General features: G+C 39.9%; 2 protein-coding genes and 3 long non-coding RNA genes across 8 annotated transcripts; 3 read left to right on the top strand and 2 right to left on the bottom strand.

Annotated features, from left to right (window-relative positions):
* Positions 1 to 10,037: 10,037 nt before the first annotated feature.
* On the top strand, positions 10,038 to 18,302 carry LOC147841337 (uncharacterized). The gene is made up of 3 exons (XR_015504004.1): positions 10,038 to 11,295; positions 11,376 to 13,051; positions 17,512 to 18,302. It is a non-coding gene; the product is annotated as an uncharacterized LOC147841337 (long non-coding RNA).
* LOC147834425 (uncharacterized) lies at positions 13,288 to 16,863 on the top strand. Its single transcript, XM_087276031.2, has 6 exons — positions 13,288 to 13,363; positions 14,368 to 14,486; positions 14,693 to 14,769; positions 15,008 to 15,163; positions 15,253 to 15,345; positions 16,173 to 16,863. Exons 4-6 carry the CDS (start codon positions 15,155 to 15,157, stop codon positions 16,470 to 16,472), a joined length of 402 nt encoding a protein of 133 aa, XP_087132157.1. The 5' UTR covers positions 13,288 to 13,363; positions 14,368 to 14,486; positions 14,693 to 14,769; positions 15,008 to 15,154; the 3' UTR covers positions 16,473 to 16,863.
* A 3,938-nt stretch (positions 18,303 to 22,240) lies between the features above and the next one.
* LOC141376775 (uncharacterized) lies at positions 22,241 to 30,375 on the bottom strand. 4 transcript variants are annotated; one of them, XM_087276024.1, is made up of 4 exons: positions 29,886 to 30,375; positions 28,238 to 28,380; positions 27,487 to 27,880; positions 23,747 to 24,633 (listed from the first exon to the last, which is right to left on the bottom strand). In XM_087276024.1, exons 2-3 carry the CDS (start codon positions 28,367 to 28,369, stop codon positions 27,494 to 27,496), a joined length of 519 nt encoding a protein of 172 aa, XP_087132150.1. In that variant the 5' UTR covers positions 28,370 to 28,380; positions 29,886 to 30,375; the 3' UTR covers positions 23,747 to 24,633; positions 27,487 to 27,493. The 4 variants fall into 4 exon arrangements, with proteins under 4 accessions (XP_087132148.1, XP_087132147.1, XP_087132150.1 ...); XM_087276022.1 differs by having other exon boundaries at positions 22,241 to 24,633; positions 27,487 to 28,380; positions 29,886 to 30,007; XM_087276023.1 differs by lacking the exon at positions 29,886 to 30,375 and having other exon boundaries at positions 28,238 to 29,136.
* A 15,138-nt stretch (positions 30,376 to 45,513) lies between these two features.
* LOC147841338 (uncharacterized) lies at positions 45,514 to 46,990 on the bottom strand. Its single transcript, XR_015503992.2, has 2 exons — positions 46,922 to 46,990; positions 45,514 to 46,215 (listed from the first exon to the last, which is right to left on the bottom strand). It is a non-coding gene; the product is annotated as an uncharacterized LOC147841338 (long non-coding RNA).
* A 579-nt stretch (positions 46,991 to 47,569) lies between these two features.
* Positions 47,570 to 50,547, top strand: LOC147841339 (uncharacterized). Its single transcript, XR_015503995.1, has 3 exons — positions 47,570 to 49,038; positions 49,121 to 49,366; positions 49,438 to 50,547. It is a non-coding gene; the product is annotated as an uncharacterized LOC147841339 (long non-coding RNA).
* Positions 50,548 to 63,041: the final 12,494 nt, after the last annotated feature.

Raw genomic sequence — 63,041 nt, forward strand, 5'->3', positions numbered from 1 at the left:
GCTGCTAGAGTTTTGAGGAGAGCAGGGTTCTGGTTGGAGGAGTTGTTGTTGTTGTTGATTGTTTGTTCTTCAATGCCAGAAGATTGAATGATGCTGAAGCGTAGTTTAAATGCTGGAGCGTTTGTAGCGCGAAGCATTCTTCCAAAACGAAGATTAATAAGGAGAAAGTGATCTATTTATATTAAGCTAGGATCATTCTGATTGGATTATTAATGATTATGGATGAGTGGCCAGTGGTGCACAATCATATCACGTGCTCCTCTCGAAATTAGTTTATGAAACTTTACTTTGAACTGAGAGAGTGTGTCTGAGCCTTGGATGTAATCAGGAAGGCTATTCCAGAGTGTAGGAGCCATAAAGGAGAAGGCTCGACCTCCTTTACTCAACTTTGCTATTCTAGGTACTACCAGAAGCCCTGAGTTTTGAGATCTTAAAGAGCGAGTTGGATTGTAGTGAGATAGAAGGTTGGTTAGATAAACAGGAGCTAGATAATTTAGAGCTTTATAGGTGAGAAGTAATATTTTAAATTCAATACGAAACTTAACAGGCAGCCAGTGTAAGGAAGATACAATTGGGGTGACATGATCATATTTTCTAGACCTGGTAAGAACTCTGGCTGCTGCATTTTGTACTAATTGAAATTTGAGGATGCTGGGCAGCAAGTAAATAGAGCATTACAGTAAACCAGCCTAGAAGTCATAAAAGCATGGACTAGCTTTTCTGCATCAGAGATTGATGGCATACTTCGTAATTTAGCTATTTTTCTCAGATGAAAGAAGGCAGTTTTTGTGACATGGGATATATGGTTTTCAAAAGTTAGATTGCTGTCTAATATGACACCCAAATCTTTTATAGTAGAGTTAACGCTAACTTTGTATCCCTCTAATTGTAGATTGAGTTGCGGGATCTGCTGTGTACAGGATTTAGGCCTAATAAGTAATAATTCTGTTTTGTCTGAGTTTAAGAGAAGAAAATTGTTGGTCATCCAGTCTTTAACATCTCTAATACACTCAGTTAGCTTAGACAGTTCAGACATCTCTTTAGGTTTAGTTGAAATATATAATTGAGTATCATCTGCATAGCAATGAAAGTTGATCTAATGTCTTATAATAATGTCTCCCAGTGGTAGCATGTAAACAGCAAAGGGCTTAAAACTGATCCTTGAGGCACCCCATACTTTACTGGGCTGACTTGTGAAGGCTGTCCATTAATATTCACTAACTGGTAATGGTCAGTTAAGTGTGACTTAAACCATTGTAGAGCTTGTCCCTGGACACCTGTAGACTTTAAGCGATTTATGAGGATATTGTGGTCAATGGTGTCAAATGCCGCACTAAGATCGAGTAGAACTAATAGCGAGATGCACCCTTGGTCAACAGCTAAGAGTAAATCATTGGTTATTTTCACTAATGCGGTTTCTGTACTGTGATGAGCTCTGAAAACCTGACTGAAACACTTAAAAATATTGTTTGTCTGCAGAAAGGAGCATAATTGAGTTGAAAAAACTTTTTCGAGTATTTTAGACATAAATGGAGGATTTGATACACTTTTGGATTTGGATTTTGGAACACTTTGTTCCAAGGATGACCGATTATTTGCTAATTTAGCAATGGTGTTAAATAAAAATCTAGGATTGTAGATCTTGCAGATTTTAGAGCCCTCCTATAGCTGGACAAACTTTGTATGCAATTCTAAAGACCTCTAAATTAGTTTTTTTTTGTTCCATTTACGTTCCAGGGCACGGGTTGCTGTTTTAAGAGCGCGAGTATGACTATTATACCATGGTGTAGTTTTATTCTCTCTAGCCTTTTTTAATTTGATTGGTGCCACAGTATTTAGTGTGCTAGTGAAGATGGCATCCATACTGTTGGTTACCACATCAAGTTCATTTGAGTTTGCAGGCGCATTACGAAATAGAGAAAGATCATGCAAGTTATTTATAAATTCATTATTGGTTGATGGGACGATAGTTCTACTCGGGCAAAATATTAAAGCTGGTTTGCTGATTTCAGGTAAACACAGCTTATATAGTAAGAGGTAGTGGTCTGTAATATCATCACTTTGTGGTATAATGTCTACATCAATGACCACAATTCCATTAGACAGAATTAGATCTAATGTATGCTTTAAGCGATGGGTTGGACCCACAAGGTTTTGCTTTATCCCAAGTGAGTGTAGTAAATCCATAAACGCGAGCCCTAATGTATCGTTAGCGTCATCTATGTGGATGGTAAAGTCACCGACAATTAGTATTTTATCAGTTTTGACTAGTAAGTCAAAAATAAAATCAGAAAACTCTTTTAGAAAATTGATATAGGGTCCTGGGGGTCTATATATGGTGATTAAAGCGAGAGATAACATAGGTTTTTGCATAGTAGCTGGTAGCAGAACATTAAGCGCTAATACTTCAAAGGAGCTAAACATAAGTCCGTTTCTCTGATTAACATTAAGGAAATCACTAAAGATTAATGCAACTCCACCACCACGACCAGTTTGACAAGCCTCATGTTTATAAAGGAATCCTGGAGGAGTTGCTTCATTTAAACTAATATAGTGATTTTGTTTCAGCCAGGTTTCAGTGAGACAGTGCATTAAGATTATTATCTGTTATTATTTCATTGATGATAAGTGCTTTAGGTGCTAGTGACCTGATGTTTAGGAGACCGAGCTTTACGAAATTTGTATTTTCGCTTTTTGTCGTTTTTTCTGGTTTGATTCTAAATAGATTTATTCTGGAGCACATAGTACGTTTATTTTTTTATCTAATAATACGAGGAACAGACACAGTCTCTATAGGATTCGCCAGATATGCATTACTGATGTTTAAGTGGGACGAACAAGAATCTATGTGGCTATAATGTGAATTTTTTTATTTTTTACCTACTAGTCAGATGGATCCACGTGTATGATGGGAAGTGGGTTGGCGCCCCCCCCTCCTACTCAGCCCGCATGCCCCCCTCCTGCGAGCGGTCGAGACGTCTCGGCGGAGAGAGCCCTGCGTGTAGGACGGCGATGCGGAGCTGTGGGGCTGGTGGGTGGGCTCTCTTCCGCCGATGCCTTTACCTCTCTCCTCCGGCACTCTCGGGCCTTACCACCACGCGAATCACCCGAGGCGGGGCAACGCAGTGGCGCAGTGGGTATTTGTATTTTCACTTTTTACCGGTTTTTCTGGTTTGATTCTAAATAGAACAAGAAGGTGGCTTGTTCGATCCTGGTTCGATCCTCGGCTCAGTTGCCGTTTCTATGTAGAGTTTGCATGTTCTCCCTGTGTTCGAGTGGGATTTCTCCGGGTACTCCGGTTTCCCCCACTGTCCAAAGACATGCGGTACAGGTGAATTGAGTAGGCTAAATTGTCCGTAGTGTATGAGTGTATGTGTGGATGTTTCCCAGAGATGGGTTGCGGCTGGAAGGGCATCCGCTGCATAAAAACTTGCTGGATAAGTTGGATGGTTTTATTCCGCTGTGGTGACCCCAGATTAATAAAGGGACTAAGCCGACAAAATGAATGAATGAATAGTCAGATGGAGCGAAGTAATCTGGAGATGTTGTCCGACAGGAGTTCGAATCACTCCCTGAATCTGGGACTCCACTGCTTCCAGCTCCAACTCCAAAGCCTCCATCGATGCTTCTCCTGCACTCAAGGACAGACACACAAGCAACATTGTACAGGGTGAAGAGCAAGGCCAGTAAGTCAAAAAATGAGTGAATGAAAGAGGTCGGTAGCTTTAGCTGACCAGCGGCGCTAGCAGACTAAAGCTACAAACAACAGGCGGATGCTTGAGGAAGAACATTTTAAAGCAGTTTTGTTTGTATAAATGTATTAAGGGTTTGTTCACCCTAAGTAGGAGAGACAAATACTCAGCGAATGAGGAAGTATTTTATGATTAAGATGTAAATTGCGAGTCCAAACTCCAAACACGCAGTAAGGCCACCTAACAGACAGTGACCAAATACTATTCTGTACCAAACAGAAACAAATGATAGTATATAAAACAGTAAAAACTAATTATCCAATAAAACCAGGTGTTTTTAAAATGTAAAATACAATAGTAATGTATAGTAAAAGCAAATATTTAGGAATAAGCATTATATTGTGTATACATTTACAACTCTTCATTAATGAATTACACTACATAATGTAGTATCATTAGTAACTATCATAAACTAATATTAATTACCATAGTATACTTCAGACTTTACTACTGTAAACTATATAGATGTCCTCTCCCTCTGACATCTTTCCATCCAGCAAATTTCTCGTGTTAGCCTAATTGGTTACTAGAGTGAGGTGGCATTAACGCACCAAAAAGTTTGTTGTCGACCACTGAAAAACAGGAAAAAGAAGAAACGTTCGAGGTTACAGAAGTAACCCTTCGTTCCCCGAGGAGGGGAACGGAAGTGCCATGAATGGGAGGATTCGGATCAGAAGCCGCTTATCTGGAGAGTATTGAACGGGCCAATGAATGAAATTAATTGGCAGCGTAAGCTTGCGCAGGTGTGCGACATCTGCAATTATCTCAGCATATAAGCACACCTGAAGCCAGCAGACGCCATCCTTTTAAGCTGAAGAGACTTTCAAACAGCTAAGGGACAGTCATTATGGCGACGGAATATGGCACTTCCGTTCCCCTCCTCGGGGAACGAAGGGTTACTTCTGTAACCTCGAACGTTCCCCTTCGGTTGGGGAACTTCAGTGCCATGAATGGGAGAATATGGAAAGCGCCATAATGACTGCACCTTACCAACACCCCCGATGAGGAGATAGTCAAGCAAGCGTGACGCACCCACATCATGGGGGGCGCGGTCCTCCAACGTGTCCCTGGCCCTAATTTATCCTACTTCAACAGAAGTTTTACGGATTTAGATATATTTTTTGGGAAGTCGTGAGCATCTAGATAATTCTAGGAAATACGACAGTATGTTGGGAAGCGTGCAATCCCGATAGGGAGGACGCTGCGGAGGCCATCCGTTACCCAAGGGGGGGATAGATGGCAGAATTTACCTATGGACTAGCCCTAAAAAGGGGGAGTACGCATAGCAAAAGAGTGGTTAGCGGAGAGGGAAGACACGGGTCCGCCCAGGGGGGGGACTTAACCGTGGCGGAATAAGCATATGGGATCGCCTAGTGGGGATCACGCATAGCAGGCACCTATACCCAAAACGCGGGCTGACCAGCGGGCAGACCTACAACGTAGTGGGCCAGCAAGTGACTCCTCCGCTGAGTCAGTGCTGGGGGCCACGGAGGAATCTGCAGGGCTCACCTGACGGGGAACTTTACTGACAGATAAAAAAGGCGCACGTACCTCCGTGTTTAGGGAGAATGGCGCCGCAAGCGTGTTTCAACACCCTACCGAGTTGTCTCCTCAATCACCAAAGGGTTACCTAATACCCTTGAGGAAACCGGCTCCACTCGCAGATTGTAAAACCTTGCAAATGTGTTGGGTGTCGCCCAGCCCGCAGCTCTACAGATGTCTGTTAGAGAGGCGCCGCGTGCACGCGCCCAAGAGGATGCAACGCTCCGAGTGGAGTGTGCACGTACTCCCGGGGGACACGGCTGACCTCGACTCGAATAAGCGAGTGAAATGGCATCCACAATCCAGTGGGATAATCTTTGTTTCGATACGGCACTTCCCTGCTGCCGACCGCCATAACAGACAAAGAGCTGCTCAGATGATCTAAAATTCTGAGTACGGTCCACATAAATGCGCAGAGCGCGAACTGGACAAAGTAAAGAAAGGGCTGGGTCTGCCTCCTCCGGGGGCAGCGCTTGCAGGTTCACTACCTGATCTCTAAAGGGGGTGGTAGGAACCTTGGGCACATAACCGGGGCGGGGTCTCAGGATAACGTGAGAGTAATCCGGCCCGAATTCCAGGCACGAGTCACTGACCGAAAATGCCTCCAGGTCCCCGACCCTCTTGATGGAGGCCAACGCAACCAGCAGAGCTGTCTTCAGGGACAGAAATCTTAGAGATACTGATTCGAGTGGCTCAAAGGGATCGGATCGCAGACTCGTGAGAACGAGGGCGAGATCCCAAGAGGGCATGAGAGGGGGGCGAGATGGATTAATTCGCCTAGCACCCCTAAGGAACTGGATGACCAGGTTATGCTTTCCCACGGTGCCGCCAGCTACCGCGCTATGATAAGCGGAGATGGCGGCCACGTAAACCTTGAGAGTGGAGTGCGACAGCCTGCTGTCTAACTTCTCTTGAAGGAAAGAGAGCACAACACTAATCTGGCAATTTCGGGGGTCTTCTCTGCGAGAGACGCACCATTCAGTGAATAGACTCCACTTCAGGGCGTAGGCGCGCCTCGTGGAGGGGGCTCTAGCCTGAGTGATGGTATTAACCACCGCAGTCGGTAGGTTACCCAAGTCTTCCTCGCGTCTAGGGACCACACGTGGAGGTTCCAAAGATCGGGGCGAGGGTGCCAGATGGTGCCCTGTCCCTGAGAGAGTAGGTCCTCTCTCAAAGGGATCCGCCAGGGGAGGGCCGTCGCGAGGAGTGAGAGCTCTGATATCCAGGTCCGGTTGGGCCAAAGGGGCGCAACTAGCAGAACCTGTTCCTCGTCCTCCCTGACCTTGCACAGAAACTGCGCGAGCAGGCTCACTGGGGGAAACGCATACTTGCGCATGCCCCGAGGCCAGCTGTGGGCCAGTGCATCCGTGCCGAGAGAGCCCTCGGTCAGGGAAAAAAACAACTGGCAGTGAGCGTTCTCGGGGGAAGCAAACAGATCGATCTGGGCCTCCCCGAATCGCGCCCATATCAGCTGAACAGACTCGGGGTGGAGTCTCCATTCTCCAGGGCGTAACAGCTGTCGTGAGAGCGCATCGGCTGCACGATTGAGCGTGCCTGGGACGTGAATGGCGCGCAGCGATTTCAGCCGCGGGTGACTCCAGAGGAGCAGACGGCGGGCGAGCTGAGACATGCGGCGAGAGCGCATACCCCCCATGCGGTTGATATACGCCGCCGCCGCCGTACTGTCCGTCCTGACCAGCACGTGTTGCCGCTCCAGCACCGGTAAAAAGCGGTGGAGAGCGAGGAACACTGCCAACAGCTCTAGGCGATTGATATGCCAATGCAGCTGGGCACCCTTCCAGAGGCCCGCAGCCGCATGCCCGCGACACACGGCCCCCCAACCCGTGTTGGAAGCGTCTGTTGAAACAACAACATGGCTGGACGCCTGTCCTAGAGGCACACCGGCCTGTAGGAACGAGGGGTCGTTCCAAGGGCTGAGGGCGCGGCGACACAGCGCAGTAACCGAGACCCGGTGTGTGCCCGCGTGCCATGCGCGTCTGGGGACCCGATCGTGAAGCCAGTGCTGAAGTGGTCTCATATGGAGCAACCCGAGCGGCGTGACGGCGGCTGCGGATGCCATATGCCCCAGGAGCCTCTGAAAGAACTTCAGTGGGACCACTAGTTTGCTGTCGAGCTCCCTCAGACAGTTCAGCAACAGGCGAGCGCGTTCCTCGGAGAGGTGCGCTACCATGGTGATCGAGTCCAGCTCCATCCCGAGAAAAGATATCCTCTGCACGGGGGCGAGTTTGCTCTTTTCTCGGTTGACCTGAAGCCCCAGTAGGCGGAGATGCCGAAGCACCTCGTCCCTGTGCATAATCAATTGCTCCCGCGAGTGCTAAAATCAGCCAGTCGTCGAGATAACCGAGTATGCGAATGCCCGCGAGCCGAAGGGGCGCTAGGGCACCCTCCGCGAGTTTGGTGAAGACCCGCGGAGACAGAGAGAGCCCAAAGGGGAGGACCTTGTACTGCCACGCTCGACCCTCGAACGCAAACCGCAGAAATTGGCGGTGGCGTGGAAGAATGGAGACATGGAAATACGCGTCCTTCAGGTCTATGGCTGCAAACCAATCCCGAGGACGAACGCATTGGAGAATGCGCCTCTGCGTGAGCATTCTGAACGGCAGCTTGTGCAGACAGCGGTTCAAAACGCGCAGATCTAGGATTGGCCGTGACCCACCGCTCTTTTTGGGTACGATGAAGTATGGGCTGTAAAACCCACTCTCCATCTCGGCTGGAGGAACCGGCTCGATTGCACCCTTCGCCAGGAGGGCAGCAATCTCCTCTCGCAAGACAGGGGCGGACAGGGGGTTGACCCTGGAGAAATACACGCCCGTAAACTTGGGGGGCCGTTTCGCGAACTGAATCGCGTAACCGAGTCTGATTGTGCGTATGAGCCACCGCGAGGGGCTGGCCCGCGCTAACCAGGCAGGCAGAGCCCTCGCTAATGGAGTCATCGCTACAATCGCTGACGTACCAGCGGTGGGGCAGCGCGGAGTGGGTGTGCTGATCCGGGAAGCACGAGGGTCCCGCGGAAGAGCTGGAGGAGAGCGATTCGCTCTGGCTCCGCACCCTGACTCCGGAGAGGGGGCTGGAGGGCTGAGGGAAGGGAGACCGTCCCCCCAGCGCTCGTGAGCCACTGGCGAAGCACGTAGAGTCTGCGAGCCGGAAGGCAGCGCGTCCCGGACTGGCAGAACTCGTGCAGTCACATCCGGGGAAGGGAAAAAGTGCTCTTTTACTGATGTTTTGGTGGCACTGAAAAGTACCGTTGTTATCGGGGCCCCGCCCTCCAGCGGGGAAAGAGCAAGTTTCCTCTTCTCCGGATGGCCTGTCTCAGGGACGCTTCGCGGTCCGTTTACCGGACTTAACGGCGCCCTGGGCAGGAGGGGCTGCCTGCTTTCGAGGTGAACGCCGCGCCCGCTTGGCCGGAGGCGCAGGCGGGGGCGGGGCAGCACTCGTTGGCGGGCGCCCTCGGCGAGGAACAGCGGAGGTGTATGGCTCGGCGGGCGGAGCGGGCTTACGGCCACGCCGATAGATGACATTGCCCATCGCATCCGACTGCTCTTTCACCGCCTTGAATTCCTGGGTGAATTCACCGACGGTGTCGCCGAACAGGCCAGCCTGGGATATGGGCGAGTCAAGAAAGCGAACTTTGTCAACGTCGCGCATATCGGCCAGGTTTAGCCAGAGGTGGCGTTCCTGAACCACAAGTGTGGACATCGTCCTCCCCAGCGCACACGCGGCGGACTTAGTAGTCCGAAGAGCATAGTCGGTCGCGGTGCGCAGCTCATGTAATAAGCTTGGGTTGGACCCGCCCTCGTGCAGCTCGGCCAGCGCCTGCGCTTGGTAGCGCTGGTAGGTGGCCATCGCGTGCAAAGCAGAAGCAGCCTGGCCCGCAGCCTTATAAGCTCTGGCTCCGAGGGAGGCAGACAACCTACAGGCTTTGGACGGGAGGCGGGGCAAACCCCGCCACGTAGAGGCGCCGCGCGGACAAAGATTGACCGCGATAGCGCGCTCCACTGACGGGATCGCCTCATACCCCCTGGCAGCTCCGCCGTCAAGGGCGTTCACCTCTCTCTCTTTAACATTTTAACAATACAAAAAGAAATATATATATATATATATATATATATATATATATATATATATATATATATATATATATATATATATATACACATGCCAGGGGGTAAGCATAAATCAAATACAGATATACATATGTAAAAATCAAATAAATACATTGTTCACAAAGTTTTAAAGTGCGTAGGGCTTTCTTATTTAGAAATGACTTTGATACTACTAATATGTAAGCATAATTCCGTCATCAGCACCTTAAAGTTTAGTTTCTTATTGGTAAATTTACATGAATGTAAAATTTTGTTAACAAAATAATTAAATTAAATAAATAAATAAAATATTTCCTCTTGAATAGGGTACATAGAAATGCAAAAATGTAAATTTTCCCACAACAATGATAGAGGTTTAAAACACTGTAATTTGTTATTAATAAATTTTTGCACCTCACTCCATAAGTTGACTGAGTATGCGCAATGTCAAAATAAGTGTGATGCAGTCTCCTCATATTCATTACAAAAAATACAATTTAGATCAATTCCACTTTTAAATTTTTGTAAATAATGTTTTGCTGGATAGAATCTGTGAAGAAGTTTATACAATATTTCTTTAATTGTATTTCTAACATGGTATTTCTGTGGTAACAGCCACACTTTTTTTCAGCAAATCAGTTGATCCTTTAATAAAGACATCCAATAAGATTAAATATAAGGTACAGCAATAAGTTCTCTTTGGAAAAGGGTACGGATAGCTTTATTATTACTCTTGGTATATATATATTAAAACAGGTTTTGCCCATATATGATTTAGTGACATCAAAAGACGATGCATCAAAAGCATGGACTTGATTAGTACCTCTAAATAACATATGGACCCCTGAAAGAATTGAATTAATAACAGTTGAAAATTGTTGTTGGGTATTTGAGATTTTGTAATAAGAGCGGAATTTATCGTAAGAAAATAGTACACCTTCTTTATTATAAAATTGTCTAACTAGATTAATTTTGTTTTCAAACCAATTATTTTAAAAAAAGAAATTTGCACTTGTATAAAATGTGTCTATTATTCCAAATGAAATAGCGATGTGGGGAGAAATTATGCTTATATATTAATGACCATGATAGGAGCACTTGTCTGTGGAAGGCAGATAATTTAACTGGATTTTATCTAGATTATAATTGCACATCCAAATAAAATTGAGACCACCAATATTTGAAAAGACATAATGAGGGATAAAATTCCAAATAGAATTAGGTTTTTTTTAAATGGTGTTTAATCCAATTAACTTTAAAGGTGTGGTTCATTGTGGTGAAGTCTAGGATATTAAGGCCACCATTCACATACAAATTCATAATTACAGTCTTTTTAATATAATGAGTTTGATTTTTCCATAGAAAATCAAATAGCATTTTCTCTATATCTTTATTAGTGTGGTTATCAAGATATAACGATAAAGAGGCATATGTCAGTCTGGCTATACCTTCAGCCTTTGTAAGAAGAGCTCTCCTCTTAAGGGAGAGGTCTCTCAGAAGCCAAAAATTAAACTTTAGATTTTTTATCAATTAATGGGTTAAAATTAAGAGGACATCTTTTCAATTGGTCTTTAACAATAATAATTCCTAAGTATGTAACCCGATCTTTTATAGGAATATTACATATATTGTTAACATCACATTCTTTGACAGCCATCAATTCACATTTAATAATATTTAAGTACAAACCAGATGCACTAGAAAAATTGCTAATTATTTTAATCGCAGTTGGAATTCGGTCACTATTTTTTCAAACAGAGGGTTGTGTCATCAGCTAACTGACTTAAAATAACTTCTCTATTCGCAATTGAGATACCATTAAGGGTACTTTTTTTTAATCTATAGAGATAATAATTGAGTAACAAGTAGAAAAAGTTAAGGGGAGATGGGACAACCCTGTCTAATACCTCTTTTTAATTCAAATCTAGAAGTAGTTCCATATTTAAGTTTAATTGAACTATTGGCATTTTTATATGAGGTTTTAACTGCTGTGCAAAAAAAAAAAATCACCAAAACCAAAAACCCTTAAAGAAGAGAATCAAAAACTATGCTCCACAGTATCGAATGCATTACGGTAATCCAAAAATAGAATAAAGCTGTTGTCATCCACCAAATAAGAATAATCTAAAATATCTAGCACCAATCGTATATTTCGGTATCTTATATTTAAAATATGTCTATTAGTCATAAAACCTGACTGAATTTAATCCATAATTGAGTCTTAAACTTTTTTAATTCTTTTAGCAAGAATAGAAGCAATTACTTTATATTCATTATTCAAAAGATTAATTGGTCGCCAATTGTCAATATTTTTCAAATCTTTTCTTGATTTAGGAATAAGGGTAATTAATCCTTGAGTCATAGTAGCTGGAAGAATAGAATTAAATAAACTTTCAGAACATACCAGAAGAAGAAAAGGGGCTAAATGCTCAGCAAATAGTTAATAAAACTCTGATGTCAAACCGTCAGTACCTGGAGATTTATTGTTTTTCAAATTATGAATCGAGTTGATCACTTCTTCTAATTTAATATGTTCATCACACATAATTTTATCCATACTGTCAATTTTTTCAATCTCATCCACTGAATTTAGAAGATCATTAGAGGCTTTATCATCAAATTGTGATGTATACTGGTTACTATAATACGCAGAGCAGTACTTTGAAATCTCTTTAGGATCATCTGATAGTTTCCCATAAATTTCTAATTGATGAATAGTATTCAATGTGGCTTGATTTTTTTCTAGTCTAAAGAAATAAGAGGTATTATGCTCGCCTTCCTCCAGCCATCTTTTCCTAGACCTTATAAATGCTTCTTCTGCCTTTCTTTTATATATATTGTCTAATTGACTTTGTAATTCTGCCATATTTATTTTATCTATATCTGAAAAGTTACTAAATCCTTTGGAAATGGGTGAGGTAATGTCAAATATAATTTTATCTTCCTGTTGTTTATAAGCCTTTGCAAGGTGACTACCAGTGTCTTAAGTATTTAGACACATCCAATTTAAACATTTCCCAATTAATGGAATATTTTTTTTTCTATATAAGCCTTTTTAAAGTAATAAAGAATGAGACGTACAATCTCATTTTTTACTGATTATATTTTTAATAGGGAGTTGTTAAGTTTCTAAGACTTTGCCGGACTATAATAAGTGGATATCTGTATATTTAGTAGAATTGCCTTGTGATCAGTAAGAGGGGTTGGAATTATGTCAACAGAAATTCAACATTCTTAGATGTAAGCCAAAAATCTATTTTTGATTGTCAGGAAAAATCAGAATTACACCAAGTATAAGTTTTTTTGTCTGGATATTTTGCCTCCATACATCTATAAGGCAATATTTCGCTGTAAAAATTTTTAACATTACATTGTTGCATGGGGTTCTCTTGGGTGGCAATCGATCTAACATATTATCTGGGGCAATATTAAAATCTCCCCTCATCAAAATCATACCAGATGGATACTTATTTAGCCAAAAAACTATTTTGTTTTCAATCTTCTCAAAAATAAGATCCGCCATTAGCGCGTGCCCGTCTGCATCATTAACGCATATGCGCGAGCGAGCTGCGGGCCGCTCGCAGATGCCGAGTCGGAGCCGGAGGCACCGAAGGACAGCCAAGCTCAGGCCAATTACTGTAAAGCCAGCCGCGGGTACACTGTAAAAAGTGCACAAGGCATGTCATTACTCTAAAGAAGTTTTTTAACTTGATCTAACTCAAAACATTTAATTTTCTGTCTAGTCATCAGTGTAATGTAAAACAATTATGTTGATTTAAATTAAAAGTAAGTCTTGTTGGTGTAAAGTAAATAAATTCTTTAAATTAAATTAAACATATTACTTCCAATTGTCACGTGACTTTAAACGTCATCCCTGGTCCTGCCTGTCCACATTCAGGTTTCCGCCATTTTTTTTTACACCGCATGGATGGGCTCGGCGTGGTGAAGCGGGAATCAATAAAATTGGTAAGTAGTTTTAAACATATGTTTGGGTGTATAATCAACAGTGTACATGTATGATTTCATAAAAATGTTATGTTGTTTTACATACTGTAAGTATTACTAGTTTGACCAATCCAGCTCTGCTAAAAGGTTTGCAAATTTCCCTCATCACTATGTTAAACCGAGTGAAAATTAAACAATAGTCATACAAGTAAACTGCTTGAGGTAAAACGGATTGATATTTAAGCGTATTTTCAAAGACTGTTTGCGGTATGCTAATGCTTTCGGTTAATGCTGTGCGCTAACGTACGGCGCCATTAGCATGCATGTTCTCAGCTTAACCTTACATGGCGCAGCCATGTATAAAGTGCATGCACGCTTCAGACGTTTTGTATGGGACTCAACGTTGTCATTGAGTGTCAAAGCTTAGCCATTACACAAGATATTCGTTCCGTTTGCGTGTATGGTGTGTGTATAACGTGTTCTTTAACGTGGTCACGCCAGCCGTGCTTTGAAAGATCACGGTAAGGGCAGCCGTGGTTTTCGGGGGGCTGCGCATCTATTCGCGCACTTAAGGTATGGGTGCTGGTAGCGGTCAAAATGCTTGTAGAGGAGCAGTGAACGCCGTTTGCTTTCCTGATGTTTTCAATATATTGCTTCTGTTTCTGAATCTAAATATTACTGCATTAAATGCATTTAACCCTATAAGAACTATGAAGGGACATCAGAATTTTGTTTTGTTTTACATTTTACATCTAGAACATGAACAACACTTTATCATGTCAAACATTGTACATTTATTCATTAAATTTCCTTGCTCTGTTACACATAATTTGGGAAATATTTAAAAAAGAAAAGAAAATATCAAAAGGGGGAGAAAAATTCTGACTTCAACTGTACATGTTCTAGGTTAGAATTGTTTATATATTCTAAGAAAAGTGCACAAGATGTAGTGAACATGTAAAGGTCTGACATTTATCTATTATTTGTTTTGAATGTCATCTTATTAATTTTCTTTTTTTTCCCAGAATCCTTAAGCATGTCAGGAAGATCTGCCAAGCTTTTGGTGATAGTGAGTCAAGATGATTCAAGAAAGTTGCTTTTGCCAGATGGGATTCCCGAATCAGTGGATGCGCTCATTGAAAAGGTGAGAAAAGATTTTGAATTAAATGACAGAGTCAGACTACAGTATCAGGACAAAGATTTTGGGGATGTATTTGTAAATTTGACAAACACTGGAGAACTTCTGAGTCTTGACACTCTAAAGATTATCTCCTTGCCAGACAAATACTCATTCATTGCTCAAACTATTGATGGGACCCAGTCTAATGATGATGCTCTGACCTCCGTTAGCTCTGGCAGCACTGATGATACAATCATACTCTCAAGAACTGCAAGAAAGATGGCCAGCACTGTTTCAACAAGAGGAGGTAAAAAAAATAAAAATAACTTTTTTATTATTGATAAATGTTAAAATGTACATGACTAATTCTGAATTTACCATAGTTTTTACCATGGGGTTGTAGCATCTAATGTTTTTGAAAATGTCTTAGATGACCTAATTAAACTTTTTTTATTGTTTAATGGTTTATGTGTATATGTATTTTTACTGTTAGTTCTCAAAGTAACTTTTTTCATAAGTCTATTTTCTATTTCTCTTTCTTACAGATTGATGCCGAATTTTTGCACAACACAACCTTACCTTTACAGTTAAGATTTATGGCCTCTTTGGACAGACAGATCTCTCAGATTCTCCAGGTTATTAGGAGCAAAGGTGGAGTCCTCCGTGAAAAAGCGAAGGACACTATTTAAGTTATGGATCAGGTATTGGTTGCATACAAACAAAATTGCTTGTAGCAATTAATTAATAGTGTTTTGGTTTAATGAAAACAATACATCTTAAACATTTTTAGAGCCTGGACATAGACATCAGAAGACAGTGCCTGCTGAAGTGCCTGATCATGTACCTTAGTGAAGATGCAAGCTGTCTGATCGAAGAATACCAGGTAATGTTGACAATGCAAACTCCTAAAATTTTCTCCAACCATATTTGACTTGGTTATATTTCACTTTCAAATCAAAATTTTACCACTTTGCTCAAGCCTTAAGGGTGAGTAAAACATGGGGAATTCTGATTTGGTGAAGAAATTACTTTAAAGTGGTTCAAGTTATTGTGTTATCATTTACACATCAGCCTGTGTGACTTCTTTCACAGAACACAAAATAATATATTTTGAAGAATGTTGTTAAGAGCCCCTATTCACTTGCGTGGTTTGTGTGAACAGGGGCTGTTATCAACATTGTTCAAAATTCTGCAGAGGACAGTATTTCATTCAGATTTGAAATGTCAAAAGGGTGGTAAATAATAGCTAAATTTTGAATGTGAACTACTGCCTTAAAAGCATTTTTTCCCTTTTTAACTGCATTTTGAACAAATTTGAGTAGATTAATGAATGCCTCTGATTGGAAATTGTGGTACTGCACTCAACAAAGTTGTCTACAATGGTCATCACATTAGAAGTGTTAGTTTGTACAAATGTTAAAAGCATTTTTGAAGCTAAAGAGGGTGTAAAAGTACATCCTCACCCAAAAATTTAAATGTTGTCTTGTAAAAAAAAATACACATTTATTTACACAAATGAGGATATTTTAATTAAAGCAAGCTACAGACATTTGGCCTCTACATTAACCACCATAATGACTAACTACAAAATGGCTTACTCAATTTTGGAAGAATTTTCAGATGAAGGGTTTTTTTTTTTTATACAAAATGTTTTTTTTTTTTTTTCCCCAAACTCCCTTATTAACTCTTTTTTTTCTTGTATGTTTTTAGGCTGACCAGAGGGAGGAAGCAATGGATGAATTTGAAAAGAACACCATGACACTTTTTGTGACCCGTGAAAGTGATGCTCTTACTCGTGCACTGGACATTTCGATTGTCATTGACTGTGTGGAAGTACTAAATGAGTTGCCTTCTGTTGCATGTCCCTGCGCCATGATGTTTGGACTCATTTATGCACTGAACTTAAAATATCCCGATGGACTCAAATATATCTTTGAGACCTTTCAAAAAATAATCATGGACTTGGAGAGTAGACAGATGAGCCGAAGGGTGCCGAACCTGCAGGAGTAAGCAGATGTGCTGAAGAGTGCAGAACCTCTCTTTAAAGCTACTGGAGATAACTTGTATCCTTTGACTCAACTACAGTGTTCTGATTGCGATATATTTTAGATGTTGGACTTCTTCATTTCTTCATCTTCATTATAAAGCATTAAATAGTTTACCAAAACATGAAAGTTCATACATTGTTTACTCATCTTTAAGCTATTCTAAGTATTTAACTTTAATTAAATTAGGTTCAGAGAAATTTTATGACAATTATGAGAGAAGTTTAATTTTTCGGTAAACTATTTCATTAAGATGAAGACTTCTCTTTCAACAGTTGGCTAATTTGTTACAGAGTTATTAAAAAGTATTTAATTTTACACTGCACATTTTAAGCCATTTTTTGGGCCAAACTTGTTTTAACCTCAGAAGAATTCTTAAGGTTTTGTGTAGTCAGTTTTGATTGACTGTTCATGAAAAGGTGTCCAATGATTACTGATTCCTATGGTGAACTTACATTGTATCCAGGGTCTTTGTATATGGATCCTAAAAACTGTTGTACAGTATAATTTTATAAAAATGCTATGCACATTGTAGAAATGTTTTATGACATAAATTGTCATGTTTGTTATGTTTACATTGTTAGACAGTGTGTATTTGTACTTTACACATTGTAAAAAATGTGGTATTGACAAAATAAATTGTCAATAGTTTGATGCTTGGAGTCATTCATCTTAAACGATAAAATTACACATTTTAAAAGCAAATCAATTTCTTTATATTACATTAATATTTTAAATTGTATTTGATTGGATATTTGATTTGATGTAAAGTAAAATAATTAAGTTAATACAAAGTAAAACAATTAAGAGTAAATAAAGTAAATTTGAGATTTCAAAAAAACTTAAAAACTTTATTTGGTTCAAAGAGATTTTTTGCTTTGGCTAAGTAATAGAGAATTAATTCTTTTTAAAGTAAAAAAATTAAGTTGATTTAAAGTAAAGTAATTAGGTGTAACAAGTTGACGCAATTTTTTTACTTTGATCCAATGAAACACTTTTTACAGTGTATAATTCGCCCTTAAAGTGGTCGCGCGGTCACAAGACGGACCGGGAGAAATCAAATGCTGCATTGAAACTTTTGAAAATCCTAAATCAGTATTGGAGTTACTTTAGCACGCTGGAAGAAGGACGAGACCTAAATTATTACGGTTAGACAGGTAATGTTCTGTTTTGAAACTATTTTAGTCAGGCTAAGCTTATGTTAGATTGTGTTAGCTAAGCGTGTTCTGTTATGAATGACTTCTATGCACAGACGTGTTGTTCAGCCACTAAAATCTCCCAATGAAAGATGGATCTGATTATTTTCAGTTTTATAAGGTTCTTTGACAGCATCTATAATGTTGATTCATATTTAGTTTAACAACAAAACACCAGTAAATAGCGATATTCCGCCTAACCTGCTTTATTGAGCTGAAGTTGCTTTTATATTCACATTGGGTCATTTTTGAACAATGACAGCCTTCCTTTACTGTTTACCATGCTACTCTGAATATTCACTCTGAAATAGCATGTAAGTGTGGCAAAGTAATACATGTAATTCCTGCACGGCGCTGGCACTAACTAACTGGCGAATGACCTGAACTAGTGGGTTGTCTGTCGGCTGTTGTGACGCGGGGTCTGCGCACTCGCAATTTCAGGGGGTGTGACTTTGAATCACAGTCCCTCCCCACCGTCCAAAGATAATATGCTAAGCGGTTAGCATTTTGGCAGATCACCTACTGCACCTTTAATGGAATCTCCTAAACCCCTGACATTTAAAAAGATAATAGAAATGGAAATAATGAACAAGTTAAGGAAAAAAATAGATAAAAGTGCAAAAGAGCACAAAAAGGAGCAGTTTAAACACGAGAAAGAAACGTAGCTTAGCTGAACATAGGCTACTGACAGCAAAACACTGTTTTACTGTTTACCATGCTACTCTGAATATTCACTCTGAAATAGCATGTAAGTGTGGCAAAGTAATACATGTAATTCCTGCACGGCGCTGGCACTAACTAACTGGCGAATGACCTGAACTAGTGGGTTGTCTGTCGGCTGTTGTGACGCGGGGTCTGCGCACTCGCAATTTCAGGGGGTGTGACTTTGAATCACAGTCCCTCCCCACCGTCCAAAGATAATATGCTAAGCGGTTAGCATTTTGGCAGATCACCTACTGCACCTTTAATGGAATCTCCTAAACCCCTGGCATTTAAAAAGATAATAGAAATGGAAATAATGAACAAGTTAAGGAAAAAAATAGATAAAAGTGCAAAAGAGCACAAAAAGGAGCAGTTTAAACACGAGAAAGAAACGTAGCTTAGCTGAACATAGGCTACTGACAGCAAAACACTGTTTTACTGTTTACCATGCTACTCTGAATATTCACTCTGAAATAGCATGTAAGTGTGGCAAAGTAATACATGTAATTCCTGCACGGCGCTGGCACTAACTAACTGGCGAATGACCTGAACTAGTGTGTTGTCTGTTTGCTGTTGTGACGCGGGGTCTGCGCACTCGCAATTTCAGGGGGTGTGACTTTGAATCACAGTCCCTCCCCACCGTCCAAAGATAATATGCTAAGCGGTTAGCATTTTGGCAGATCACCTACTGCACCTTTAATGGAATCTCCTAAACCCCTGGCATTTAAAAAGATAATAGAAATGGAAATAATGAACAAGTTAAGGAAAAAAATAGATAAAAGTGCAAAAGAGCACAAAAAGGAGCAGTTTAAACACGAGAAAGAAACGTAGCTTAGCTGAACATAGGCTACTGACAGCAAAACACTGTTTTACTGTTTACCATGCTACTCTGAATATTCACTCTGAAATAGCATGTAAGTGTGGCAAAGTAATACATGTAATTCCTGCACGGCGCTGGCACTAACTAACTGGCGAATGACCTGAACTAGTGGGTTGTCTGTCGGCTGTTGTGACGCGGGGTCTGCGCACTCGCAATTTCAGGGGGTGTGACTTTGAATCACAGTCCCTCCCCACCGTCCAAAGATAATATGCTAAGCGGTTAGCATTTTGGCAGATCACCTACTGCACCTTTAATGGAATCTCCTAAACTCCTGGCATTTAAAAAGATAATAGAAATGGAAATAATGAACAGGTTAAGGAAAAAAATAGATAAAAGTGCAAAAGAGCACAAAAAGGAGCAGTTTAAACACGAGAAAGAAACGTAGCTTAGCTGAACATAGGCTACTGACAGCAAAACACTGTTTTACTGTTTACCATGCTACTCTGAATATTCACTCTGAAATAGCATGTAAGTGTGGCAAAGTAATACATGTAATTCCTGCACGGCGCTGGCACTAACTAACTGGTGAATGACCTGAACTAGTGGGTTGTCTGTCGGCTGTTGTGACGCGGGGTCTGCGCACTCGCAATTTCAGGGGGTGTGACTTTGAATCACAGTCCCTCCCCACCGTCCAAAGATAATATGCTAAGCGGTTAGCATTTTGGCAGATCACCTACTGCACCTTTAATGGAATCTCCTAAACCCCTGGCATTTAAAAAGATAATAGAAATGGAAATAATGAACAAGTTAAGGAAAAAAATAGATAAAAGTGCAAAAGAGCACAAAAAGGAGCAGTTTAAACAGGAGAAAGAAACGTAGCTTAGCTGAACATAGGCTACTGACAGCAAAACACTGTTACGGCATTATGTCTGCAACTGTATGCCCAAAGAAAGCATTTAATACAGATACAAGGAGGGAGACGAATCTCAACCCCATTGATGTAAGCGCGAGCGCCCACATAATAAGCGGATTTTCCACCAGCACGCGCGGCTTCTACCATGGGCCATAACATTTTCCGCATTTCCCTGTCCAATGGAGTAAGGTCTTCCAGAAAGCGCATCCCATTATCCTTGAGAAAGGACGAAGACTTTGTTACCTTCCACACAGCATCCCTGATAACTCGTGAAGTGAACTGTATAATAACAGCACGAGGAGCAGATTTGTTGATATTTGGACTTAGCTTTTTCCCCAATCTGTGAACAGAGTCTATAGCAAAAGTTAACTTGCCTTGCCCTTCGGGATGTGTTTGCTCACATATGTGTATGATCTCATCACTGATGTTTTCCTTCTCTTTTTCTGGAAGCCCTCTCAGTCGAAGATTCCAGCGTCTCGTGTATCTCTCCAGGTCAGCTAAACGTGATTCACATGTGTCAATCCGCCGCTCTTCAAGTTGTAACCGCAAGGCTACGTTGTCGACTTTTCCTTTCACGGCTTCAGCGGAGACAAAGTCTACTGTCTTTTTTAGACCCTCAATTTTTATAGCATTACAACTCACCAACTTCTCCAGAGAATCAGAGCACTCCTTGATCAGTGATGAAATAGACGATAGCATTGCGGTCACATCTTCCTTAGTTTCCATCTTCCCTTTCTTTGAAAGAGGCTTCGTCGGGGTTTCAGGGAGAGAAGTTCAAAAAACATCCACAATATTTTCAGAATCAGGATGTGAATTACCAGAAGCTGCATAGTTCTGCATTTCCACAGATACATCCATTAAATTTTTACGTTTCTCTGCACCTTTTGGCATATTACAAACACAATAAAGTACTTAAAAGTGTTTTCAAAACGTTTGTAAGGTTACCAGTTTAACACAGACACTTTACATTAATTATTTACTTTTTTTTTAACATGTTGCCATCTTGGAGCCTCTCCAATCCCGTTCACCTCTCGAGTCCTCGTTCTGAGTCATCCATCACATAAGAGACAGAAGCTAATCATATGGATTTAGAGCCGGAAAGAGAATTGATCCGTTCACCTCTCGAGTCCTCGGGTTTGAGTCATTCGTTCCTCATGGCCCAATCATATGCGTTTAAAGACGGAAAAAATAATTGATCCGATGAACTCTCGAGTCCTCGGGTTTGAGTCATTCTGTCATGTGATGAACGAATGACTCAAGAACCAGAAGACTCGAAAGGTGAACTAACGGGCTTCCGTCATTTCCCGCACCTGGCGAGGGCACTGGAAAGTCTGATCAGGTTGGATATTGTTTTGGCTAAAGTGTTTTGCTGTGATTGCCAAGGCTAGAGTGAGTGTAGAGACTGGAAAAGGTAAGGAAGCATTGCCTGTTTAATGTTGTGGTTAAGGCGATCGATCTGGAAATGCTGTATGTCCTTTTCTCAGCTGTGAGAACCAGTAGCAGGTACACAGCTGTGTTTGTTTGCTGTGTCGGCTGTTTGACTGAAAACTATGTGATATCTGCCTTTGATTGATTTAACCTCGATCCCTTTTGGCGAGCGGTAGGTAGTTGCAAATTGTTTAATAGCAGATTTTAAACTTCCTACCATAATGATTTATTTATCTATTCATAGACTGGGTAACAATCTGCAAAGGGAGCTCCGTCGGGCACTCCGCCTTTAAATGCGACTATAGTGCTGTCCTGTTTTTTGTTTTCCTTTTTCTTAATTTAAATTTTCTGTTTTCATAACTTTAATTTTCTACTTTCCCGATTTGTTTTCTGTATTTCTGGTTTATAGAAGGATTTAATTAATTAATTTGTATTAATTTGATTGTATACATTTATTAAAAAGTAGGATCCTCATAGTTTTGGCTGGATTTATTTGTTTATTTTCGTTATTTTGACTTATTCATCCAGTTGTTTTGATTTGAGATTTTCCCATACATTTTGTGTTTTTTTTGAATATTTACTGATGCTCTAGTTTCTTCATTATTGATGTTTGGTTTATTTTCTCTTTAGTAATTAATTTGGCTTAAGGTTGAACTGTTTCTTTTCATTGTTTAAGGTGGGATTTAATTGACTTTCTTTGTTTTCATTTATAAATTCTATTACCTTTTTTGTTTATTTTATAATTACTTGTGTAAATTGAGTTCTGCTTTAATTGCAGGGCATTGGTCCGACTTGTCTGCTTGTGACAAAGCCAGAGCTCCCAGGGCGGAAGGCTAATTTTATAGGAGATTTTTTTCACAGTGTGTAGTGATCACAGTGTGATGGTTTATGTTTGTGCATGTGTGCTTTTTACACAGTGGAGTGCAGTGGTTTTCACTTGCCTGAAGTGCTGTCTGGCCACCCTCCTTGGCTGGTGAGCTTTGGCCCTGGAGCACAATTTGTCACTTTACAAACCACAATGTCAATGTTGCAATATTGGTTTTAATCATGGTTTTATTTAGGACTTGTTAATAACGTAATTTACTTTTGTACTGTGCCAATGTCTCTGACTGTAATTGGTGGAGCGAACTTGCGCGTGCCTTTTTATATAGGTGGTGCGTGTATTTAAATTCTTTGGGTGAAATTCCCAAGGTGGCGTGGTCGGGTAAATTGCCATAATTACTATTATATTGGGGGTCTTTTTCCATCTGCCTACCTACCACCCGTCACATGAGCAAAATGAACATAGCTTTCTCAATATAATGCTTGTGCACCGATTTCCTCTGTTTGTGGACAAAACTGCTTGTGAGCTCTCAAATATGCACTGCTCATGCACAAATTTTCTTGCGCGCTCTCAGTACACTGCTTGCTCGGTGAGTGTAAAAATTACATATTTAATGGTTTGTTTATTCTCCACAAATAAACATGAAGTAAATTATAATAATAATATAGATTAACTTGCACGCATATCCACATTAATAATCTGTAACAAATTATAATGTAGATTAAAGTGCTCGCATATTTACACCATTATTACTGTAGTAAATTAGCTCAAGGTAATTCTTCCCGCGCCTTTCCCGCTGTTATAATGTTGCGAGCTATGACTTAGATTTCAGTGCTCGCGTACCTTCTGGACCATTAAATAACGGACTAGCTTAACGGGAGGAAGATTCATTTGAACGGGGCTCATTTAGATCGACTCTTTATATCTGAACAAACAAATCGTTCAGCGATGCTATCAAAATAAACACCCATAAAGTTTGAGCAGGGTAACAAGTTTAAAGGGGTTGTCCACAACGATGTCATATTTTAAACTTTAGTTCATGTGTAATGTAGCTAAGTGAACATAAACAACATATCTGAATGAAATATACCCAAAGTTCAATGCAAAGGGAGACATTGGCTTTTACAGAGTTAGCTTAGCAAAGTCTACAACAAACGAATTTTGAAGACTACAAACAAAGTCTTCCGCCCCTGTGAAAGGTTCCAGGTTACGTGCATTTACTGCGCACACGCCTTGCGCAGCAAAGAAGCGTGGCCATAGACGCATTAGTAAAGAAAGGAAAATGCCCAAACGCTGCTATTTTCATGGATCTTGTTCTGCTTCGCTATTTAATCTTCCAAAGAACGTGACACAAAGAGAGAAGTTGTTCATTTTTAATCATGTTCCAAAATATTACAAAAAAGATATAACTCTCTGTGCACAGCATTTTACAAAGGACAGTTTTCAAAATTGGTCACAGTTCAGGGCTGGATTTAGCCAAAAACTTCTCCTCAAAGAAGGAGCAGTACCTACGATAAAGACGATGCTGGGGATTGTGAGCTACAACCTGTAAGTATTTCTATTTGTTACAATATCTTACATGCATAGTTTTTTAGCATTCATTGTAGGCTATGTTGTAGTAAGGACGTAAACCAGGATATAAACCACAAGAAATGCGGTTTGTCTTTAGCAATTATTATTAGCAAGTTAGCTCACTCCTGCCAACATTTGTTCCCGATTTTCCCAAGAACAGTGTGTGTGTGGGGGGGTTGGTTTGGTGGGGTGGTCTCTGAGTAACAAAGTTATGAACCGGGAAGATTATGGATAACTGTTGGTGTGTGCCCTACTGAAAAATCCAGCTTAAACCAGCCTAGGCTGGTTGGCTGGTTTTAGCTGGTTGACCAGGCTGGTTTTAGAGGGGTTTTGGCCATTTCCAGGCTGGTTTCCAGCCATTTCCAGCCTGGTCTTAGCTGGTCAGGCTGGAAAATGACCAGCCAAATCCAGCTAAAACCAGCTTTACCAGCCTGGTTTAAGCTGGACATAGCTGGTTTTGGCTGGACTCCCAGCTTGGCTAGGCTGGACAAGCTGGTTTTAGCTGGTCATTTCCCAGCCTGACCAGCTAAGAATCAGACACATGTTGTCCACTCCCCACGACCATCAGCGCAGCAGCAGCTCAGGATATGGCCTGGTCCCGGATATGGAATCCTTGGGATCATCTCGTCACTGGTCTTGGATCCAATCAGTGACTCCGCATAATCTGAGGACCTTGGGATGAGTATCCCCAGGTGGAAATAGAGAATAAAGAGAATAATTAGCATAGCTGCTGTTCATAGTGCATATAAGCAAGATGCAGAAGCCTGTGTGGAATCCGCTAGGTGATGCATTGAGTGTATACTTTACTAAACAGATAGGTCTTTAATCTAGTTTTGAACTGGGAGAGTGTGTCTGAGCCTCGGACGTTATCAGGAAGGCTATTCCAGAGTGTAGGAGCCATGAAAGAGAAGGCTCGACCTCCTTTACTTGATTTTGCTATTCTAGGTACTACCAGAAGCCCTGAGTTTTGAGATCTTAAAGAGCGAGTTGGATTGTAGCGAGACAGAAGGTTGGTTAGATAAACAGGAGCTAGATTATTTAGAGCTTTATAGGTGAGAAGTAATATTTTAAATTCAATACAAAACTTAACAGGCAGCCAGTGTAAGGAGGATAAAATTGGGGTGATATGATCATATTTTCTAGACCTGGTCAGAACTCTGGCTGCTGCATTTTGTACTAATTGAAGTTTGTTAATAGAGGATGCTGGGCAGCCAGCAAATAGAGCATTACAGTAATCCAGTCTCGAAGTCATAAAAGCATGGACTAGCTTTTCTGCATCTGAGATGGATAGCATATTTCGTAATATTTCCCAGATGAAAGAAGGCAGTTTTTGTGACATGGGATATATGGTTTTCAAAAGTTAGATTGCTAATTGTCTAATATGACACCCAGATCTTTTATAGTAGAGCTAAAGCTAACTTTGTATCCCTCTAATTGAAGATTGAGTTGCGAGATCTGCTGTGTACAAGATTTAGGCCCAATAAATAATAATTCTGTTTTGTCGGAGTTGAAGAGAAGAAAATTGTTGGTCATAATGTCTTTAATGTCTTTGATACACTCAGTTAGTTTAGACAGTTCAGACGTCTCGTCAGGTTTAGTTGAAATATATAATTGAGTGTCATCTGCATAGCAATGAAAGTTGATCCCATGTCTTCCAATAATGTCTCCCAGTGGTAGGTTTCTGTACTGTGATGAGCTCTGAAAACCTGACTGAAAGACTTCAAAAATATTGTTCATCTGCAGAAAAGAGCATAATTGAGTGGAAACAACTTTTTCTATTTTAGATATAAATGGAAGATTTGAAATAGGCCTATAGTTAGCTAAGTTGTTGGGGTCTAGTTGCGGTTTCTTAATAATAGGCTTAATAACAGCTAGCTTGTAAGAGTTTGGAACATGGTCTATAGATAAAGAAGAGCTGATAATGTTTAGAAGAGGTTCTCCTATAGCAGGTAGCAGCTCTTTCAGTAATTTTGTTGGAATTGAATTCAGCATACATGTAGCTGGTTTAGAGCTATTTATAATTTTATCTAGCTCTTCCTGTTCTATGATTTTGAAGCAGTGTAGGTTATTATTATGATTCAATGAAATATTTACAGGATTTGGAGTATAAGCCGGTGTAGAAAGTTTGGCATCTCCTATTTTCTGTCTAAAGCCTTCTATTTTATCACTGAAAAAATTCATGAAGTCATCACTACTAATTTGCGGTGAAACACTTTGTTCCAAGGATGACCGATTATTTGCTAATTTAGAGATGGTGTTAAATAAAAATCTAGAATTGTTATGATTATTTTCTATCAGTTTGCGCAGGTGCTCGGTCCTGGCAGATTTTAGAGCCCTCCTATAGCTGGACATACTGTCTTTGTACGCAATTCTAAAGACCTCTAAATTAGTTTTTATCCATTTACGTTCCAGGGCGCGGGTTGCTGTTTTGAGCGCACGAGTGTGACTATTATACCATGGTGTAGTTTTAATCTCTCTAGCCTTTTTTAATTTGATGGGTGCCACAGTATTTAGTGTGCTAGTAAAGATGGCATCCATACTGCTGGTTACTACATCAAGATCATTTGAGTTTGCGGGTGCATTACGAAATAGAGAGAGATCAGGTAAGTTATTTATAAATTCATCTTTGGTTGACGGAACAATAGTTCTACTAGGGCGGAGTATTGGAGCGGGTTTGCTGATTTCAGGTAAACACAGCTTATATAGTAAGAGGTAGTGATCTGTAATATCATCACTTTGTGGTATAATGTTTAATGTATAATGTATGCTTTAAGCGATGGGTTGGACCCACAAAGTTTTGCTTTATCCCAAGTGAGTGTATTAAATCCATAAACGCGAGCCCTAATGAATCGTTAGCGTCATCTATGTGGAAGTTAAAGTCACCTACAATTAGCATTTTATCAGTTTTGACTAGTAAGTCAGAAATAAAATCAGAAAATTATTTTAGAAAGTTGACATAGGGTCCTGGGGGTTTATATATGGTGATTAAAGCTAGAGATAACATAGGTTTTTGCATAGTATCTGGAAGCTGAACATTAAGCGCTAGTACTTCGAAGGAGCTAAACATAAGTCCGTTTCTCTGATTAACATTAAGGAAATCACTAAATATTGATGCAACTCCACCACCACGACCAGTTTGACAAGCCTCATGTTTATATAAGAATCCTGGAGGAGTTGCTTCATTTAAGCTAATATAGTCATTTTGTTTCAGCCAGGTTTCAGTGAGACAGAGTGCATGAAGATTGTTTTCTGTTATTATTTCATTTATGATAAGTGCTTTAGGTGCAATTGACCTGATGTTTAGGAGACCAAGCTTTACGAAATTTGTATTTTCACTTTCTACTGGTTTTTTTGGTTTGATTCTTAATAGATTTTTTCTGGAACACACAGTAAGTTTATTTCTTAATCTAATAATACGAGGAACAGACACAGTCTCTATAGGATTCGCCAGATATGCATTACTGATGTTTAAGTGGGACGAACAAAAGTCTAGGTGGCTATAATGTGAATTTTGTGAATTTTTACCTGCTAGTCAGATGGTGCGAAGTAATCTGGAGATGTTGTCCGACAGGAGTTCAGCTCCGGCTCGACTGGGGTGCAGGCCGTCAGCACGGAAGAGCCTAGGACGCTCCCAGAAAAGATTCCAGTTATTAGAAAAGAGCAATTTCTGTTCTTTACACCATGTTAATAGCCATTCATTCAGAGCAAAAAGTCTACTGAACCTTTCATTTCCTCTGCGGTAGGTAGGAAGCGGCCCAGAAACAATGATCTGCGTGGTGGGCGAGGTGCGTCGAACCGTCTCGATCAGGCTCCTGAAGTCCTTCTTCAGGATCTCCGACTGCCGGAGCCCGGTGTCGTTTGTCCCTACTTGGAGGACAACGGCACCAGGGCTCTCAGCAGCGCCCAGGATGGTTGGAATCTGTGTAGAAATATTTCTCACACGGGCACCAGGAAAGCAGAAAGTACGTACTTTATTATCTTTTAAGGAGGCGACACGGACGTGACGAACGATCGAGTCACCGATGATGGCCACATCGGGACCCGACTCGCGGAGAGGGGAGAAGCGGTTTTCTGTGAAGATCTCGAACACGGGAGGAGGAGACGTTCTGCCCCGGGATCTGGCAAGCACCTTACGTGGCTGCACCCAGGCGCCGTGGTAGCCGGGTGTCGGCATGAACGACGGCTGGCTGAGCCGTGCCTCGGGTGCGCTGGGCCTTGACAGAGAAGGACGCAGGGTTGAGGTAGAGGGAATGATGTGGTTGTAATTTCTACGTACCTTAGATGATGAGGCGGCCTTAGCGTTAGGCACAAAAAGCGACGCCCGTTGTTCCTGCAGCCGCGTCCGCCTCAACAAAAGTGCCCGAATCTGGGATTCCACTTCTTCCAGCTCCAGCTCCAACGCCTCCATCGATGCTTCTCCTGCACACAAGGACAGAGACGCAAGCGACATTTTACGGGGTAAAGAGCAAAGCCAGCAAGTCAAAAGTGTATGGTAAAAGAGGTCGGTAGCTTTAGCTGACCAGCGGCGCTAGCAGGCTAAAGCTACAAACAACAAGCGGATGCTCGAGGGACAGACAGTTTAAAAGCAGTTTTGTTTGTATAAATGTATTAAGGGTTAGTTCACCCTAAGTAGGAGAGACAAATACTTAGCGAATGAGGAAGAATTTTATGATTAAGATTTAAATTGCGAGTAAATAGCGAGTCCAAACTTCAAGCACACGCAGTAGGTGACCGAACGGAGACAGTGACGTCAGTGTACAAGTTGCTACAATGATGTACATCTGCTTGAAAAAAAACATGCTGGAAATGTATGTTTTGATGCAGGTTTCAATGGTTTTGCTGGTCTCAATATTGGTCAGGGCCAACACTGAGAACAGCTAGACCAGCATTTTAAACAGCATCAAAACATATCTTACTAGCATATGATTGTTTAGCAGGTGGCAAATAATAAATAAACAAACACATGGTTTTTATTTTTACCAGACAACATCTCAACAGGTTACCAGCCCCCCAAGACCTCCCTAGTAGCAAAGAATTCTGGCCCAGATTTGGCAAAAAGCTGGCACAGCAGGCATTCATCCAGTACTGGCATACAGCATGTGGGCCAAACATGGCCCGGGTTTGGCAGAGGTGGCACCATCTTTAAGGCGGCACAGAAGATTTGGGCCAGATGAAAATCGTGACACACCAACCTATCTGGCCCAGTTCAGGCCCAGTTATGAGTTATTAACTTGGCTGAGACTTGGCCCAGATATGGTCTGTGTTTGGCCCTTGTCTGGAAGCCAGATTTGGTCCAGTCATGTACCGTAATTCACTGCGGCGTGTGGGCCAAGCAAAACCTGATTTGTGGGCCAGAGCTGGTAGGGGGTAACAACCAGATGTTCATCACGAAAATTACCGCAAAAGTACAGTGAAATAACGGTGTACTATTCTGTACGTATAGTGTAAGTACAAATAACGTTTACATAGGTATAAGAGAACAAACTGTAATGCTTGGGTAATAAGGGGTTAACAACCAGATATTGAGCATGAAAAGTACCGCGTAAGTACAGTGAAATAACGGTGTACTTTTCTTTAAATTGCAAAAGAACAAACCATAATGTTTGCATTATAGGGGAGTAACAATAAGATATTCATCACGCAAAGAACCGCGTAAGTATATTACGTTTACGATGTACTTTTCTTCAAGTTTTGTATACATATAAAGAATTATGCAAGGATGGTGACAACCTATTGCTATCTGCAAATGTACTGTACATGCACCTGCGTGAGTACATTAGTACTCTTATTCAGTGCTTGGGTTTTATACTGGGTGTTTAATGAATAAAAGGTTTACAACCTGTGAAATTATGAACCTTTATTGTATACTGTATGTATTTTAAATCTGCAATTTAATATAAAATATATTTCCATACACTACTTACCTTATGTTTACTCGTCGATCTCACCAAAGCCATCAATGTCTCCATAACTCACTATCATATAACTTTGCATGATATAGGCCTACCGTCATACCACATTTGAAGGTTGTAAATTAAAGTGAATCATTGTTCCTCCCTTGTTCCCTGTACTTACAGGGTAAATACCACATTTGAGGGTTGTAAATTAAAGTGAAGCATTGTTCCTCTCTTTTCCCCTGTACTTACAGGGTAAATACCACATTTGAGGGTTGTAAATTAGAGTGAAGCATTGTTCCTCCCTTGTTACCCCCTTGTTCCCTGTACTTGCAGGGTAAATACCACATTTGAGGGTTGTAAATTAAAGTGAAGCATTATTCCTCCCTTGTTCCCTGTACTTACAGGGTAAATACCACATTTGAGGGTTGTAAATTTAAGTGAAGCATTGTTCCTCCCTTGTTACCTGTAGTTAAAGGGTAAATACAACATTTGTTCCCCCTTGTTCCCTTTAGTTTACAATGTAAAATCTTGAAGGCAGTAAAATCAATATACAAATACACAATATACAGTATTTCTTCTTTACTTTGTAACCTTTATTTTAATAAATAAGCATTTTAAAACACTTCATCTTAATCAAACATTGTCTTGTCTATCATTTCCTATACTTGTTCATTTTCTCTTCGGCTTTGTCCTTTTGTTAATTTGGGGTCGCTACAGTGTAATGAACCACCAACTTATCCAGCATATGTTTTACGGAGTGGATGCCCTTCCAGCGGCAACCCATCTCTGGAAAACATCCATACACACCCATTCACACTCATACACTACGGACAATTTAGTCTACCCAATTCACCTGTTCCGCATGTCTTTGGACTGTGAGGAAAACCGGAGCACCCGGAGGAAACCCACGCAAACGCAGGGAGAACTCCACGCAGAAACGCTAACTGACCCAGCTGAGTGTCACCGTACCTTGCGTTCTTGCTACCTTCCTCTATTTAGTGTTACAGATCACCTTTCTCACCTGCTTTTATGTGCAGTCACAGGAACACCAGTCATTTCGGCTAATTCTTTCCACCTGTTCCTCATTCCCTTTTTCCCCATTTATAGCACGTCATTTCCCTTCATGTTTGTCAGTATGTTGTCGCTTATGTGTCTGTGTGAAGCATTCTGTTACTCACCCTGTATCTGTGTCCAGGACTTCCAGTGAGCGAGCATCCCGTTACTGTGGAGTTTTTTCTTTGATGCTTCCCCAGCATTTACCCAACTGGGATACCTTTGTTTCGTTGCTTTTCCTGAGACCCTCTACTTGAATAAAGACTTTGTTTCCTCTGCATTTGAGTTCACCTCTTCTTTGCCCGTGACAGGAACATACTGACCATTATGGACTCAGCAGAGGACGTTGATATTCGCCGAGCGCTCGCCCAACAAGGCGCATTACTGGGCCGACAACAGGAGGAAATCGCAGCCTCCCACCAAGCGTTTGCGGAGGTGTCCCAACAACTTGCTGCGCCTCAATCAGCTGCAGCTTGCTCTCTCAAATCCTCCAGCAACTCTCCCTCCAGCAGCTCTCCCGGATCCTCCAGCGGCGGCTTCGTCGGAACAGGCGATAACCACTCCACGACAGGCCAAACCTCGTCTCAACCCACCTGCTGCTTACTCTGGTGAGCCCGACTCTTGTCGATCTTTTCTGTCCCAGTGTTCCCTCACCTTCTCGCTCCAGCCATCTTGCTACCCCACAGAGACCCCCAGGGTAGCCTTCACTATAACTCTCCTGACTGGCCGGGCCAGAGAATGGGGAACGGCGATGTGGGACAACAAGAGTGAGTGCTGCAACACATTTAAAGCCTTCTCTGACGAACTCAAAAAGGTGTTCGACCGTTCCCTGCTGCAGACCGAGACTGCGAGAGCACTCGCGGCACTTCAACAAGCGGACCAATCAGTGGCGGACTATTCCATCGAGTTCCGCACCCTGGCGGCTAACAGCGGCTGGAATGCCAAGGCTCAATGGGACCACTTCCTTCACGGCTTGGCGGAGTACATTAAAGACGAGATTTTCTTGCTGGAGCTGCCGTCCAGTCTCGATGGGCTCATCGATCCCGCCATCCGTGTTGACAACCGGCTCGCGCTCAGAGCGCATCATCGCAGAGGCGGAGTCAATGAGTTTTCTCCTAGGAACAACACCGCGCTGGATGTAGTCGTGTCACAACAGCCCGAATTTCCGGAGGAGGAGCCGATGCAAGTTGGAAGAGCTCGTTTGTCGGCGACGGAAAGCCGACGTAAGCCATCTAAGGGCGGAGTTACGGTGAGCACCATGAACACACGTGCACTGCCCAGGGGTCAGGCGTCGCTCCAAGCCTGGTTAAATGTTAAGGGTCTTGTTAAGCAGGTGTCTGCCCTTATTGATTCCGGTGCGGAAGGGGACTATTGACCTATTACCCGGAACTTCTCCACCTATGGGGCGTCTATACTCTCTGACTAGACCCGAGAGGAAGGCCATGGAGAAATACATCCACGATTCTCTAGCAGCAGGTATTATACGTCCTTCTTCCTCTCCAGCTGGGGCGGGGTTCTTTTTTGTGGAGAAAAAAGATGGATCTCTGCGCCCCTGCATTGATTATCAGGGGTTGAATGATATCACGGTAAAGAACCGTTATCCATTGCCACTGATGTCATCGGCCTTCGAACTCCTGCAGGGGGCAACCATCTTCACTAAATTAGATCTCCGCAACGCCTACCACCTAGTTCGAATTAGGGAGGGGGACGAATGGAAGACCGCCTTCAACACCCCTACTGGTCATTTTGAGTATCTAGTTATGCCCTTTGGGCTCTCCAATTCACCGGCGGTCTTCCAGGCACTCTTCAATGACGTGCTCAGGGACATGGTAAATCGCTTTGTGTTCGTCTATCTCAATGACATTCTGATTTTTTCCCAGAATGAACAGGAGCATGTCCAGCCCGTCAGGCGGGTGCTTCAGCGGCTACTGGAGAATCGTCTATTCGCCAAGGTGGAGAAGTGTGGGTTCCATACACAGTCGGTTTCGTTCCTGGGGTTTGTTCTGTCGCCCGAGGGATTGCGGATGGATCCTGCCAAGGTAAATGCTGTTGCGGATTGGCCAACCCCAGACAGTCGCAAGGCGGTCCAGCGGTTTCTGGGGTTTGCCAATTTTTATCTTGGAGTTCCAGGTTAACCATGGTCGAATACGCTTATAACTCCCTCCCGGTCTCGTCTACGGGGTTGTCCCCCTTCCAGTGTTGCCTAGGCTACCAGCCCCCTCTATTCCCTTCCCAAGAACCTGACGCCATTGTTCCCTCCGCAAATTCGTTCATTAAGAGATGCCTCCAAACATGGAGAATCACCAGAAAAGCCCTTATCTGGACTGGCGATAGGAACAAGTCATCTGCGGACCGCCACAGTTCTGTGCCCCCTCGTTACGTGTGTGGTCAGAAGGTTTGGTTGTCATCTAAGGACATTCCCCTTAGACTCCCCTCACGTAAATTGGGACCCAAATTCATCGGACCTTTTCCCATCACCAAGGTGCTCAGTTCTGTGGCGGTTCGTCTCAAATTAAGCCCTCAGATCAGTAATATTCACCCAGTCTTTCATGTGTCTAAAATTAAACCTGTTATTCGCTCCCCCCTGCAGCCCTTAACCTCTGCCCCCCCGCCTCCCAGGCTGGTTGAGGGTGCACTTACATACACAGTGCGCCGTCTCCTGGATGTGAGGCGAAGAGGTAGAGGTTATCAGTATCTGGTAGACTGGAAGGGTTATGGTCCGGAGGAGAGATGTTGGATCCCAGCTCGGGATATTCCGGACCGCTCTCTCATTGACCAGTTTCATCAGGTCCATGGTGAGTCTTCAGGGAACGCCAGGGGGCGTTCTTGAAGGGAGGGGTACTGTCACCGTACCTTGCGTTCTTGCTACCTTCCTCTATTTAGTGTTACAGATCACCTTTCTCACCTGCTTTTATGTGCAGTCACAGGAACACCAGTCATTTCGGCTAATTCTTTCCACCTGTTCCTCATTCCCTTTTTCCCCATTTATAGCACGTCATTTCCCTTCATGTTTGTCAGTATGTTGTCGCTTATGTGTCTGTGTGAAGCATTCTGTTACTCACCCTGTATCTGTGTCCAGGACTTCCAGTGAGCGAGCGTCCCGTTACTGTGGAGTTTTTTCTTTAATGCTTCCCCAGCATTTACCCAACTGGGATACCTTTGTTTCGTTGCTTTTCCTGAGACCCTCTACTTGAATAAAGACTTTGTTTCCTCTGCATTTGAGTTCACCTCTTCTTTGCCCGTGACACTGAGGCTCGAACCAGCAACCTTCTTGCTGTGAGGAAACAGCACTACCTACTGTGCATCTGTGTTGCCACCCAGCTGCTACCCATCACTGGGAAACATCCATACACACTCATTCACACACATACACTACGGACAATTTTAGCTTACCCAATGTCACCACATATTTTTTGACTTGTGGGAGCACCAGGAGGAAACCCACGCTAACATGGGGAGAACATGCAAACTCCACAAAGAAATGTCAACTGACCCAGCCGAGGCTCGAACCAGTGACCTTCTTGCTGTGGGACGATTGTGCTACCCACTGCCCCTGCCTATACTCAAACAGCAAAACAACACATTATTTCCTTCCCCCTTTTTTTTCTGGCATCTCTTGCTTGGCTTCCTCTTCTGCTCTTCTCAGCTTTCACGGAGGACTCTGATGGTGAGTGGCTGATGAAATCCCATGGGTCTTGCTGCTCTGCATTTATATAAAATATATGAACAGACATAAAGGCTTTTAGTAAGCTATAGACATGTTTATTTTGCTGTTTAATGTGTGTGTTGTGGTTGTCCAACAATTTCACACACTAAACATTTACAGATACCATATAGACTCTATACATCACTATCAAACAAAAGTACTATCATCAGATCATTCGGGAGATTGTGATCATTTATAGTGAAAAATAATTTCAAGGCCATGAATCTTCAAACGATTCAGTACTCTGCTTTCAGGAACCATGCCAGAAATTTCTTAGAACCAGCCATCATACACAAGTGGAATCTAGAGCAACAAAATATTTTTACACAGCTTAAAAAAGATAGAGCGGTGGCATTAGCAGGAGATATGAGAGCTGACACACCAGGGCCCTCTTGTATGAACGCTGCGTACGCACAAAAACTTTGCGTACGCCAGGTTTCACGCTCAGAATCGCTCACTTTTGGATTTACTAACAATGAACTGAACGTGGGAATGTGCGCAGCTTCACGGCAGCTTTATGGCTGGCGTAGGCACATTTTTTTGTGCGTGTCTGTTTTATTTTCATTGGCGACTCCTAGGGGCAGTTTTGTTAAATTACTCTCTACAAAGTGTCTTTGAGCCTTGCAATGGCAGCTGTATGAGACGGGTTCATCTAGCAGGTATATAAGGTTTCCATACCACGTAGTTGACCAGCTAAACATTAAAGCACAATTTGCAGTGGTCGCCTGTTTTCCCAATGTAATCTGAGCTATCTACTGCACGCACATTGCTATAAAGACACTATCTGAAGATGAATTTGTATGCTTGAATCAGAAACATTTCCATTCAATAAATGTGCAAATAAAATATGATGCACAAACTTATTAATGATTCCTACCTGTCTTTCTCGTGATAAATAGTTGGCAAAATCTGATATGTAGCGGGGAAAAAAGAAGAAAGAGTTCATCAGACGCTGGATTCGAAGCGAGTTCATGCTCGAACGTGTCAAAATATGTTGACATGTCTTACAAGCTGCGCCACTGAGAATGTTACGGATACTGCAACATTTTACAGTTATAAACCTCACTATTTCTTCTTTAATTAACTCAGTGCGATGTTCAGACCCAACTGTGTAAACCGCATCAGTTAAACTCTCCCACTCTATTTTTTTCTTTTGTTGTTAATTCCGGAGAACAAACTTGCAAATAACACCGCTTTTCTCCGGTCTACCTCCGAAAGGAGCACCTCCAATTCACATTCTGTTCAAAGTTTCTCTTTTTGCTTGTTTTTGTTATTGCTTTTTGGTTGGGTTTTACCATTAGCATAGTCATTAATATATTCATACGGGGGAGGAGGCAGGGAGGGGTTTTGTGCTCGTGCATGTTGCGCTCAGTTTCACGTTCATTCGGATGTACAAAAGAATATGCGTGAGATTCGGCACACGCAGTGTTTCATACATCTGAATTTTTTTCTGCGTACGCACATTTACAGCTTTGTGCGTACGCAATGTTTTAGTATGATTTCCACGCAAGTCTTCGTACATGAGGCCCCAGGTATGGTGGATTTATTTAAATCACTTTGAAATTTGATAAATGTATGTGTGTTAAAGTATAATTTTTTTTTTTTTTCCGAATAGGACACTCAAAATTTGGCAGCTACACATTGATGGACAATGAAACAAACAAAATTTTTGATCTTCAACTATTTCAGGTGAGTGTAAACATACACAAGAACTGTTATACTTGTTTTAATTTGTAAATGTTTCTACTTATTTATTTGAACCTATGCGTACTTATCAACAGAGCAACGAAGTCACATGGAAAAAGAGGATTAAAACCAGAGGATAAAGAACCATGTTTACTGGAGTGCGACTTCCTCCGTGTCTGGCCTGGAAAAGGTTGCCAAATTAACATCCTTACTGAACCCCATACAAAATGTACACGTTCACAATAATCTGCTGTACCCAAAGTGTGAACACCCTGATGTACTTTCAAGAGATCGCAAAAAATGGTTCCAACCAGGTATTTATCCAAAAAAAAGTTATATATATTAGTAATACTGGTTAAATGTAGAGCTGCTGTTCATATTTCATGGCTGTATCATTACAGGTTCACAGGCCCTCTATAAAGTGGAAAAGATTTTAAACAACAAGAGAGTTGTGAAGGATGTTGCAAAACTCAGCCACCATTATCAAACATCTTCACTTAAGGCATTTCATAGTGTGATTCTGCATTTCACACCAAAGAATGTTGTTTTTCCTTTTATTGGAATGCTGTGCAGGTATTTGTCTGTTAATTTGTTTTGTCATTTAAAATATTTATATAATAGTTGTTACAATGTGTACATTTTTCATTGGTTTGTTCAATGATTTACAGGTTATACCTCGCAGCTATGCACCATAACGAAAATTATCAAAGTGAACAGGCAATAACAACCACTGGACAGGCTGTGTACAAATTTGTATTTCCAAAAACGAAAAGGGGGAATGCACGGCAAAACCAGTGAAAACAGAGCCAACATATGGTAAGTTGGATATTTTTTATTATGAATTTTTAATAACAAAATTACAAATAATTATTTATGAGAAAGTAAATATAAGCAGATTAAATAAATTATGAATAAATATCACAGTACAGTTGTTCCAATAATGTAATTGTTTTCTCAGAAAACAATTTTTTTTATTATTATTAGGCTACGTGAAGGACCTCATGGTCCTTGTGCTACATGAAGTCTGTTTGGATCCAGCACCATATGTGGAAGAGCTGCAGTCCATTCCAGTTCCACCACCTCTTTCCTCTCAATTTGAGAAACCCTCAAAAGAGCATGTTATTTCACATCATGTTTCTAGATTTAATCAAGAGGAGGCCGGAACCCAACATACTGTCCTGCTGCATTCGGAAACTCCTGGCGTATCTGACACACCACACATGACGGGATGACAACCCTCACATCACGTCCTAGCCAGCCCCAGTACCAGCTAACAAAGCTGCGATATGACAGAAAACGGAAACGCCTATGGCAATAAAAGGAAACGGATGTCAGCATTGCATATCAAACTTTGCAATTGTACATATGTGTATATATTTATTGTCTATTTAAGTTTTTTGAGACTGGTTTTCAGTGATTTGTACTTGGTAACTTAAAATACATTTAATAACATTTATTTAAATACATTTTACAAAAACTTACTCTCCAACATTTCTGTGTCTCAACGGTCCATAGTCTGCCCTGTATATATTATTTATATTCTGTAATGTGTACATGTTTAAACAATTGGGTTCAAAACCAGGATGGTTGCAAGTAGAAGGGTTTGAACCTGCATCATGTGCTAGACAATCTAAACCGTAATGTATGACAATGAATTTCTGTGTGGTCAACTTGCATGTATCCTTTATGAAAAGTGCACTATTAGTCAAGCTAAGAAAAATTAATGGAAAGCCATTAATGCATTTACATTACCTTCTGTGTTTCTTTGCAACAGATATTTTCTACTTCTGTTGGCATTTTTTTCACAGTTATTACACGTGCGCCTAAAGAAAATTAAATGTATTCCCATAACAAAAAATTAGCTTGATTTGTATATGTTACCACATAATTATTGGTTGCTCTTATAACATTGAACATTCATCAATAAAATAAACTGACACTAGATGTAAAATAAGAAAAAAAGATGTTATCAAGCCAAGAGCACTTCAGAAATCCATTCAAGACCGCAGCAATTCAGTGTTTAGCACACATATTACTGTTACGGTAATTTCGTGACCGTTTTACTCAAATAAAAATATCATTTATTCATTTTTCTGTAACGCATGTTTCATTATGTATGTACAAAACTGCGCTGTTTTCAGTATAGGTTCGTCCGTGCTTTCATTTTTGTAAGTATTATATTCAATCATTTATTCAGCATAGCCATACCCTTTATAAATACCTGAAGTGCATTTTAATTTGTCCTAGCCTTATTACGATACAATGCCATTACGATTGCATTTTTATGGCGTGGTTAAACCTCAAGTGAACGAGAAAACAAAATAGATCGTTTTACCTGCTATCTATTAGAAACGGAGACATTACAGCCATCTTATAATGTACTATTTCCTATATACACTAGTATGGGATGTCATGTTTTTGTAAGTATCATTTTAATTTATTTATTCAGCATAAACATTGACCTTTTATAAATACCTGAAGTGCGTTTTAATTAAGCCTTACTATTGTACAATGTTATTACGATCGCATTTTTATGGCGTGGTTAAACCTCAGAAAGTGAACAAAAAACAAAGTAGTTACCTGCTATTTATTAGAAACAGAGACCTTACAGCCACCATATAATGTACCATTTGCTATTTACAGTAGTATGGAATGTCATTCGTACAAACTGACCACTGTAATACTCAGAAAATGAAAAAAATGTATATAAAAGTATTTGAATGTTTTATTAATTTGTTTATTACTGTCGTTCACAAGGTTAAACCACATTATATAAAATTGTATGCAATAGTAAATACATTGTCCTGAGTGGGCTAGGGCAAATAAATTACTACTTCTATGAAATGTTGATGGCTTGATCACATTCCTCTTACCAATGAACAAAACAAAAACGTACCATTCTGAAATATCTTGCAAAAGTCGCGTTTGCATGGGTTCAGCTGTGTCCTCTCCATTTTCTGTGTCGGACTCGGGCTCAAACTGATACGGCTTCAATGACATTATTTACAATCTGATAGCATGCAAAAGAGGCATGACGTTTCCTGGTGACGTGAAGCCGATCCACCAATCACAACACATTAGGTTAGCTGACTAATCAGATCCCTTTAAGGGCGGGCTTTATAGAACAAACCAGGAAATATGATGGTCGTTTCCATGTTAGCTCAGTAGCTGTATAAATTGAAGGTAAGATCTGTGAACAAATAATGTCATTTATTACAAATGAATCATGAACACATATGGTTCTGCACCCCATAAACACAACCAAAGCTTTAAAAAGCTATTGTGGACCACCCCTTTAAGACATTAGATTCATTAACATACACAGGCACCTTTCTTTATACAAAATTAAACTTTATTGACTACTCTAACAGAAACTAACACCTAACACAAACACACATTCATACAAGCATGGGGAAAAGTAACGAACGTGAAGTAAGAGGTTGAGAGGATGTAATGATGGGAAAACCTCGGAGTTTGTAAAAGCAAACCAAGCAAACCAAACGTAATCAAATTCAATGTAACCCTTCTATTGTCTCTTTAGCGTTGAATTTAGTCCACACCAGTTTAGATGTTGGGAGAAAGGTGATACTTGCGGTCTGTTCGTGATGTCCGAGCTCCCGTTGTTGAGCACGTGATTCGGCTGGCTGATCCTTTGTTCCTCACGAGCCTTTGTAGTGGGGAGGAGTCCGTGTTTGAAGCTGAAGCAGCAAAAGGATTCTGAACAGTGACATGTCCGAGCGGTGCGATTAACCGTTTTCTGTCTGGGTTTCTGAGGAAGTTGCAGAGAGTTTGAAGAAAGTTTAAAACAGCGTGTTTCAGAGCAGAGGGGTGGGGGGGGGGGGGTGTTGCTCTGGAGACTGGGGAGGAGTGAAGTTTTGAACAGAGGGGGAGAGTTTAGCTTGGTCCTAAGCTTTATAGGGCGGGTTCGGATCCACCCTCCATGGAAAGTTGACCAATTAGAAGCTAACTTCCTGGAAAAATAACTTTATGGCTCTTTGTCGAAGGCAGAAGAATTTGCATAGGCTAATTTTATGCAAATCGGGACAGAAATGTTAAAGTCTCTACAAATGTTAATATGTTGCACTCGTATTAAAATAAAATGTCAACGATCAATTAGTCCTGCGAGTGAGCTTTTCGAAAAGTCCAAACACGAACAGTATAAGGGCTTGCTTAGTTTTAGTACAGTTAAACATTTTATACAGAAGTATTAAAAATCACAATGTTGATACAGGAGCAAGGGAAACGTTGCAAAACACATGATTACACAAAGAGAGTAAAGTTTATATGAAAACATCAGTGTTAAGCAGCTTAAAGTGTCCTGAACCGTTCTTTGTTTAATGCCGCATGGCACATTTCTTTTGGGTCGTAAATACCCCGGAATCAGGTTTTGAGTGTTCTCTGGGCAAAGAAGGCTCGGTTGTGGAATAAAAAGCAAAATAATTTTGTGTCTGGTCGGCCATATTTGTTACAGTGAGCCTATATGCAGACTCACAATTTGTGTCTTGTGTTCCCTCTTATATTCGTGCTTTTTGATATGATTTATATTGGTGCACTATTTATTAAAGGGTCATGAAACACCACAACACATTTTTTTGAGCTGTTGACCGTCATATATGTGTCCCACACTGCTAAAAACACTATTAGGACACATGTATTTCACTAAAAAGTAAAAATTGGTTGTTTTTGCGTTATTTTGAGCCAATTTTGGTCCCACTTTACATTAGGTGGCCTTAGTAACTATGTACCTACAGCCCTAAATACACATTTAGTACACATTTAGTACAACTTACAATGTACCTACATGTTCTTATATTGTACTTACAATTGAAGTACATCCATACTTAATATGTATTTACAGTAGTGTACTTACATACGTAGGCTAAGGTGTAAGTACATATTTTGTAAGTACACATTTGTAAGTACACAACATATTTACTATAGCTATATATATATATATATATATATATATATATATATATATATATATATATATATTGTTCATGGGGGCGAGGCAATGTCGCAGTAGGTAGTGCGGTCGCTTCACAGCAAGAAGGTCGCTGATTCGAACCTCGGCTTAGTTGGCGTTTCTGTGGCGTTTGCATGTTCTCCCTGCCTTCGCGTGGGTTTCCTCCGGGTGCTCCGATTTCCCACACAGTCCAAAGACATGCGGTACAGGTGAATTGGGTAGGCTAAATTGTCCGAAATGTATGAGTGTGTGTGTGGATGTTTCCCAGAGATGGGTTGCGGCTGGAAGGGCATCCGCTGTGTAAAAACTTGCTGGATAAGTTGGCGGTTCATTCTGCTGTGGTGACCCCGGATTAATAAAGGGACTAAGCCGACAAGAAAATTATTGAATTTTATTATTCATGGTTACCACAATGTGCGCAATATACCTATTATTCAAAGATGCAACCAATGTTGGCAGAATACATAAATGTTAATTCAGTTCATTCATTCAACATTTTGTGTTAGGAAAGTGAGTCATTTGTTTTTTTTTTTATTATTAGTGGTGTGCACCTCACCTGTTGTAAATAATGTAAATAAACTGCACCATCTATTCAGCAAAACGACGATAAGAATTTATTTGTAAACAGTAGTTAATATACAAAAGGTTTGAGGAAATAGCAAAGAATAATGTAATTTTTAGCATATACAATCTTTGTTTATGTTAGTGCAAATGTTCTCACTTATGTCATACTGCATTAAATAATGTAAAAAAAATAACAACACATACCATAACAGTAACTATGCTTAATAAATAAACAACATGTATTAGTTGTTAACTCATGTTAACTAAGTAAATTTTGTTGGGAAGGGTGGTACCATTTAGACACTCAGGAATGTTTTTAACTACTGTGAAACTACCGGGTACTTACACTGAAAATACACAAAATCTGCCCTCTTAAAATACAGTGAGGAACCATTGTTGATACACAAGAACTACCGTGTACTTACAATGAAAATACACTAAATCTGCCCTCTTAAAATACGGTGAGGAACCATTGTTGATACACAAGAACTACCGTGTACTTACAATGAAAATACACTAAATCTGCCCTCTTAAAATACAGTGAGGAACTGTTGTTGATACACAGGAACTACCGTGTACTTACAATGAAAATACACTAAATCTGCCCTATTAAAATACAGTGAGGAACCGTTGTTGATACACAGGAACTATCGTGTACTTACAATGAAAATACACTAAATCTGCCCTATTAAAATACAATGAGGAACTATTGTTGATACACAGGAACTACCATGTACTTACACTGAAAATACACTAAATCTGCCCTCTTAAAATACAGTGAGGAACCATTGTTGATACACAGGAACTACCATGTACTTACAATAAAAATACACTAAATCTGCCCTCTTAAAATACAGTGAGGAACCGTTGTTGATACACAGCAACTACCGTGTACTTACAATAAAAATACACTAAATCTGCCCTCTTAAAATACAGTGAGGAACCGTTGTTGATACACAGCAACTACCGTGTACTTACAATGAAAATACACTAAATCTGCCCTATTAAAATACAGTGAGGAACCGTTGTTGATACACAGGAACTATCGTGTACTTGCAATGAAAATACACTAAATCTGCCCTCTTAAAATACAGTGAGGAACCATTGTTGATACACAGGAATTACAATGTACTTACACTGAAAATACAAAAAAAATATCCTCTTAAAGTACAGTGCAGAACTTGTGGTCTAAGGAAATAATGTGATACTAAACTGGAAAAACAGGAAACACATTTTAATACATAGAATTTACATGCTAAATTTACAAAGATGACATAAAAAAATCACATTAGCTTCTTATAGATAAGAAATGATGATGCACCCTGGATCTACATATATTTACCCAATTTCTTAGCAGTACAACTTTTTATATTCTTTATGGTTGCAAATTATTGGATTTTGAAATGTTTCCTAATGTCATGAAACAGTGAGCAAGTACTCCTGCTTTGTTTTGTTTGCCTAATTGAGACCACGTAATACATTTCAAATGCTCTTTCAAGAGCTGTTTGCTTCTGTTGCCTCTTTGCATGTTAACCTGTGACTTGATGCTTTCCCATGCACGTTCTATGTGCTGTGTATGGCAATCAGTGATTGGATTAACAAAGTTTTCTGAATAGTTCACAGTAAAATGCCTGTACCCATGTCTAGGAAGTGCCTGAGCATATGTTCTTCAACAGTCACTGAAAATGATGGATCCTCTTCTTGCATGTCTTCAGATTATGGGAACAAGAGTCTGTCTTGAGCGGTTTTTGACTATCTTTAAACGTCTGTGGCCCTTGATTTCCAGCATTCCAAACACCCAGCTGTTTCTTCTCCATACAGAATGAAAATGGCCACAGTTATACTAAAAACAAAAAAATATATATTTTTAGATTATAGGGTATACAGGAATCATGGGTAACGCTTTCTTTTACAACCCGCAAAGTACCGCGTAAGTACAGTGAAATTACAGTGTACTTTTCTGTACGTACTGTGTAAGTATAATGAACGTATGTGTAGGTATGAGGGAACAAACCGTAATGCTTGGGTAAAAAGGGGGTAACAACCAGATGTTCATCACGAAAATGACCGCGTAAGTATAGTGAAATAACGGTGTACTTTTCTGTACCTATAGTGTAAGTATAAATAACGTTTACGTAAGTATAAGGGAACAAACTGTAATGCTCGGGTAATAAGGGGATAACAACCAGATATTCAGCATGAAAGGTACCGCGTAAGTACAGTGAAATAAGGTTGTACTTTTCTTTAAATTGCAAAAGAACAAACCATAATGTTTGCGTAAAAGGGGAGTAACAATAAGATATCCATCACGCAAAGAAGTATATTAAGTTTACGATGTACATTTCTTCAAGTATTGTATACATATAAAGAATTATGCAAGGATGGTGACAACCTATTGCTATCTGCAAATGTACTGTATATGCACCTGCGTGAGTACATTAGTACTCTTATTCAGTGCTTGGGTTTTATATGGGGTGTTTAATGAATAAAAGGTTTACAACCTGTGAAATTATGAACCCTTATTGTATACTGTATGTATTTTAAATCTGCAATTCAATATAAAATATATTTCCATACACTACTTACCTTATGTTTACTCGTCGATCTCACCAAAGCCATCAATGTCTCCATAACTCACTATCAACAAATAACTTTGCATGACATAGGCCTACCGTCAGGGTTCAATGCAGATTAAAACAGGCTCGCATCTTTACTGCTGTTGCACAGGGGGGCTAACTGTTGCATTTCAGTAAATGTATAGCTGATGCTTTATAGAAAAATCTAGTAATTTGGTCTTCAATCAATAAAAACTGCTGCTGTAGTTTACTCTGTTCTTAGTGTTCAAGTATACACTAGTATGTTAAAGTTCAGCTTCTTCCCTCTTTGTTCCCTGTAGTTAAAGGGTAAATACAGTATTTGTTCCCTCCTTGTTCCCTGTACTTACAGGGTAAATACCACATTTGAGGGTTGTAAATTAAAGTGAAGCTTTGTTCCTCCCTTGTTACCTGTACTTACAGGGTAAATACCACATTTGAGGGTTGTAAATTAAAGTGAAGCTTTGTTCCTCTCTTGTTACCTCCTTGTTCCCTGTACTTACAGGGTAAATACCACATTTGAGGGTTGTAAATTAAAGTGAAGCTTTGTTCCTCTCTTGTTACCTCCTTGTTCCCTGTACTTACAGGGTAAATACCACATTTGAGGGTTGTAAATTAAAGTGAAGCTTTGTTCCTCTCTTGTTACCTCCTTGTTACCTGTACTTACAGGGTAAATACCACATTTGAGGGTTGTAAATTAAAGTGAAGCTTTGTTCCTCTCTTGTTACCTCCTTGTTACCTGTACTTACAGGGTAAATACCACATTTGAGGGTTGTAAATTAAAGTGAAGCTTTGTTCCTCTCTTGTTACCTGTACTTACAGGGTAAATACCACATTTGAGGGTTGTAAATTAAAGTGAAGCTTTGTTCCTCTCTTGTTACCTGTAGTTAAAGGGTAAATACAACATTTGTTCCCCCCTTGTTCCCTTTAGTTTACAATGTAAAATCTTAAAGGCAGTGAAATAAATATACAAACACACAATATATTTCTTCTTTACTTTGTAACCTTTATTTTAATAAATAAGCATTTTAAAAGACTTCATATTAATCAAACATTGTCTTGTCTATCATTGCCTATACTCATTCATTTTCTTTTCGGCTTTGTCCTTTTGTTAATCTGGGGTCGCCACAGTGGAATAAACCACCATCTTATCCAGCATATGTTTTACGCAGTGGATGCCCTTCCAGCTGCAACCCATCTCTGGGAAACATCCATACACACTCACTCACACGCATTCACTACGGACAATTTAGTCTACCCAATTCACCTGTACCGCATGTCTTTGGACTGTGAGGGAAACCGGAGCACCCGGAGGAAACCCACGCGAACGCAGGGAGAACTCCATGCAGAAACCTTCTTGATGTGAGGAAACAGCACTACCTACTGTGCCACCGTGTTGCCACCCAGCTGCAACCCATCACTGGGAAACATCCATACATACTCATTCACACACATACACTACGGACAATTTTACCTTACCCAATGTCACCACATATTTTTGGACTTGTGGGAGCACCCGGAGGAAACCCACGCTAACATGGGGAGAACATGCAAACTCCACACAGAAATGCCAACTGACCCAGCCGAGGCTCGAACCAGCGACCTTCTTGCTGTGAGGCGATTGTGCTACCCACTGCACCTGCCTATACTCAAACAGCAAAATAACACATTATTTCCTTCCCCCTTTTTTTCTGGCATCTCTTGCTTGGCTTCCTCTTCTGCTCTTCTCAGCTTCCACTGAGGACTCTGATGGTGAGTGGCTGATGAAATCCCATGGGTCTTGCTGCTCTGCATTTATATAAAATATATAAACAGACAGAAAGGCTTTTAGTAAGCTATAGACATGTTTATTTTCCTGTTTAATGTGTGTGTAGTGGTTGTCCAACAATTTCACACACTAAACATTTACAGATACCATACAGACACTATACATTACTATCAAACAAAAGTACTATCATCAGATCATATGGGAGATTGTGATCATTTATAGTGATAATAATTAAAGCGCAGAGGGGAAAAGGCTTAAATAGTAGGCTACTGTGCTAAAGTCCTAGGCAAACGTTACTAGTAATTGGGTGGGGGGGGGGGGGGGGGGGGGTATTGATATATCAAACTGGCATGCTACAGAAAATATCAATTTACATTTCCAAACATTAATTTTGTCATTAACTTTGCTGTAATTAACGTATAAAGGGAGAAAATCGTCTGCACAGTCAGTATGACAACAGCCACAGAGATCTGACCTGCTCATCATCCAGTCTTTCTGGAATGACATGAAGAAACTAAATCTATAGGAACTTTGGCAACATTTCTAAGATGTGCAAAGTAAACGACAGTAAACATTGGTAAATATTCGCTGCTGGCCGTTTAGATTCGGCCATGAACTAACGTTAATGTTACGCTAAAAACAAATGAAACAAAATAAATATAATCTGGTTAATGCACAATTTCTAATCGTAACAATAGCCTTATTTACTGACAACGATTTACTCACATGTGTTACATGGTGACAAGACGGAGCAATTCCAAACGTCCCAAAAGTCTGAGCAAAACCTCGTGGCGTGCTGCTGCAGTTTGATTCGGATCTTTAGAGGCTTCTTGACTCACAACTCGTTTGAATCAACGAATCAGTAGGCGCGTACCTGAAGTGATACAATATCGCGAGATGGATTTCTAATGCACACGGAGCTGTCTGTTGTTCTCGCGATGTTTTGATGTCACACTGATCGGTTTGTTGAAGACGAATCGATTCAACTCTCCGTCCTCCATTCCCAGAATTTCCTGTTCACGGCAGTACAAGGACGGCAGCGCGAGGTAAATAAAACAAGTATTTTTATGACGTTATGTACATATAAGTGTTTGTTTAGGTTTTTGTTTATATCTGATGTTTGTACCTATTTTTAACAATTACACCCTTTTCACAACACTGTTATGACGCGTTTAACGATCATCAGGATCTAAAATCCTTGAGTTTTTTATATGATTTTTTTTATAAAATAACATTTATTTGTATCTACGTATGCATTATATAATATGATTACATGTGCGAGGTGTTTCAAACAGTGTCTATGGACATGAGTAAATTAGAAGCTATTCTCTCTTCTTGCTGGCGTTATCAGTTTCACACTATATTTTTATTTTTCTAATTGTCGAGACAACACCATCGTAAAGTTTTCATTTTATTTGAGCAAAGAAGATTGTAAAAAAAATGTGTTGTACTTTCCCATTCACTGTGCTGAAATGTAAAAAGGGTCCATAACAGTACATCAACCATATTATGTTATCTTTCACTTTATTTAGGACTAATGATGGGTTAAGACATGTACTTTAATCAAAAACTAACCTTAGGGGTACTTAACCCAAACGTTACATTTACTTACCATTTAATGAGTGACACAGAATTTAAATATGTACACTGAACTGCAAATAATCTTTACTTCAAAGTCTATACTGCCTGCACATATATATAAGCCTTTTCCCCTCTGCGCTTTAATTATTATCACTATAAATGATCACAATCTCCCATATGATCTGATGATAGTACTTTTGTTTGATAGTAATGTATAGTGTCTGTATGGTATCTGTAAATGTTTAGTGTGTGAAATTGTTGGACAACCACTACACACACATTAAACAGGAAAATAAACATGTCTATAGCTTACTAAAAGCCTTTCTGTCTGTTTATATATTTTATATAAATGCAGAGCAGCAAGACCCATGGGATTTCATCAGCCACTCACCATCAGAGTCCTCAGTGGAAGCTGAGAAGAGCAGAAGAGGAAGCCAAGCAAGAGATGCCAGAAAAAAAGGGGGAAGGAAATAATGTGTTATTTTGCTGTTTGAGTATAGGCAGGTGCAGTGGGTAGCACAATCGCCTCACAGCAAGAAGGTCGCTGGTTCGAGCCTCGGCTGGGTCAGTTGGCATTTCTGTGTGGAGTTTGCATGTTCTCCCCATGTTAGCGTGGGTTTCCTCCGGGTGCTCCCACAAGTCCAAAAATATGTGGTGACATTGGGTAAGGTAAAATTGTCCGTAGTGTATGTGTGTGAATGAGTATGTATGGATGTTTCCCAGTGATGGGTTGCAGCTGGGTGGCAACACGGTGGCACAGTAGGTAGTGCTGTTTCCTCACATCAAGAAGGTTTCTGCATGGAGTTCTCCCTGCGTTCGCGTGGGTTTCCTCCGGGTGCTCCGGTTTCCCTCACAGTCCAAAGACATGCGGTACAGGTGAATTGGGTAGACTAAATTGTCCGTAGTGAATGCGTGTGAGTGAGTGTGTATGGATGTTTCCCAGAGATGGGTTGCAGCTGGAAGGGCATCCACTGCGTAAAACATATGCTGGATAAGATGGTGGTTTATTCCACTGTGGCGACCCCAGATTAACAAAAGGACAAAGCCGAAAAGAAAATGAATGAGTATAGGCAATGATAGACAAGACAATGTTTGATTAATATGAAGTCTTTTAAAATGCTTATTTATTAAAATAAAGGTTACAAAGTAAAGAAGAAATATATTGTGTGTTTGTATATTTATTTCACTGCCTTTAAGATTTTACATTGTAAACTAAAGGGAACAAGGGGGGAACAAATGTTGTATTTACCCTTTAACTACAGGTAACAAGAGAGGAACAAAGCTTCACTTTAATTTACAACCCTCAAATGTGGTATTTACCCTGTAAGTACAGGTAACAAGGAGGTAACAAGAGAGGAACAAAGCTTCACTTTAATTTACAACCCTCAAATGTGGTATTTACCCTGTAAGTACAGGTAACAAGGAGGTAACAAGAGAGGAACAAAGCTTCACTTTAATTTACAACCCTCAAATGTGGTATTTACCCTGTAAGTACAGGGAACAAGGAGGTAACAAGAGAGGAACAAAGCTTCACTTTAATTTACAACCCTCAAATGTGGTATTTACCCTGTAAGTACAGGGAACAAGGAGGTAACAAGAGAGGAACAAAGCTTCACTTTAATTTACAACCCTCAAATGTGGTATTTACCCTGTAAGTACAGGTAACAAGGGAGGAACAAAGCTTCACTTTAATTTACAACCCTCAAATGTGGTATTTACCCTGTAAGTACAGGGAACAAGGAGGGAACAAATACTGTATTTACCCTTTAACTACAGGGAACAAAGAGGGAAGAAGCTGAACTTTAACATACTAGTGTATACTTGAACACTAAGAACAGAGTAAACTACAGCAGCAGTTTTTATTGATTGAAGACCAAATTACTAGATTTTTCTATAAAGCATCAGCTATACATTTACTGAAATGCAACAGTTAGCCCCCCTGTGCAACAGCAGTAAAGATGCGAGCCTGTTTTAATCTGCATTGAACCCTGACGGTAGGCCTATGTCATGCAAAGTTATTTGTTGATAGTGAGTTATGGAGACATTGATGGCTTTGGTGAGATCGACGAGTAAACATAAGGTAAGTAGTGTATGGAAATATATTTTATATTGAATTGCAGATTTAAAATACATACAGTATACAATAAGGGTTCATAATTTCACAGGTTGTAAACCTTTTATTCATTAAACACCCCATATAAAACCCAAGCACTGAATAAGAGTACTAATGTACTCACGCAGGTGCATATACAGTACATTTGCAGATAGCAATAGGTTGTCACCATCCTTGCATAATTCTTTATATGTATACAATACTTGAAGAAATGTACATCGTAAACTTAATATACTTCTTTGCGTGATGGATATCTTATTGTTACTCCCCTTTTACGCAAACATTATGGTTTGTTCTTTTGCAATTTAAAGAAAAGTACAACCTTATTTCACTGTACTTACGCGGTACCTTTCATGCTGAATATCTGGTTGTTATCCCCTTATTACCCGAGCATTACAGTTTGTTCCCTTATACTTACGTAAACGTTATTTATACTTACACTATAGGTACAGAAAAGTACACCGTTATTTCACTGTACTTACGCGGTCATTTTCGTGATGAACATCTGGTTGTTACCCCCTTTTTACCCAAGCATTACGGTTTGTTCCCTCATACCTACACATACGTTCATTATACTTACACAGTACGTACAGAAAAGTACACTGTAATTTCACTGTACTTACGCGGTACTTTGCGGGTTGTAAAAGAAAGCGTTACCGAATCATGTTCAATTTAATACATTGTAAGACCTTTGTAAGACTCTTTGCTTACATTTTAAGACCTCGTCGCCACTTTAGATTTTACCAGTAATATTTCTGAAATTTTAAAGTATATTTACTAGATACTTATGTTTAAAAGCCCATCTAACAATTTTGTGACAACTCCTTATCAATTCAACATATTTCAAAAGGTAAGGAAACGAAGCACAACATAATTATTTGAGTTACTACACATTTTTGCAAATTTAATTAAGGCAAACTTTATAGCTTAATAAAAATACATGTATAATAAAAATATAATACCTTGGAACGCAACATTCAAAACTTCTTAATACTTTTAAAGGGCTTTAATTTTCTCAAACATTTTAATACTTTTTAAGAATTCACGAACATCCTAAATTAGGATGACGTAATCAGTATTTAATTAACCTAAAAAATCAGTGAAATAATTTGTATAATATGTGTATATATATATATATATTTTTTTTTTATACAACAGTTCTGTCTGGTTTTTGAATCTGATTGGCTGATAACCATGCATAATGTACTTTTAAGGCTTTTTTAGTCGAAAATGTAGTTGTTTAGATTGCAACTATGCAGTTTATTTATAAGCATAGTGCTTATTTCAAAATATTTATAATTTCTAAGAGACAGCGTGTCGGCGTCCATTAGCCAAAGACAGTTGACGTTGTCTATCCACAAGATGGCGCCAGGACCGCATAATAAGCCCTTGTTAAGAAGATTAAAACAGCATGATAACTACAGCTGATCAAATCATTATTAAACTAGTAGGTGATATTCTAAGTCGATCTCTCTCTTTTGTATAGATTGCATCTATGCAGCCTACTTATAAGGACAGTGCCTATTTTAATAGTTACTTTCTTATCCAGGTTCTCAACAGTGTTATTTAGAGACCTCACCCCGAACACCCCTCCTTGTCGCAAACAAAACAGCAGTCTGGTAGTGATTGCGCTGCTTTTTTCAGGGTTAATTATTGTGATATCCCGATTGCAACAGAGAAATACTGTAGACTGTAAGAAGATTTCTCTGTAGATGGATGGCATTTCATGTCAAGCCTTATAATCTTAATATGTGAGCAAAATCACCTGTTTTGTCATCACTTTAGACATTACGCTACAGAGAATCATTCAAATAGCTAGCTCTAAAGTGATGTTGGTGAATTAGTAACGGCTTCTGCTGTTTTGATGTCAGCTGCAGATGTGAATGAATGGCGGAAGAAAGTAGTTCCTAATACAAAAAGATTTTTAGACTCTCCGTGTTTGATTTTCTTTTTTTTTTATATAAACAATTGTGCCATCGAAACAGAAAGATACCTGCAAAACACTTGTTTTAAAATGTAATTTTGGAAAAAAAGAAAATCAGTTGAATTAGAAAAATAGTGGCCAAAAGTCCTGAGTAGAGTAGTATACTTAGGTGTTGCAAGAATACCATTCTTGCAACACCTAAACATAAAGACTGGCTTGAACAAACTAAAATAAATGTAGATAGGATTGTAGAATTCTACACTGTTTTATGAAGCAATGAGGCCTAATTAGAAATTTCTGGACTTTTATTGATTAGCAGAACAGTTTGATTAGAACACAAAAAAGCTTAATCTGCTAATCATCAGAACACCATTCCCCTATACAGGTGAAGTCAGAATTATAAGTATTAATTTTAATTTTCTTTTTAAAATATTTCCCAAATGATGTTTAACAGAGTCTTATTTGTTTTTTTACTAGAATAAAAGCAGTTTTACATTTTTTAAACTCCATTTTAAGGACAAAAACCCTTTAGGCATTTTTTTACAAATAGTCAACAAAACAACCCATCATTATACAATAACTTACCTAATTACCCTAACCTGCCTACTTAACCTAATTAAACCAGTTAAGCCTTTAAATGGCATTTTAAGCTTTATAGAAGTGTCTTGAAAAATATCTAGTAATATATTATTTACTGTCATCATGGCAAAGATAAAATAAATCAGTTATAAGAAATTAGTTATTAAAACTATTATGTTTAGAAGTGTGTTGAAAAAATCTGCTCTCTTTTAAACAGTAAACAGGAAAAAAAATAAACAGGGGGGCTAATAATTCAGGGGGGCTAATAATTCTGACTTCAACTATATATTGACTTAAGTTAAAAAAATAATAATAATAAAATTAAAAAAAAAACTCTTTCTGTTTTAAATAACCTCATTTGTCCATGCTCCATTTACCTTTCTTTTATGTGCAAACTTGGACTCATCAATAGAAATAAACTTGCGTACTGCCTCTGTCTGCTCTAGGCTGTACAATTATTACTGACTTGTATACTATAACACTGTACATATAAATAAGATTTTTTTTTTTTTATAACTACTCACCTGTAAATAAATTCCAGCCACTTAATGAGATGTAATTTACCCATTTGGCTGAAAAGTGAACCTTTTGTTACTGATGATGTAACTTTGCGATGACCCTTTCTTCTGCACAACCTATAAACAAATAAAAACCAGTAAAGTAAATCATAAAAACATGCTAACAGCCAACCTAGTATTTCATATTTAACACAATATTTCATATTTAACACAATATTTCATATTTAACACAATAAATAAATTTTATTTATTTATTTAAAACTTTAAAATTTAAAATATTTATTTTGTGTTTTTTGCTGTTCAGTTTTTTTTTTTTTTTTTTTTTTTTTGCATGGTCTGCATTGAGGAGAGAGTAACACATTTCACTGCAGCACTTTGTGTGTGTGTGTTTATTGGATATGTGATTGTGATAAATGTTGGCAATTGCTTTAAAAGTATTGCTAATACCAGGGGTTCTTAATCCTGTTCCTGGAGATCTACCTTCCTGCAGATTTCAGTTGCTATCCATATCAAACACACCTAAACCAATTAATTAGGACCTGAACACCACGTGATAATTACAGGCAGGTGTGTTTGATATGGGTAGCAACTGAAATCTGCAGGAACGTAGATCTCCAGGAACAGGATTGAGCAGCCCTGCTATATACCATGGGGTTAAACTCCAAGTTCCTGGAGAACTGCAGCGTAGCAGAGTTTAGAACCCACCCTGCTTCAACATTACCTATAGAATTCTAACAAGCCTTAATTATTTTGATCAGGTGTGTTTAATTAGAGTTACAGCTTAAAGTCCCGGTCACACTGCACTTTTCTCCCTATAGACTTCCATTCATACGCATGTGAGTACTGCAGACCTGGAATGATAGCTCACGAGACAAATTTCACAATTCGCAGCATTGGAAAGTTCAAGCTTGGAGAACGCTGATTGCGAAATCACATCATGTGATTGCTTGAGACCAATCAAAGATCAAAACATGACCTCTCTGGCTTGCTTTTTCAATTTCTAATTATTTTGTTTAATTCCACTACTCGCTTTGTTTAATTCCACTTCGCAGTGCAGAATATTACATGCTTAAACGTTAGTGTGACCGCAGCCTTACTGTGCAGACCTGTAATATGTAAGACAATATTTATATCTGCTGATTTCTTAATTTTGTTAAACATTTTCTGTTATTTATTTGTTTGGTGCCAAAACAATAAAATTAATTTGTCTGAAAAAATGTTATGCCTTCTATTTTTAAATAACAGCTAAGAATACTGATTATTTTAGTAACACTACAATAACTATATTATATATATAGTTATATATAGTTATTATATATATATAATATATATATATATATATATATATATATATATATATAAATATATATATATATATATATATATATATATATATATATATATATATATATATATATAAATAAAGGGATAGATAGATAGATAGATAGATAGATAGATAGATAGATAGATAGATAGATAGATAGATAGATAGATAGATAGATAGATAGATAAAATTTAGTTACATCAATACTTATTTTTTAAATTGTCAGTTTATAAAATTTATTATGATATTATGAATTAAAAAGCATAAGGAATTATGTTTGGGTTTTGACACATTATTTAAAATATGTGGCTAAGAAATAACTTATTTTTAGGGCATGTTAAAAAAATCTAAACCACTGGAAAGTTGAAAAAAAACCTTAGCGTTGAACCCTCCTTGATGAGATATCACTCTGTTCCCAGAGAACCAGGGTTACGCAAGTAACCCAACATTCTATTTCAAACATTTGCTTGGTATATCAATATGTGAATGATATAGACCACTCCTATAACGCATGCTTTTTGCTTTCGCATGCTGGTTCGATCACCTCCACCATCCAATGGGAGAGCCGTTAAGAGGTAATAGCTTCACCTCTTTGTGTAGAGGTGTAATGCTCATATGGGACAAAATGTGCAATTTTATCTTTTCTACTGAGAGAAAAGGAGGGACATAAAAAGCAAAACTTTTAAAGCAGAACAATTATAAGCAAAATAATCCAGGCTAAAATCCATGCATGCTTGATCCACTGATAAGGCATGTTGCTCGCTTACTCACTTAGCTAAGATTAGAGTACGTAGAAACAGTCCTAAGTGATAAGAGCTTAATAGGAATATTCTCCAGAGGTTCGTATAGAGATGGGGTGGCCAACCCTGTTCCTGGAGAGCCACCTTCCTGCAGATTTCTGTTATAACCCATATCAAATATGAGCCAAATTCTCATTTACCACAGGTGCTATAACCCCATTAAGAGGGAGTGTTTTCCAGCAAACTGAAGCCTGTAACGCCTGGTCACAGTCACGAGTACCCAAAGGTGTGGAGAACACTCTATCCAGGCCTCTGGATAAAGAGACTGAGGCTGTTGCCAAACCGACTCCACTGGTGGTGCACTGACACCCTCTTGTGGCCAGAAAAAAAATTCAGCCCGGATCTGTTTTTTTCAGAGACAGGCCTGTTTCTCGGCTTTGAGCATTCTCTGTGTTTTTATTTCGTTTTTGGCTTTCTGCACCCTCAGCATTGAGCTTAGATGTAACAGATTTTTTTTATTTGCCATAAACACAAGGAAAGAAGTGCTTTGTGACAACTTATGCCTGAACCCAGCAGACCAAATAATGGCCAAATGCTCTCCATCTGAACTTGTGAAATTGCTATTTGACAGTCAACACTACATTGTGTGTCAGGGTAAAGCTGAACTGGCTTCTGAGCTGTGGGGTTTTGACGGTATGAACACATACAAAAATGTTCTCCTCTGCGTCTGAGAAATGGGCCACTCAGGAACAGGAGGATGTGGGGCATTTTTACATGGCAAGCAGAGGTAAAAAGCCACATTGAAACGACAGAATGGCCGAATAGCCCACTTGAGTCCACTGGAAAATCATGATCATCAAATTTTTCCCTATCCCTGTTCAGCCACATCAATTACTTGCCCACAACGGCGAGAGCTATAGTAATGCCGTGAATTGCATTGTCTCACATGAGGCGCATTGATTAAGATCTGATTTTATTATCACACCTGGATTTGAGGATCCTCTGCCATTCCTCCTTGCAGATCCATTCATTCATTCATTTTCTTGTCGGCTTAGTCCCTTTATTAATCTGGGGTCGCCACAGCAAATTGAACCATCAACTAATCCAGCATGTTTTTATGCAGCAGATGCCCTTCCAGCCGCAAGCCATCTCTGGGAAACATCCACAAACACTCATTCACACACACTCATACACTTCGGCCAATTTAGCCTACCCAATTTACCTGTACCGCATATCTTTGTACTTTGGGGGAAACCGGAGCACCCAGAGGAAACCCACGTGAATGCAGGGAGAACATGCAAACTCCACACAGAAACGACAACTGAGCCAAGGATCGAATCAGTGACCCCGCATCCTTCTTGCTGTGAGGCAACAACACTACCTACTCCGTCACTGCTTGCAGATCCTCTACAGTTTTTTTCATGCTTTATGATAAATGTTGATGGAAAACCATTTTTAGATCCAATAAGGATTCAATTTGGTTTAAATCAGGGCTATGGCTGGGTCATTCAAGAACAGTCACAGAGTTGTTGTAAAGCCATTCTTTCATCATTTTAGCTGTGTGCTTAGGGTCATTAAAGGTAAACCTTCAGTCCAGTCTGAGGTCCTGAGCAACCTGAGCAAGGTTTTCTTCCAAGATATCGCTGTACTTGGTCATCCTGTCTGTGCACCTCCACATCATGATGTTGCCACCACCATGCTTCATTGTTGGGACTGTATTGGACAGGTAATGAGCAGTGCCTGATTTTCTCCATGCATACTGCTTGTAATTAAGGCCATCAGACCAGAGAATCTTATTTCTCACCATTTTAGCAAACTCAATGTGGGCTTTTTTTCATCTTGCACTTAGGAGAGACTTCCGTCTGGCCACTCTGCTGGTGAAGGGCAGCAGTGATGGTTGACTTTTTACAACTTTCTCCCATCTTCTGACTGCATCTTTGGGTCCTTCTTTACCTCTCTCACCAGGGCTTTTCCCTCTCGATAGCTTAGTTTGGCCAGACAGCAAGCTCCAGCAGGGTTCTTGTCATTTCAAACGTCTTTTATGTAAGGATTATGAAGGCCATTAGCCGCGTTTCCACTATCGCGCCTAAAGCGAGCGAGCCAGGGTGAGCCAAGGCTAGTCGCGTTTCCACTGTCACTTCCAGGGCCTAATCGGGGCTTTCTTGGGGCCAGCGGCCGGCCTTTTTCGGCCCGCCGAATACCTTGGGCCAAAGAGGACTAGCCAGGGCTTCCGGGCGGAGTGAAAGGAGAGGCGGGCACAGTTTTCCGATCGCACACGAGTACATGCACCAAACACATAGCAAATAAATAAATAAGGGAAAGAAAACATCTGGAACAAATTATAGGCTGGGGTCTTTTTGCGTGTTTGTGTTTTAAATGTAAGGCTTTTACATAAAATTAGGCTGTTGCATAATATATGTGTGTGAGACCGCGAGGAAAAGAGCGCTCCCTTCATAGCTCTGTTGATGCCGCGAGTGGCTTTTTTCTTTTATTTTTTATTGTTTTTATTTATTTTGGAGATAATACACTATATGAATACAACAGAAAGACATTAAACTTTACAAATGTCGTGTCCACTTTTGTAGGCTCAAAACAATAGTGCCATATCTAGATAAAATAGCCTAAGCTAGCCTACATTGAAATGATTTAAAGAATTATATCAGATATAATAAAATGACATTAAATAAATTAACTAATATAAAACTAACAAAAACTAGCTATAACAATAAGGTACTATATCAAACTGTTTTAAAGCCGTTAAACTTTCATTTTTCAAAAGCCTCTATGAAAAAAAAGATTTTAGATATTTTCTAAAAACAATAAACACTGGAGAATGATTTAAATATTAAAGTATTTGGATACGATGATATTAATCAAATTATGCAAACAGAGCATTTTCGGGGTGAGTGAAAGCAGAAACTAGACAACCTTCTTTACTGTCTGCAGCTGCGCAGCACTTTACAGACTGTAACAGAAATTAGCTCATTTTATGAATATTAATAATCAACAATAACGGTTTATTCTTAATTATTAATATTCCGGCTTAAGCTTCAGTCAATTTGGTCAAACAAACATGATGATTGTATATCATCCCGCCCGCGCGACCGAGCGGATTTTCAGATTATGAATATTAATTATCAACAATAACGAATTATTATTAATCATTAATATTCCGGATCAATTTATTATTAATTTGACCAAACAAACACAAGCAGAGCCGCCGCTCTTCCGAGCGGACACGGTAATGATCTATTCATTTATGTAGCAGATGTTTTGCATTAAGCCTTGGTGTACGCCCATTACTAACTGCGGGTTGATAAGAGGTGTATAAAAGCCTGGCGGAGAATAGTGGAAGTTGCGTCATCGTCCAGCTGACTCCCTGTGGTGGGTGTGTCACTGCCGTGCGTTTGGTATGTAGTGGCTGTGTCACTGCCGTGCGTTTGGTATGTAGTGGCTGTTTAAGCCTTATTTTCGCTTTCGTTTCAAATTGTGTTGGGTTTGATTTAGTTTTTCTTGCTCTGGAAGGCTGGTGTCTGTTCGGTTGCTGTTGCACCATAGAGTGGCTACTGTGGGGCGTTGTGAGCTTTGAGAAGTCGCGTTTCCTATAGCTGAACTCTCCCTCGTGATTGTTGACACTTATGCGCGTTCCCGTGACTGCTGTCTTCCCAATCGGTAAGTAGGGCGCTACCGCTCGTACATTCTGTGCATATCAAACTACTAGGAGTAAAAACTGATTTCTGTTATATTTTCTAGTTGGTTATTAGTACGGACGCCTGGCTTTGCCGGAGGGATGACTGGGGACTGGCTCAAGTAGTCTGTTTTTGATACCCCTGTAAGCCCATTTAATATTGTGTTTTCTTAAATGTTTATTTCCTTCCTAATTGTTGTTTTCTTCTCTCCCTAGGAGCTGGGGGTGTCTAGTACGGGCAGTCGGGCTGCTGTGTGGTGTGGCTCTTTTGAAGAATTAGTCTTTTGCGCACTTGTGTGCATTGAAGTTCACTGTGTGGTGTTTTTGGAATCTAAGAGTGTGCACGTGTGAATTTGTGGGTCATTCTCTGGCCCAGTGCCTAGCCTGCCCGACTTTAGTAAGCCCCAGCTCCTGCGGTTGGATGAGGATTTGTTTTTTTGTATTTTGTAACCGCCTTCTAGTGCCTTTTTTAAAGCACATGTGCCTGTCATTTTAATATTTGTAGTCCAATGAGAAGTACATTGTAATAAAAGGAACTCTTATTTTTCTACATCCACGTCTCATTTTCTTATTGTCAGATACGTACCTGTGTTTTGTGTCCCAGGTAATGTACTTTGTGGCGAAGTCGAGCTCTAATTGCAATAGATTGTGTTAATTCGGCCGCAGTGTGCCAGTTATTGTATTGGTCTGGCTACTAACAAAAAGCCTTATCCCCCTTCGCGCCACATTTAGAAAAAGGGAATTTAAAGCTACTTCTTGTGAAGTAGATTAATCATTTATAAGTTTTAATCAACTTATAACAACTAGGCAGGGGAATCTGTATTTCAGTGACATTTTCTCGTGAGCCAAACAATACAATTCCATTGATTTATAATGGGATTTATTGACTAGTCAGACAGATAACGAACAAACGCACGGACATACAATAAACATAGAACAACGGTAAACCATGTGGAGTGGTCAGGTCTATACAGGTCTAGAGAACATGTAACAACAAAGAGAAATAGTAAAGCGAGGAAATATAGATTTCAGATAAAGAGTGACAAAATTTTCAGTTCCACACACACCATTAAAGATCACCAAGATTTTAAAAAACACCATTTAAATAAAAGGGGCACAGCTTATTCGCATAACTAAAAATACCTGGACTTTCATGTCTGGAGGTCTGTCTCTTTATGCGAGTCTCTTCCTGATGAAACTCCTTTGATGTTCTTCTTGATGGGTTGAGTTTGTAATACAGTTCGGACAAACACAATCGCAAACTTTAAACTGAGTTTACTTTGCCGGAAAATAAGAAAACGTGGCTGGAAAAGTCTATGCGGCGTAGAAGAGCCGCGTGGCCCTCCAAGGGGCCACCTTTGATGGGTTCTTTGTTCGGACTTCTCTACAGATATTGCGGAGCAGCCTGGTTATACCTGTGGGTCACGTGACAACCCGTTCAGCATTCTTGACCAATGATTTCAGGGCAAAGTTTGAGCGCAAAACCTTCCTTTGTCTCAAGGCTGCTCGTATGCAAATTTGAGTGTCCATCCAAAGCATGCGGAGAGGCATTTAATGCAGGGAATTAAAGAAGGGAAGCAATGCAAGGCAAGGCAAGGCAAGGCAAGGCAAGGCAAGTTTATTTATATAGCACATTTCATACACAATGGCAATTCAAAGTGCTTTACATAAACAAGAATAAAAGAAACAAGTAAAATAAAAATAAAAACAAATAATAAAAATGCGTAAAAACAAAACAAAACATAAAAACAGGTAAAATGTGATATAAAAGAATGAAGAAGAAGAGAAAAACATGATAGTGCAATCTGTCGGACGCAGCACAGTGCTCATTCAGTAAAGGCACAGCTAAACAGATGTGTTTTCAGTCTTGATTTGAATGTGCCTAATGTTGGAGCACATCTGATCATTTCTGGAAGCTGATTCCAGCAGCGAGGGGCATAGTGGCTAAAAGCCGATTCACCCTGCTTTGACTGAACTCTTGGAACTTCTAGTTTATATGATCCTAATGATCTGAGTGATCTGTTAGGTTTGTATTCAGTGAGCATATCTGTGATGTATTTAGGTCCTAGGCCATTTAGTGATTTATAGACCAGTAATAATACTTTAAAATCTATTCTGAATGTAACTGGCAGCCAGTGTAAAGACCTGAGGACAGGTGTGATGTGCTCTGATTTTCTGGTTCTGGTTAGAATTCTGGCTGCAGCGTTCTGGATGAGCTGCAACTGTCTGACTGTCTTTTTAGGAAGACCAGTGAGGAGTCCATTACAGTAATCCACCCTGCTGCTGATAAAAGCATGAACAAGTTTCTCTAAGTCTTCACTAGAAACAAAGCATCTGATTCTTGCTATGTTTTTGAGATGATAGTATGCTGATTTACTGACTGCTTTCACATGACTGTTAAAACTCAGATCTGACTCAAGAGTCACACCAAGATTCTTGACCTTATTTTTTGTCGTTTGACCTTTAGTGCCAAGGTACGCATTTACCTTGAGAACCTCATCTCTGTTCCCAAACGCAATGACTTCAGTTTTCTCTTTGTTTAACTGAAGAAAGTTTTGGCACATCCAATTGCTCATTTCATCAATGCATTGGCAGAGGGTGTCAATGGGGCTATAGTCATTAGGCAGTAAGGCTAGGTAGATCTGAGTGTCATCAGCATAGCTGTGGTAGGAGATTTGGTTCTTTCTCATTATTTGGCTTAGAGGGAGCATGTAAAGGTTGAACAGGAGAGGTGACAGAATCGAGCCTTGTGGGACTCCACACGTCATGGGTGTCCACCTCGACCTATGGTCACCTATACTGACATGGTAACCTCTCCCTTCAAGGTAAGATCTAAACCATTTGATCTTGATCATTTGAGTTACTGTAAGATCTAAACCATTTGATCTTGATCATTTGAGTTATGATCTTGCTCTATGCATCATGTGTTGTAAAATGTCAGCAGAAACCCATCGGTACCAAACATGGGGGGTTTAAAAGTACATCAACATAATTTTTCACATCCTTACATTATTTAAACTAAAAAGAGCCTAAAATTACGAATTTGTATAAACTGAGGAATGGTACACATTACAAAAGTTAAGTGTAATTACACAAAAGATTTGGGTTCTAAATGTCTTTGTTTAAATAAAAAAAAAACATTGAAGAGAAATGTCTTTTTCTTCTGTGAGCAAAAGCTGACTAAGGCCCCGTTTACACTAGTGCGTTTTAGTTTTAAAACGGCGTTTTAGAATGAAAACGATCTGCGTCCACACTCGCGTTTTACCCAGCGTTTCTGAACTGCTCTCCGTCCACACCAAAACGCTGAAAACGCACATCACGTGACCACACACACACTCTCAGGCAAGCGCTGCAGCCAATCTACCCAGATGAGAGCTGTGCTAGTCGGACTTCTCATCAAGCATCTCCCGCTGGATCTAATCTCACTATATTTATTAAACGTGATATTTCATTCATCTTGTTGTCTTTATCTAACGACATATTCCCTGACTTTGGTCATTGGAGTCTATTACTTGTTTTAGATTCAGGTGGTGTTTTGGCTGAGCGCAAAGATAAGTTAATGATTAATGTAAGCACGTACATTCTGTATATTGACTGATCGCTTGCCTTTATTTCCTATAATGTATAAACTTATTGTATGTTATACTTTTATAATGGCCATTATCGATTATTAAAACTGATATTCACCAAAGAGGGTTTCGTATTTTTACTGAAATTGAAAGGAGGCAGTTGTTATCGGCTCTGTTTTGTTATAAATATCTACACAGTGAAGATGACGCTCATATATGCAGCACGACCCCTCAACATTTCTGCTGTCTGTTAAGTTGTTAATATTAAAATGAAAATAGGCAGTTCCTTATATCATGTTTACATTTTATTGTTGAGAAAGTGAAACAACGTAGCCAGGGTGACGTGAATGAAGTTATAAAGTACACTGTTCCCTTTGAAGATTTACCCGTGTCCTCGGTATAGTCTGTTTTCCATATCAAACTGAAAAGAAGAGACTGCAGCCTTGATCAAACTTGCGAAGTCTTAACTTACACGGAGAAGATGCAGGACTGAACTGTGTGTGTTTGGCTACTTAATATTGAGGAAAAACCCCAATCAGAGAGGCGAATGTCTGCAGCCCTGCCTCCGTTTTCAGATGCCTCCGTTTTCCATCATCCACACTGAGATGGTGCAGCAGCGTTTCAGAATGAAAACAGCCTCTCCAGCGTTTTCGAAACGCTCCATTTAGTGTAATTATATTAGTGATTAGTAAATAAGATTAGTGTAAACGGGGCCTAAGGATGGGTTTGTCTCCTCTTATCTTATCTGCCATGTTCTTTTGAAGTCAGCAGAGAGTGGTTTAGGACAATTCTGTGAAGTGTCCCAAACTC

This window comes from Danio rerio, chromosome 12 (genome assembly GCF_052040795.2).
Source record: "Danio rerio strain M-AB ecotype USA chromosome 12, GRCz13ab, whole genome shotgun sequence".
Classification (NCBI taxonomy): Eukaryota; Metazoa; Chordata; class Actinopteri; order Cypriniformes; family Danionidae; genus Danio; species Danio rerio.

Bases quoted from the DNA above. Each gene is read 5' to 3' on its own strand.
- LOC147834425 (XM_087276031.2), top strand. The intron at 15,346-16,172 runs GTAATGTTGACA...GTATGTTTTTAG, and splicing joins GTCTGATCGAAGAATACCAG to GCTGACCAGAGGGAGGAAGC.
- LOC141376775 (XM_087276021.1), bottom strand. From the start codon at position 28,411: ATGTCGCTTGCGTCTCTGTCCTTGTGTGCAGGAGAAGCATCGATGGAG.